Genomic DNA, 68,753 nt, shown 5'->3' with positions numbered 1-68,753 from the left:
TTGGCGCGGGGCCGCGGCTATAAGAGCCGCACCACCCGAGGCTCGGCCTCTTTTGGTTTTTTTGGCTGCCTATCGGGCAGCACAGATGAGGAGGCTCTTCTCCGCGGCGGCGGCGAAATCGGCGGCGACTTCGGCGGCCTGGAGGCTTGGCTGCAGCAGGGAGGCTCCTCTCATCCCAGCACAGTTTAAGCAGGCGGTGGTGGCGGCTTTTACTTAAACAAAGCGGTTTGGAGCAAAGGGGGGGAGGCTTGAAGGGCGCAGGGGATTAGGGCTGCCTTCGGGTGAGCTCTTCGCTCGGCCCTTACTACTCGGGAGTTGGGCGCTTGGAAACAAGCTGTTCAGGTTCTTTTCGATGGGAGGTTTAGTGGAGCAGCCCGGGCTACCTGTAACACCAATGTTTTTTCCCATCCTTTGGGGCGAACTTGCCAAGTCACTCGTCCCTTTCTTTCCGGTCCCAGCCCCGTTTTCTGCCAACACCCCCCCTATTGAGCAGGGGGTTGGACTCGATGGCCTTGTAGGCCCCTTCCAACTCTGCTATTCTATGATTCTATTGTTTACCACTTCTTTCCCTTATGTCCACGGTTCATTTAACTCCCTACTTCTGGCCGTTTACCTCGTGCGTGGCCCACGCGGCCCATAAATTCACAGCGAAGCGCGTTTTCCCCTGCAGTATTGAGCATTTGTTTAAATGTTTGGAATCATTCATTTTGCTGAAGCTAAGTATGGCAGGGTTTATCGTTGTTTGGTAGTAGATAATTAGAAAGTTTAGCTTCACTTTTGGTTCCTTTTGCATTCTTTGCTTGTTTTACTAGCGTATTTCTGCTTGTGTTTCTGTTTTAGCATGATTTCAGGCTAGTAAATTTTCGCTTAACTTTTATTGCCTGGAATTAATTAGGTGCAGCTAAAATTGTGAATTATAATTGTATTCTTTTAGTTGCACTTTTCGGTTGGCAATTTTAAGTCTGTAGATTGATATTTTAAACTGGTTATTATTTGGCTATTTCATTAAATTTTATTTGGTTTAAATTGAGATTCAATTTAATTTATTATTATTATTATTATTATTATTATTATTATTATTATTATTATTATTTTGCTGTTACCATGCCTCCCAAGTAAGGTCGCGGGGGGAGTAGAGGAAAGGGCAAGGCACCTAGTTTGCCTGCAAAGCGCCCTATCCTAATAACATTGTCCTCTTCATCTGACGATGAAGAATCTTCTATTATTATTATTATTATTATTATTATTATTATTCATTTATATAGCACCATCAATGTACAGGGTGCTGTACAGAGTAAAACAGTAAATAGCAAGACCTTGCCGCATAGGCTTACATTCTTGGTCCTTGGTTTTACAACGCATTGCTGTTTTGGAGCGAGACAATGCAGCCCTCAAACAACAACTGAAAGCAAGGGATACGAAATACAGGGGTAATAAGCAAAGAGTAAAGGGCTAGTGATTTATCTGTAGTTACTTTTTCAGAACAATCTTCTGTGGTGCAAGCAGCAGACGTCACACAAGACGAGTCAACTTCAGTGCAAGCTTCTGAGGCTTCCCAAGTTACAGAACCTGCAGCGGTGGCCATGTCCACCTTGGCATCATCTGCAAGTCCTCACGTAGTGAGTATCAGTGCACCACAGCAGGTCATACGCGTTCACCAGTTGCACTTGGGGGAATGCCTCTGTGGGACATGAGCCCATTCTGGCCTTTTCTAGGCCTATTGAGCTAGGAGATACACAGGAATTGGAAACCCCTCTACAGGCAACCCCAGAAGCATGTGTGTCTGTTTGGGCAACCCACACCCACTTCTATCATGCAAGCAGTTTCTGAGACCCAGACATCTGCAACCCCTATTATTGAATGCACTGCTCCTGTGCCAATTAGAGCTTTGCAAACTATACAAACTGATTTGGAAACCAATAAAGACGAGCCAAAGTGTGATCCTTATTCCTCTGAAGGGTGTAATATCCCTTATGGAGCAATTTCTACGCCTATCAGATATAATTTATTACATGCCACCAAACAAAAAGATTTGGAAGGGCGAGTTTGTCGATCTGTCGCTCTTATTTAGAGAGGAAGAACAGAAAGACAATGATAATAACAATGAAAGAAATCAGGAGCGCAGTAAGAAGAGAAAGGTTGAGAGAACCTGGGCCATCTGGTTGGCTGGATATATAATATTCATAAGAGTGGCTTCATTGAAGCACCCCGAAAAGGCAACAGTGTTAATTAAATATTTCAATATAATTTAGATGTTATACTGAATGTAGACCCAGCATGGCTTGGGTATGATGAGGCTTTTCAGATTGAAGGCCCAGTTTAACCCAGAAGTTAAATGGGACTTGAAAGAGCCAGATTTATGGCTACAATTTATGACCCCAGCTAAACCAATCTCTAGCAAAAGAGCGGATAGCGGGCATATTCTATCACGCCCGGATGGGACCTTTCTGAATAAAGGGCATGACGAGCAATCGGTTCAACCCCGATTATTGTGCTGGGAATTTAGCTCCAAGGGCACGTGTGTGCGGACACAGTGCAAGTTCAAGCACGAATGCTCTATTTGTGGTGGGGAATCACCCATACTCTGGATGTCCCAAGATCAAAGACTCCAAGGGTGGAAGAGAATTCAGTCCTGGTAGCAAGCCCAATGTATCCAGCCCTGTTATAAAAGGGCCCCAGCCCAATTAAGATCCAGGAATTATCCTTAGCTTTACGCGATTATATACGTCAGGATGTCGCGTCATTTCTTTTCGAGGAGTTTAGGTTTAGCTTTAGAATTCCTTTTCAGGGTCCTCCGATCCCAATTTTTTCCAAGAATCAGACTTCCATTAATGCAATGGAGGATCTGGTTCGGGGGAAAAATTTTTAAAGGAAGTGATTGCTGGTAGGGTTTTAGACCCGTTTGCGCAACCTCCCCTGCCTCGTTTGAGGCTTTCTCACCTGGGCATTGTGCCCAAGAAATCCCCGAGAGAATATCGATTGATTTGTTAGATTTCAGTAAGCAGTCTTGCAGTCTGCCCAGAGATAAGCTAAAATCTCTCAAAGACCTCGTAGAAACCATATCCAAGGTCTATAAGATCACTATGAGGCAACTTCAGGAGCTGGTAGGCTACCTGAATCTTGCCTACAGAGTGATAGCACCTTGAAAGGCATCGTCCAGGCGATTATACGATGCGATGAAAGGAGGTCAAGCGACTCCTTCATCGCATACGGGTATTGACTGAAATGAGAGCTGACCTGGAGGTATAGGCGCCCCCTTTTTTGAACCAATTCAATGGCATTCCTTTTCGAGTGCTGACTTTCTTTTAGAAGTTCAGTTACAGGTGCACTCAGATGCGTCGGGGTCATATGGCTTCGGGGTGATCCTTAAGGACCGCTGGTGCGCTCAACAATGGCCAATGAGTTGGAGGGAGGAAGGCATCTGCCGTGACTTGACCTTGCTGGAATTTTCCTATGGTCATAGCAGTCTGGCAGTGGGCTGACCTCCTTTCCAATTCATCCATACACCTTCGGTGTGATAACCAAGCCACAGTGCAGGTTGTCAATTCCATCTTTCAAAATAAGCGGGTAATGAGACTAGTCAGAGCTTGATGCTCCTTTGCCTCCAGTTTAATATTACATTTTATGGAAAGCATGTTCCCGGGCTGGATAATGGAATCGCTGATGCCTTGTCGCGCAACCAGATTTCCAGTTTCCGGGAATTGGCCCCAGCAGATCGATAGTTTTCAGATCCCATGCCCAGACACTTGTGGAATCTTGGAAGGACGAAGCGTGGGAAGCCATGAACAGGTCTGTGGCCCCAGGTACCTGAGCGCTATATGAGCGCGCAGGTAGGGAATTCCACGCATTTTCTGATCTCCTCAGATTTAGCAGCTCAATGGCCTATTCCCATGGACCACATAATGCAGTTCCGCGTGGCTTCGCACAATAGAGGCGTAGCCATCGGGACTTTGAAAGGGAAATTAGCAGGTTTGTCATTTGACGCTAAGATTATGGAGTTCGAGAGCACACACTTTGGACACTAGAATCAAGCATATGCTGGAGGGCTGGGGCTAGAATTGCTCCAGCCTCTTCCGACAAACGCAAGCCAATTACCCGGGATAGACTGTTGGGACTACGTCAACAGTAGATAGCAATATGTCCATCACCTTATGAGCAGGATTTATTTCATGCCAGTGCCTTGATAATGTTTGTGGTGTTCCGAGTTAGCGAGGTACTGGCATTCTCTATGAAGGACAGGTCTAACAAAGCTTTTCAAATTAAGGACATTCAATTCTCGGGGACGAGGTTAGGATTGCTTTGGCAATCTAAGACAGATCAGAGAGCTAGAGGCACTAGCATTATAGCGTCTGCTAGATGTTCTGAAATTTGCCCAGTAGCAGCAATGAGAGCCTTGTTTACTAGAAGACTCGGCAGGGCTACCATTCCAACATGTGGACAAGTCCCCAGTGACCAAGTTACAGTTTTGGTCTGTAGCCAAGAAGGGTTACAAGCTATGGGACTGGATAATTGCCAGTTTGGAACACACTCCTTCCAAATTGGAGCGGCATCTACAGCGGCAGTGGCCGGGATGCCTGAAACAAAGATTCTGGCCATAGGTAGATGGCGTTCCAGAGCCTTCAAGACTTATGTGCGTTACTAATTGGATGTGGAATTAATGGTTTTGTATTTCCACCAGAATTTGAGTCAAGATTGGAACCTCCCCTGATTCTAATGTGAACACAGTATGGTGTTCTGGGCCAGTCGCAGAGCGTCTCAGACAGACATGGGTTCTTTGCTGAGGCTTGGACTGGCAGCCGTCGTTCACTGGGTTGGACGGCGTGGTTTGAGATGGGGAGGTCTATTTCATACTATCACAGTTTGAGGTTAAGTTTGGCCCTCCACAGGTGTTGGTGATTCACCCGGGAGGCAATGATTTAGGCCTTCTAAAAGGAAAGGCCCTGATTATACAGGCTGAAGAGGATTTTGAATATATTTGGAGACGATGGCCACTGTCGTGGATCGTCTGGTCTTGCATGTTGCCTCGGCGCCATTGGCGTGAGGGACATAAAATCAAAGGTTTAAATAGGGCAGGTTCACAAGGTGAACAGAAATTAGAGCGTTTTTGTGGGGAAAGCGGGGATGGGTCATCCCGCACCCCGATATTACACCGGACAGAACAGAGCTTTATAGGGCAGATGGGGTCCACCTTCCCGATGCAAGAAATGATATTTTCCTGCAGGATCTGAGTGTGGGACTGCGGGAAGTTTTCCCTGGTTGGTGGGGGAAGAGGACCTAAGCTGAGGCTTGGTCCCCTTTTGTGGCAGGAAGGTGCGGGAATCTAAACCTAGGACAGGGACGGTGAGCCCACTGGCACCCTTGGCGGTGAGCTGCATGGCCAGAGGACCTGCTCCTCGGGGTTGTGCGGCTTGTGAGTCAGGTTATGGTGTGCAGTTGGAGACCATACTGACTGCATCTATCCACTGTCCCTTATGGCAGTGGGTGGGGGGTGCAGTGGGATGGTCTCTCCACACTCTCAGAGTGTCGTACAGGCAGGGAGCCGGTGAAACGGCTTCTTGCCTGGAGAGTGGCTCGCCCTTTGGCAGGCAGTAGGCCTGAACAGATGTGAGATTCCCGCACTGTCACACTCAGATCCGGGGAGGGTTGGATTAACAGAATTATTCAATAAAGAGGCCCTAGTTATACCCAATGCTCTGGTGTCTGTGTCTTCTTTCATGCGTCCTCCCTTACCCACAATAAGAGTTCAAGTTCATTCTGTTTGTTTCCCATGCTCTGGGCATTAGTAGACATTGAAGACCATGTGTTCTATAGTCTGGCTTTGTTCCTACATTGTTGCGGACACTATTTTGGGACACTATTGGAGCTGTTCTCTGTACTGTGGTGCATTGGTCTTCATCCATTGTTGTCTCGAAATTTACGTCTCCCACCCCTGTAAGATCTCTAATCTGTGCTCCAGGAAGACAGCACACCTGTCGAGTCCATGGGTCTACACGACGTACTTGGGTTTCAATCCCACGCAGCAGGGAGTCTCCCACAATGACTACTCTTCTCTTCTTCTTGGTTGACCTACCTTCTACCTCTTGGTCACTGTTGCACGGTGTCTCCTGGTACTTCTTCCTCTGCAACCTGTCCTTCAGTCTCATCCTCCAGTAGCTGAAAGCGGTTGCTTAACTCTAATGGTTCCACCGGTGCAGAATGCCTTCTAGTTCTTCTGCTCCTAACTGTCACTCTTTTCCAGGTAGTTTCCTCTTCATTTGTTTTCCTCCCCTCAGCATACTCTTCTTCTGCTTCAGCTGGCTGTTGCTCTTCAATCTCATGTGTTCAGTCTAAGAACTCCTCGTCTTCTCTTATTCCTTGGAGGGTGGACACTCGCCGCTCAAGTCCTCTCCCTTTTTCTTCCAAAAGTGCCACCAGCTTGCACTTGTTGCAGGTGTACGCCATGTTGAGCTCAGGCAGAAACACGAACATTACACACCCTTTGCAGGTCACCACCTCTAGGGGCTCCTTTCCATCCATATTGTCTATTTCTGCTTCCCCCCCCCCTTTCTGATTATAGTGGAATTGCCTTTGCTTTGTCCTGTCCTCTCTGAAGGTACACAACTATATGAGTATGTCTTAAGGGAAAATAAGATTTTTTGGTTGGTTTTTGTGTGAGTGTGTTTGGGGGTTGTTTTTCTCTCTAGATGTTTTTCTTTTTTTCCCCTTAGAGGCCTCCCCCTTGACCTCCCCTGCCGAACTCCCCCTGTCAAACTCCTGTTTGCTCTTCCTGTTTGCTCGCTCTCTGGGAACTGGCTTACTTTTTTTATTATTATTAAATTTTTATTGAACTACTACATAAAATACAACCCAACATAACAATTTAACATACCATACAAAAAGAAGAAGAAAAAGAATTCCAATACATAACAGATTACTCGAATATATAATTGTTAACATATAATACTTTATCCATAACATAATCCAACATAATTCAACATAATCCAACAAGTGCTCCCCCTTCCCTTCGGGATCATTCCTGTTTCCAAAATCTTAACACCTCTTCTGCTGGTGGTTTCCCACTTCCCTTAGAAAACACAAATATTAGGAACTGTTTCCAAATTTCCTCAAAATCATTCGTTTTTGCTATACCTCTTCTCACTTTAATGTTACATGTCAATTTATCATTAATAGCAATATCCCATACTTCTTTATACCATTCTTCAATACAATAATCACCTTGAATCTTCCAGTTCCTAGTTACAATTAACCTTGCTGCAGTCAACAAATTTGTTATCAATTCCTTAATTTCTTTTTTACATTTTAAATCTTCATATAGTGAGAGTAATGCAACTCTTGGTGTTTCTTCTATCTTCATTCCAACAATTTCTTCAATCTCAGAAAACAACGTCTTCCACAACTTTTGCACATATTTGCATTCCCACCACATATGTAAATACGTTCCTTTTTCCCCACAACCTCTCCAACAATTTGCTGAATGCTGCTTGTTTATTTTATTTAATCTAACCGGGGTTAGGTACCACCTCCATGTAATTTTATAATAATTCTCTTTTATTCTCACTGACATATTTCTCAACACTCTTTGTCTCCATAATCCTTCCCAACTCTGCTGTCCTATTTGTACCTTCAAATCTGTCTCCCAAACCAATTTTCCTGAGTTGTCCATCAACCCTTTCTCAAGCAATATTCTATATATTTCACTTATTAACCCTTTTATCACCGTACTTTCTCCCTTATCAATTTCTTTTTTGACAATTAGTTCCTCAAACTTCAACAACTCTCTACAATCTCCATTTTCTCTTACCCAATTTTTAGTCCATTGTTCCAATTGCCAATAGTTTAACCAAGTTAATTTTTTATCTTTTAAAACCTCTTACTTTTCTAGCTTCTACTTCAGCTTGTCCAGCTGCACTTCCCTGCTTCATGGTAGCTTACAGTGGGATGGAAAGTGGGTTCACTGGAGGCCACCCTCCTCCCAGAAACCTTCCCAGAATAACACATAGAAAGCAGTTTGTGGTAGAGCCCACTTATTGAAAGCAAAAGGAGGTGGGAAAGGAAGAAACCCATTTCTTATACAGGCAAACTGAGGCAGCAGGCAAGTAAGAGTCAATGGTTGCAAGAGAGAAAGAGTGTGTGGGTTACATAATTGCAGCATGCTAAGTCCCCAGAACTAACAGAGGCAGGCTTTATTTTAAAGTGTCTTAAAAAAACCCACCTCAATTTATCCAGGGTATGTCACAACACAGAGAATGGCATTTATAGAGAAGCCCACTTCTCCAAGATTTTTATTAAAGTTAGATGGGAGACCAGGGAACCCATTTCACACATAGACAAACTGAGGCATCAGGCAAAGACAGTGAGTTTCAGTTACATTATCACAGGTTTAAGAGGGGGAAAAAGTGTGCCCCATCAAATAGGAGGAATTTAATCAGGAATATGTGTTAATGTACACCACAAAGGAAGGAAAGGATTTTAAAAACAACAACAACAACATATATGTACACAATATTGCTGAGATGCATTATACTAGGGTGACCATAAGACAAGGAGGACAGGGCTCTTGTATCTTTAATAGTTGCATAGAAAAAGGTCTGGTGGTGTTGCTGCTGAATGCCAGGTCAGTCCAAAATAAAATCTCTCTCATCCATGATCTGATTGTGGATGAGGGGGCTGACCTGGTATGCATCACTGAGACCTGGGTGGGTGAACTGGGAGGGGTTGCTCTCACCCAGCTCTGCCCTCCTGGGTACTCAGTGCAGCACCAGCACAGACTTGAGGGCCGGGGAGGGGGGTTTGCCGTGGTCTATAGGAATACAATCTCCCTCTCTAGGCTTCCTGTTCAGTCGAGTGCTGGTCTGGAGTGTTTGTACTGTGTGTTGGGTACTCGAGACAGATTAGGGATTCTGCTGGTGTACCGTCCACCTCGCTGCCCCACAGTCTCCCTGCCTGAGCTGACGGAGGTTGTCTCGGACCTGGTGTTGAGGATCCCCAGGATGGTGGTTCTGGGGGATCTCAACTTCCATGCCGAGGCTGCTGTATCCGGAGTGGCTCAGGACTTCATGGCTGCCATGACAACCATGGGGCTGTCATGACAACCATGGGGCTGTCATGACAACCATGGGGCTGTCTCAACATGTCATCGGCCCAACACACGCAAACGGACACACGCTTGATCTGGTTTTCTCGACTGGGCAGGAGGATGGTGATCTGGAAGTGGGGGAACTAACATCTACCCCCTTGTCATGGTTGGATCACTTCCTACTGAGGTTTAGACTCTCGGCGGCCTTTCCCCTCTGCAAGGGTGGGGGGCCTATTAAAATGGTCCGTCCCCGGAGGCTAATGGACTCCGATGGATTCCAGAGGGCTCTGGGGATTTTCCTGCTGCTATGGCCAGTGCTCCTGTCGAAGCCCAGGTTGCTCTGTGGAAAGCAGAGATGACTCGGGCAGTTGACACGATCGCGCCCAAGCATCCTCTCCCTCTGAGCAGAGCCCGGTCAGCTCCTTGGTATACACGTGAGCTGAGGGCAATGAAGCAAGAGGGGAGACGGCTAGAACGCAGGTGGAGGAAAACTCATGCTGGGTCGGATCGAACACGGGTTAGAGCTCACTATTGAGCCTACTCTGTGGCGGTGAGGGTGGCAAAGAGACAGTTCTTTTCCGCCAGCATTGCATCTTCTCAGTGTCGTCCGGCGGAGCTTTTCCGGGTGGTTCGCGAGAGATGGTGGAACCCTCGGTAGCACGCTGTGACGAGTTTGCACGGCACTTTGAAGATAAAGTCGCTCAGATTCGTCATGAATAGGACACCACACTTAATGCAGCTCCACTAGTAGAGGCGTTCAGAGCGCCGTCCGGTTCAGTTTTATTGGATGAGTTTCAGTTATTGAGGCCCGAGGATGTGGACAAGGTGCTTGGCCAAGTCCGGTCGACCACCTGTGTGCTTGACCCTTGCCCCTCGTGGCTCATTACATCAAATAAGGAGGGGATCGCCGGCTGGGTCCAGGAGGTTGTAAATGCCTCCTTGAGAGAGGGAGTGGTGCCGGCCTCTTTAAAAGAGGTGGTAATTAGACCACTCCTGAAGAAGCCTAACCTGGACCTGGAGGATGTTAACAACTACAGGCCGGTGGCTAATATCCCTTTCCTGGGCAAGGTGCTTGAGCGGGTGGTTGCAGGACAACTCCAGGCACTCTTGAATGAAACGGATTATCTAGATCCATTTCAATCGGGTTTCAGGCCTGGTTTTGGAACGGAAACTACCTTGGTCGCTCTGTGGGATGACCTCTGTCGGGAGAGAGACAGGGGGAGTGCGACCCTGTTGATTCTCCTGGACCTCTCAGCGGCCTTCGATACCATCGACCATGGTATCCTTCTGGATAGGTTGTCTGAGCTGGGAGTTGGAGGTACTGCGTTGCAGTGGTTCTGCTCCTACTTGGATGGCCGATTCCAGAGGGTGGTGCTGGGGGATTATTGCTCTGTGCCATGTCTCCTAAGCCATGGGGTTCCACAGGGCTCTATCTTATCCCCTATGCTGTTTAACATATACATGAAGCCGCTGGGGGAGGTTATCCAGAGATGTGGACTGAGGAGTCATCAATATGTGGATGATACCCAGCTCTACCTTTCCTTTTCATCAAACCCAGGTGAGGCAGTGACTGTTCTGAACCAGTGCCTGAGCACGGTAATGGACTGGATGAGGGCTAACAAACTGAGACTCAATCCAGACAAGACGGAGGTACTGTTAGCGGGTGGTTCACCTGTCCGGCGAGGTGATGTTTGCCCTGTCCTGGACGGGGTTGCACTCTCCCTAAAGGATTGGGTCCGTAGTTTGGGGGTGCTCTTGGATCCAGAACTGTCACTTGAGGCACAGGTGAACTCAGTGGCAAAGAGCACCTTTTATCAAATTAGGTTGATATATCAACTACGCCCTTATCTGGACGGAGACAGCCTAGCTACAGTGATCCATACTCTGATAACCTCTCGCTTGGATTACTGCGATGCGTTATACGTGGGGCTGCCTTTGAAAACGGTCCAGAAGCTTCAGCTGGTACAAAATAGGGCAGCCCGTTTACTAACAGGGACCGGCCGACGAGATCACATTACGCCAGTCCTTTTCCAGCTTCATTGGCTGCCAGTCCAGGTCCGGGCCCAATTCAAAGTGCTGGTATTAACATTTAAAGCCCTAAACGGTTTGGGGCCAGGTTATCTGAAGGAACGCCTCCTCCCATATGTACCTACCCGGACCTTAAGATCATCTACAGGGGCCCTTCTCCATGAGCCCCTGCCAAAGGAAGTGAGGCAGGTGGCTACTAGGAGGAGGGCTTTCTCCGCTGTGGCACCCCAATTGTGGAACGAGCTCCCCAGAGAGGTCCGCCTACACTGTACTGCTTTCGTCGCCAGCTGAAGACCTTTTTATTCACTCAGTATTTTAACACTTAATTTTAACTTAAATTTAAATTTTACTGTTTTAACTCTGTATTTTAATCTTATATCGATTTTGCTGTGTGGTTTTATCCTGGTTGCGCTTTTTATACTGTATTTCGTAATTGTGTTTTTAACCTGTTGGATGTTTTTTGTGGTTTTAATTTTTGTGAACCGCCCAGAGAGCTTCGGCTATTGGGCGGTATAAAAATGTAATAAATAAATTAATAAATAAATAAATAAATTTCAGCAGGTGTCATTTGTATACAGGCAGCACCTGGTGAAATTCCCTCTTCATCACAACAGTTAAATCTACGGGAGCCCTGACCTCTTTTGTATCTGGTCAATAGGGCAGGGTTCCTACAGATTTAATTGTGGTGATGAAGAGAGTATTTCACCAGGTGCTTCATGCGTACAAATGACACCTGCTGAAATCCCCCTTCTATGCAACTGTTAAAGATACAGGAGACCTGTCCTCCTTTTCATACGGTCACCCTAATTATACAAAAAATCAAAATATATTCTATTTTTTTTTTAAATTTTTATTCATTTTCAACACTATATAAACATAGATAAACATTACCAAAATATAACTGAAACAAAACACAATAAGAAAAAAAAACATCAAATATCTGCTGCATACATATTGAATGATTGTTGAGTACAAATATCAAAAACTATTACATATACCTTATCATACTACAACATCTTCGTTCTTAACATAAAAGTGCACCCCCCACCTCGGGATCATTCTTGAGTCCAAAATCTAATCGTTTCTTCTGCTGGTGGTTTCCCACTTCCCTTAGTAAACACAAACACTAGGAACTGTTTCCAAATTCCTTCAAACTCATTTATTTTAGTTACGCCTTTTCTCCACTTAATATTACATGTCAGTTTATCATTAATGGCTATGTCCCATACTTCTTTGTACCATTCCTCAATAGAATATTCCCCTTGGACCTTCCAGTTCCTAGCTACCATCAGTCGTGCTGCAACCAACAAATTCGATATCAGCTCTATAGTTCCTTTTCCACACTTTATATCTTCAAATAGTGACAGCAATGCTATTTTTGGTGTTTGTTCTATTTTCATTCCCACTATTTCTTCAATTTCTGAGAACACCATCTTCCATAATCTTTGTACATATTTGCATTGCCACCACATATGTAAATACGTTCCTTTTTCCCCACAACCTCTCCAACAATTTGCTGAATGTTGATCACTTATCTTATTCAATCTAACCGGGGTTAGGTACCACCTCCATAGGATTTTAAAATAATTCTCCTTTATTCTTACTGATAAACTTCTCAACACTCTTTGTTTCCATAGTCCCTCCCAGCTCTGTCGCCCTATTTGTATCTTCAAATCTGATTCCCAAACCATTTTCTCTGTATTCTCTCTAAACTCCTTCTCTAACAATATTTTATATATTTCACTCATTAATCCTTTTGAAACTATACTCCCTCCTTTCCCTTCCTCCTTACTTACTACTAATTCTTCAAACCTCGTCATCTTTCTGCACATTCTATTATCTTTAATCCACTTTTTATTCCATTGCTCTAATTGACCATATTCTAGCCAAGATAGCTTCTTCTCCTTTAACAAATTTTCCATATCCTCTCTTGTTTTAATATCTCTTACCCAATCCTTTAATCTTATTTTATTTTTCTCTTTTAATATTTTACATAATCTACCCTTTAGATCCTCTGGGAAATTCTTTAACATTATTATCGGTGCTAAGGGAGAGTTGCTCGGAAGCAGCTTCCCTTTAAATTTACTCCAAATTTCCCATTGAGTCCTCAGGAGTGGATTATCTATACTTCCAACCCACTTTCTTCCTCCGTCTTTAAAAAAAACATTCTCCAAATTCATCTCTACCTTATTTATGGTTTTTTCTTCCATCCAATATAAATCTCCTACTCCCATAATTGCTTCTACAACATGTCTTAATCTATTTGCTACGTAGTATAATTTTATGTTTGGGAGACCCATTCCCCCCTTTTTTTGGCTTAGGTACCAATTATTTTTATTCACTCTTGCTCTCTTTTCTCCATTACAATATTTATTAATAATATTTTGCCAACTTTTTATCTCGGTTTCTGATATTTTTATAGGTAACATTCTAAATACAAAATTAATTTTAGCTAATATCTTCATTTTTATTAAGGCTATTCTTCCGAACCAAGATAAATTTAATCTTTTATATTTCTCCAATTTCTCTAATACCTCTTTCTTTAACCTCGTTAAATTTTCCTTTTCAAGATTCTCTAAATTTTTTGTAATTTTAATTCCCAAATATTTAATCTCATTCTTAACTTTCAATTCCATTCCCTTAAATTCCCAATCCTTTTCTTCCTTCTTGGTATAGTTAAACAACATCATCTCTGATTTAGACCAATTTATTTTTAACCCTGTAATTTCCTCAAATTCCCTCAACTGATATTTAATTCTTTCTAACTTTCTTAATGGATTCTTAATGGTCAATAAAGTGTCATCCGCAAACATGTTTAACTTTATTTCCCTTACCTCTCCAATTCCTTCTAACTCTTCATCCTCCCTTAGTGCCTTCGCCAAAACTTCCATAACCATTACAAACAGGACCGGCGAGAGCGGACATCCTTGTCTTGTTCCTCTGGCTAGTCGTATCTTTTCAGTAAGTCCGTCATTTACCACCACTACCGCCGTATTTTGGGAATATAGCTGTTCTATTACATTTTTAAATTTATTTCCAAATCCCAATTTATCTATAATACTCTTTAGTGCCTGCCAGCTCACACAATCAAAAGCTTTAAAAATATCTAATGCCATAATACCTGCCTTAATATTTGCTTTTTTAATTACATTTATTACATTTAAAACTCTACCCACTAAATTATGCATATGCCTTCCTACCACAAACCCACATTGATCTGCTCCTATATATTCTGCCAAAAATTTATTTAGCCGTTTGGCCATAATAGATGTAAAAATTTTAGCATCCTGATTTATTAAAGAAATAGGTCTATAAGAATCGGGATTAGTCAAATCTTTATCTGGTTTTGGGATCAGAATTATCACTGAATGTTCCCATGATTCAGGTATCTTCTCTCCTGATAATATCCTATTATAAAGTTCCATTAATTTTGGAACTAAACAGTCTTTGAAGACCTTATAATATTCTGGACCCAAACCATCTGCTCCCGGTGATTTACCCACTTTTAACTTATCAATAACCTCTTCAACTTCTCTTTGAGTTATTACTGACTCCATTAACTCCTTATATTCTAATTTTATTCCCTTCTTTATAAACCTTCCAATATACTCCTCCACCTTTTCTTGTTGACTTTCTTTACCCTTATACAATTCCTGATAGAATTCCTGAAAAATTTTTATTTTAGCTTTCATTGCATGACAATAATTCCCTCGGCTATCTTTCAACGTTTCTATCCCATTCCTCCCTTTTTCTTTTTGTGTGAGCTTGGCAAGCAACCTCGAGTTCTTTTCACTGTTTTCAAAATATTCCCTTTTCATATACATTAAATTCTTTTGAATCTCTTCTATATTTAAATTTTCTAATTGTTTCTTCTTAGCTTGTATTTCCACTAATTTATATTTATCTTTAACTCGCCAATATCTTTCCTCCAAGTTTTTAATTTCTATCTCTAACTTTTCCTGTTCTGCACGTTGTTGTCTTTTTAAACTACATGTTTCTCTAATACAGATTCCTCTTGCTACAGCCTTCATGGTGTCCCAAATGACTGACCCAGCTGTTCCTCCTTTTTCATTAATTTCCCATGACTCCGACAGTTCCTTCCGAATTTTATCTAGTATTTTATTATATTTCAATATCTTTGTATTCAGCTTCCATCTATATGCCTCTTTATAATCTTTCTTAACTGTAAATTCTAGACTTAACAAGGCATGATCAGTTACTTTTATTACCCCCATTTCCATTTTACAGATCCTCGTTGCAAAATCTTTTGAAACAAATATATAATCTATCCTGGAGTATGTATGATGAACTGGGGAAAAGTATGAAAATCCAGGCCTATTCCCGTTAAGTAAACGCCACGAATCTAAATAATCATTTTCTTTTACTAATTTATTCAATATAGTCATATTGTTCCTCTTTTCAGCATTAGTGGGATTTGACCTGTCCCGTTTATTATCCATAACCATATTAAAATCCCCAGCTAATATAGCATACCCCTCCTTAAATTCTTCTATTTCTTTAAACAACTTTATAAAAAACTCTCTATGCCTCTCATTTGGGGCATAAACATTAATCAAAGTATAGACCTTTCCCTCAATTTTACCTTTTAACATAAGATATCTGCCCTTATCATCCTTTTTTACTTCTTCTAATATAAACCCACTTTTTTTTGAAATCAAAGTGGCCACTCCATTTTTTTCCGATGTCCCTAATGACTTTTCATAATAGGCTAACCACTTTAATTTTATCATATTCGAATTCTCGGAGCCTTGGTGTGTCTCTTGGATCATTATAATATCTGATCCCTCTTTATTAAGCATTTGTTCTATTCTCTTCCTTTTCACGACTGCCCCCAAACCTTTAACATTGAGTGTTGATACCTTTATCTTTTTATCCATAATCACCCTTTTGAAATCTCTTCCGATCCCTTGTGCTCAGCAGTTCAAACTTGCTTACATAAAAAAACAAACTCCATACATAAAACCCCCACCCTCCTACCCCAATCCCTCCTCTCCTACCTTCCCCCCCTCCCCACCCCCCCACTCTAATCCCCCCCCATATCCCCGTGAGTCTAGTACTCCAGCCATCTACTTTAAAGGGGGGGGGAGGCAGTGCTGCGCCTGGCCGGCAGGTTTCTATATTAGCATTTCTATTTGCAATTATCTCCAAACATAATTAACAATTCTCTTACTCTCCAGATGTCCCAGCCTCATTCCCTCCCCCACCCACTCCAGCCCCATTTGCTTCCCCATCCAGACCCAGCCTCTTCAGCAATTCTTTACCTTGATCCAATGAGGTTACTCTGTGTTCCCTCCTCCCATATGTAAATCTTAAGAAAACCGGGTAACCCCATGCGTATGGAATTTTGTTCTGCATTAACATTCCAGTTATTGGTTTAATACTCCGTCTCCAATTTAATGTATGTTGAGAAAGACCATTATAAATTTGCACTGCTTTGCCTTTATATTGTAACTGGGTCAAAGATCTCAATTCTTTCATGATTTGCTCTTTTTTATAATAGTTACCAAATTTCACCAAAATATCTCTAGTCCCTTTGTAGTTTTGCCCCCCCACGCGGTGGACTCGGTCCAGATCCGATCCATCTATTGGTATGTCAGGCATCAGCTCTTTGAACCAGTTCAGAATGATTTCTCTAAGATCTTCTCCTTGTATCTGCTTCAGCTGCTTTATTCGAATTGAAGATCTACGAGATTGGTCTTCCAAGGCGATCAGACGTAATTCCCATTCCTTAAATTGAATATTTGTTGATTTTTCAAAAGCCTCTTGCTTCTTCTGGTCCAATTCCGCTTTTGCCTCTATCTCTTTGATCTTATCCGAGTTTTCTGCGGTCTTATCCGAAAGAACACGCATTTGTTGTCTAAATTCATTCATTTGCAGATCCATTTTTTTAAAAATGATGATATTATTCTCTACAATAACTGCCTTAATTTCTGCTAGGGAGGGAAAGTTGCTGTCCATTGCTTTTCCCCCTTCAGCCATATTCTTTTCTTTATTTGGTACTGTATCCAAAGAAACTGGGTCTATAACTTCGTCTTCCTGGTCTGTTCCAGGGGCTGTATCTTCCAGGTGGGAGAGGTGGGTTAAATTATGATTTGAAGGTTTCTTTTTTTGTATATTCAACTTTTCCCACTTCTTAATCTTTTTTTTAATGTTGGACATAGGACCCTTCTGAGTAGGGCATAAATCTTAGAGCCCCCACTTCCTTAGCAACTTTTACTGGCTTCTCTTCTATGTGCCAAACACACCACCTTCTTCCCGAGGGGGAGGAAATATATTCAGTTCACAACAGCATTCACTAGAGGGGATCAGATCCAATCATTCACAGTTTCTCAAAATCCCACATCTCCCTCACAGAATGCTGTTTCTTCCCCTTCACCCCCCCCTTCTCGGCACACCGCAAACAGCTTCCACTTTCCACTTTACAAAGATTACAGCAAACAACTTCAAAGCCAGTATTTCAATCTTTCCAACTTAAGATAAAGGATGAGAAGTGAGGATCGCTGTAAATCAGATCAACGTCTAACAAGCATAAGTTCTTTCTTTTCAAACTGCGACATCAATCATGTTACTTTACTTTCGGTTTTGCCTCTGCAGTTTATAAAGACATTCCGTCAAGCTCACCTCATCCCATCGGCTCTTCTCAACACTTTCCAGCTCCGATAGCTTTTATAATCATTTCCTGTCGTTTGCTCAAAGATTTATGCCCATTAAAAAATAGATAATTGCTTTTTCCGGCAACGCCGCTCAGAGCCTCAGAAGAAACCTGCCACCGCCATGGCTACCAAGCTCCGCCCCCTAAACCCATTTCTCTCTCACACATGCATGTTTACGTTGAATTCAGTGAGACTTGCTTTTGAGCAGACCTACATAGGATTGCTGTATATATCCCATCATTTAAAAGCACGTGGAACACTTGGCACACACAAACAAATAATTAATGCCAATGTGTATTCTGTCATCACCACCATCACCACCATCATCAGTATCATCTAAAATTGTAGCACCATAAATTAAAAAGCACATAATCTATCATTACCAAGCACTAAACCCCCTACATAAGATTTTCTCAAGCTGCAAATCATGCACACATATGAAGCCTATTTTTTATATACAACAAGGCAGCACAGACTTAAATGCATTCCTCTAACATCTATTTATTCAGTCTTAGCCCTATTAAAAGATCTTTTACATGAATTTATTGGGCTCTGATGGGAATATCTCGTATCTGGACTGTTTCCTGAGGTAAAATATTTCCCTCTTGTACCAAATCTGCCCTCAAAAGGGTGATTCCGGCTCCAGTGTCCAGTGTGGCTAGAAAAATTGAGTTACATCCTCTTTCAACTCAGAATTGAACATCTCTATCTCTCCAAACTTCACACTGCAGAATTGTACTTTCTGAGTAGCCTCAATAGATGATTCTGCTGTGGGAACCCATTTAACATTTGCTGAAGTACTATTCCTTGGATTTTCTTTATAATCATACTGAAAATGACCCAGACATCCACATCTGTAACAGGACGTTGTGTTTTCTCCATTAAAACCAGGTTTCATGTCACTTCTGCCTTTGTAGCTGTTTGTTCTCTTTATTTCTGTCAAGTTCCTTTTTAACACCAAATTTATTTTTTCTGTAATCACTGAATTTAGAACAATGGTCTCTGTGATTTATTCTTGACCCACCTCCTCTATTAATTGCTAATTGATGTGCAATTTCAGCAGCTTCCTTGACTGTCTTTGGGATCTATCTTGCACCTGAAGTCTGATTTCGGAGGGATATTGGTAAAGGAACTAATCCAGAATCATTAGATCTCTAATGCCCTCCTTAGTGGCAGCATTTGAACTGTTGACCCCCTTGTCAAAAAGATCAGTTAGCTCAACACAGATCTATATATGATTTTCCTGGCTGCAATTGACAAGTTCTAAATTGCTTTATGAAGTGTTCAGCCTCCAATCTAAATCTTTGATAAACTGATGTTTTATAGATGTCATAAGTAAGGGTGGCGTGTATTGTAGATTTCTGCCATTTCTGCTTTGATTAGGCTAGGAATATACCTCATGAACTTGCTTTGGGGAATATTCCAGTTTTTGGTGGCTTTTTCAAATATCGATTAAAAGATCTCAGGATCCTCACCAGGGTTGTATGCAACAAAGTCCCTAGGTGTTATTTTTGGTGTTTTAAGGCTTTCAATTTTTAGCTTTCTCAGTCCCTTCCTGTTTCTCCCGCCAAATTACCTTAGCCTTAAACTTTTCAGTTTCTAATTTCATTCTTTCCAGTTCCAACTCAAGCAGTTTCTCTCTCCCCCTCATCTCTGTTCTTATGTCAGCTGCCAATTTCATTCTTTTGGCATCCATTTTTACCCTTTCCACCTCAATTAAACACTGCTTCTCTTTCTCCTCAGCACCCATTTTTATTTTTTCAGCCCCAGTTAAACACTGCTTTTCTTTCTCCTCAGCAACTAATGTTATCTTTTCAGCATCCAATTTCCTTTGTTTTTATCTGTCCTCTAATTCTAAAATTTTAATTCCCTTTTGTTCTCTCAATGTTTCTATATAGGCAGGATCAGAGACATTCAACAGGGCTTCTTTCATGGTCTGCCTCACTAGGGTCTGTTCCTTGATGTTTGATTAACATAATTTTTAGTGCTTCTGTCATTTCCCCCTCATATTTGAGTTTTAACGTTTTACATCTCTCAATTTGTGTTTCTTTAAAGCCAAAATTTCTGCCATGTTTTCTCAAAGCTGTTTGTTTTATACCTTACTTCTGTTAACTGTTTTACACACCACTGTCTCCCTCGTGGCTTGTTATATGTTCACTACTGGATTTGTTTGGATCCCACAGGATTTGTTTGACTTGTACTGGATGTATTTGAATCCTACTGCAGCATACCACTGATGGCCCCAGGGAGAGGTTTCATCTCTCTAATGAATGTAATGTGACAATTGTTAAAGATGGCTTCTCTGCCAAAGGGTGGCTACATGTGGCTATATGCCAGATTTGCATTCCTTAATGGTGGACATCAGACACAGGGAAAAACTTTCAACCAATAGAGCATCGAAGATAACCTATGACTCGTTGAGATTGTGCACCTTAACTTGAAAATTGAATGTAACTTAACTTGATAATCCAGAACTGAGCAACAGAAGGATTAGAAAGAGACTAACACCCTCTTGTAGTCAGGGCCTATATATACTGTGAGATTCCATTGTTCTGGGTGCCTCCATCTTGTGGAACCGGAGAGCACCCCCATATTGCAGTATCGGAAGTAAATGGATTAAGTGTATTCTCCAGCCTCGTGTGTTTGGCTATTAATGTGCCGGTGAAGCGGGCCTTTAAATCCCTGGTTAAGGGACAACACCACCAACTGTCACGACCCACTCACCTTGAGACTCCTATTGACCTTTTTACTTTACCATTGCCACCATAACAATCAGTACCTTACCTCTGGTATGTAAAGAATCCAATCCAGTGTGAAGCAAAATAACTTTTATATGATTTTAAATAATATTATAGATCTATAGGACCAAGTGGCACATGGATGTGTCAAAAAGTTTCTAATACTCATATGTGGGCATAGGACCTTGTGGCAGGCCTTTGAATAAAGTACAGGCCAAAACACATCAGGCTTTGTAAAAAATAAACATGTTGCATCCTGTTTCTCCTTTTTCTGACCTGTGTTGGATGCTTTCCTCCTTTTGTTTTCAGTTTTACATGCACAGTAAAAGACAGAGGAAAATAATGGTCATTCAACTACTCAATGAGGATGGCATAATGATAACAGATGACAAAGAAAAGGCAGAAGTGCTCAATTGGGCTGTGCATCACTTCAGATCTTAATCCAAAATCTGAGGCAAATTGGGTTGATTTGGAGGGCTTCCAAACAGATCCAAAGCAAATTGAAACTGATCCGAATCGGTCCGAAGCAAATTGGCATGCTCCGAATCAATTCGGATTGAATCAGATTGATTCAGGCTTTTTTCAAGCGCAGACAGGCTGTCTGTGCTTGCAACTTTTTTTTGTTAGAGTAGGTAGCGGGAGGAGGAATTTGGAGGGGGAAATTGGCTGTTAAGGGATAGCTTCTTCTCCCAATCCTCCTGAAGTCTCCCAATTTTCTCTCGCAGTCTCCAATCACAATGGTTGAGTTGGGCTTAAGGATGATTGGGAGATTGAGCTTCCTTCGTCTTTGCTCATTGTGGGTAAGACTTGGCAGGAATTGGGTGTTTTGGGCTGGCTAGCTTAGGTTTGTTGTCGGTGTGTGATTTGGGGTGTTGGTACTTGGATCTTTCTTCAGCCTTCCCCCTTCTCTCTCCCATTACCTCTTACCTCAATTTCTGTTTCTTCTTGTTTTTTTCTAAAAATACAAAATTTATATTAAAAAATCTTCTAATTGTTAGCCTTTAGTGTGTTTGTTCCAATCCTTCCCCCTTCCTTCCTTTCCTGCATTTTTCCCTGAAAAAAAGCAAATTTTAGCAGTTGACTACACTAATACCACTGTAACAATCTGTCGGAAAATTGAAAGACATGATCCACTCCCACAGCATTTATAAAGTCTACAGATTTCATGTTTGTATCATGAGAAATGAAACAGTTATCAGTGTTTCTTTTTCCCAATGCAGGTCTATGAGAAAATGAGAAATTCAAATAATTTGGAAATCTGAATCTTGATACGGATTCAGAACTGAAGCAAATAAAAACAGGTCTGATCCTGTATGAAGTGAATCAGGCCTAATTCGGAACTTCTGAATTAGGATTCGAAGAGAATTGGGGTGGTTGTACGTCCACAGCCCTTGTGCTCAATTCCTACATCGGCTCAGTCTTGTTCTGAATGATGGTCTGTGATCCCCTGGCCAATGTGAAGTACAAGCTGAAAGGGCAGGATTGCTGTTTGGGATTGATAAACAAAAGGTCAAGGAACACCTAATTTCTTTGAACAAGTTCAAATCTCCAGGGCCCAATGAACAGCATCCAAGAGTAATAAAGGAGCTAGCAGAAGAACTCTCAGAACCTCTGTCTATTATCTTTGTGAAATCATGAAGGATGGGTGAAGTGCTGGACGACTGGAGGAGGGCTAATGTAGTCCCTATCTTCAAAATGGGTAAAAAGGAGGTACCTGGGAGCTACAGACCAGTTAGTCAGACTTCTTTCCCTGGGAAATTTTTTGGAGCAGCTTATAAAGAAGTCAATCTGTAATCACTTTGAAAAGAATGAAGTGATTACTAGAAGCCATCATGAATTTGTCAAGAACCACATTGATCTGATATCATCTGATCCGAACTAATCTGATCTCATTCTTTGATTGAGTAACCTCCCTTGTGGATTGTGGAAATACTGTGGACATAACATATCTTGACTTCAGCAATGCTTTTGACAAAGTGCCCCATGACATTCTGGTTTACAAACTAGCAAAAAGTGGGTTAGATGGATCCACTATTACGTGGATCCACTGTTGCCTACAGAATCGGACTCAAAGAGAAATAATAATGATAATAATACATTTTATTTCTTACCCGCCTCTCCCTCTGGATCAAGGCAGGGAACAACATTAAAAACAACAATGCAATACATAAAACTAGTTAAAAGCTTTAACTCCGAGAGGCCTGCATCTTCTTCATCTGCACGTCCGGGAAGGAGAGTCCACAGCCTCGTGTAAGTCAGGTTCCTCCTCAGAAGAAGACTCCTCAGGAAAGGCCATGACAAGGGTCTCATGCCTACCTTGCTGCCAACCTAAAATGCTGTCCATCTATCAATGCTGCCCAATTTGTAACACCCCCCCCCAAGTCTTCGGCTTCCCAACCTCATGTTTTTGTTAGTCGTTTTTATGCTCTTCATGATTTTAATTTTTGTGAACCACCCAAAGAGCTTTGGTTATTGGGCGGTATAAAACTGAAATAAATAAATAAATGAATGAATGAATGTTTTCCCCTTAAGGCTAATTGGGGAAATATCTGTTTTGTTGACATTCCCTCTCCCTTGGAGAAAGCCATGTGCATAGCTGGTGCAGCTTCAGCCATCTTCATGTAGACTGAAACATGCTGATATTTCAGGGATTATATTATTATCATATACCAGTGCAAATCTCCAGTCCCCATGGGGACTTCCTTGCTCCCAATTAACTGTGCTTAGGATTGCAGCCTTGCTCTGTTTAATGATGAACAATCAATCACTCGCCTTCATTTGATGATATGGATGATTATTTCTGGCTTCTCCCCACATAAAGTTGGAAATGTCTTCTGTTCCTGCATGGTAATGGTGAAGACTACATATTGTTTTTAAGACAAAATATCAAGCAAGCTGATTTAATTTTTTTTTTAAAAAAATATAATCATGATGATTTCCATGTGCAACTTCATTTTTATTTCTTGTCCTACTTTTCCAATTGGAAACTCTGTCTCTTTAATTTTTTTACGAACATCAGTCAAGTTGTGGCAGGACAATGGATTGGGGCTATGACTCCTTCCCTTTCCCCAATCTCTCCCCCCCCCCAGTGGTTCTTTGCTCCTATGGGAATAACATATATGTACATGTATGCTCTTAATGATATTTTCACACACCTATTGTGTGGTGGGGCTAATGTCTTCTGGAGGGATTCGGGTTGGGAAGGCTGCAGGCTGTACCAAGGAATTTATTTGATGAACAGGGTCCCCTCCCCCATCTTTGAAAGGCACAGAGTAAGAAATGCTTAGTTTTGTAATTGTCAACCTGCTCTCAGGTAGGGGAAAGTCCAACCCACTTTCCTGTATGGGGAGGCTCAGAAGTAAAAGACGAACAAGTAAGTTGAAAGTAGTATCTTTTATTGGCTTACCAGTTCCATTATTCACTGAAATTCATATACGTTCAGGGTTTTTTGGATGATCTGAAGCATGGTTGAAGAGGTAAGTACTCTCTTGTAAAAACACTGGCTACAATATTTGCAAATACATCTTGTCATCCTCTAATAAGGCTCCCCAGACATGGATTAAGAGGTAAGTATAGGCTTGTCAAGACACACTGGCTGGAATGTTTGCGACAACATCTCCTCACCCTCTCCCTCACCTCACCCTCTACACATCCTCCTCCCCTTGTTCTCTCCTTCTTTAGCTCTCCTTCTGCCTCCTGCAATGTTGGGTTGTTCAATGGCTCTCTGCTCCAGGAAAGCCCTGTCTGATCTTCCCCAGGTAGCTGCAATCATGGTTCAAGCCAAATTCTGGGCCAGCCGGCAAGTGAGTGCTGAGGATTGTGTTTGCCTTGACCGAATGCCTACTAAGGCCAGGAGAGATGGGGGACGCATTGGTGAGCCCTGCCAGCTCACTCCAGTCATACACAGAAATAATTCAGTACTGAGCATTTGTGCATAAACAGCAAATTCAGGGTGGTTTTTTTTTCATAACTGAAAAGTAAGGAGGGAGAAATTTACGGTAATTAGTAAGCCATTTTAAATGCATTTATCTGTTTACGATGAGCTACTGTGAGGAACAGCACAGATTTTATAAGGCGGGGGTTGGAATGTGAGCCCCATGACAGGATCTTGACTGAGTTTTTTCACTCCTTCTGGCAGCTGAAACCTGAATGCCCTCAGCAGTTTGATCAAGAAGATGAAGAGCTCGATTCTCGCCAGCTGCTCCGCCAAACACACCCGAGTCCCTGTGGAGGACATAAGGGAAAAGCAATGAGTGAGTAATATGTCCTAATCAGGAACTAGGTGTGAATCTGTGAAAGGAACATGTGTTGGTACCCTCTTCCCCACCCTACACCCTCAAACGCTAAAATGCTTGAAATGGGGCACTACTCTGGAAGGAGGGCAGAAGGAGAGAATGTGGAATAGTGTGGTGTAGTGGTTATAGTGATTGACTAGGATTTGGGAGATCCAGGTTCTAATCACCACTCAGCCATGTAGCTGACCAGGTGACTTTGGGCCAGTTTCTGACTCTCAGCCTCACCTACCTCACAGGGCTGTTTTGAGAATAAAAAGTAGAAGAGGAGGATTAGGTAAGCCTGCCTTAGCTCCTGGCAAGAAAAAAAGGTAGGATATAAAGTAATAATAAATAAATACGATTAAGCCTGCTGAATATTTCCAGTAGCTATGATTAAGCCTGCTGAATATTTCCGGTATATCCAGTTTGAGAGGAGCAAAACTGAAGGGCAATGGGCGTCACCTAGACATTATGTAGAGGAAAAGCAGGGAAGAAAAAGCTGATAGTGCAGCGCTCAGATCTGAATTCTGCCCTGAAGCCAGAACAGGACACAGTGGATTAACCACCCCATGTAGGGTAGCTCAATATCTGATGAAAAGAAGTGGGATGGTTTTGGGCTTGCCTGAAATGAAGTCAGATGGCGTCTCCTGGGAACAACTCAGTAAATATGTGTACAAATCACAAGCAGGTTCAGATTTCTGCATTTACCTGCTCCGAATGGCAGAAATTCTTTTCTAGTCACAAAATTTCCATCCTTGTCCAAAAAATGATTTGGGTTGAACTCTTTGGGGGTCTCCCATTGCTTAGGATCCAGAAGAACAGAGCGCAGGTCTGGAATAACAAGGGTCCCCTGCAAGAAAGGAATAACGGACTGGGAATGTATCGAGAAGAGCGGCTTTCAGGATTGGTCCCCACTTTCCCAGTGCTAAGCAATGCGACCACACATACTTTCCTCAGAACTGAGGACTCCCTCGGGACTGGTCCTCTGAGGGGCTGTTTGAGGCATAGCTAGATGGGGTGATATCCCGGGGATCATCCCAGGATCATCCTTGTACGCCCACATGACACGCAGGGAATCCCGGGAGCAGGGAGGGATAATCCCTCCCTTTCTCCGTGATATCACCCTACTCCTTTTTCTTGGTTTTTCCATGGTCTCGGGATGATCCCAAGAACGTGGAAAGTGTGGCCCACCGTCCCGGTTTGTCTGGGCTCCTTGCAAATAACTGCAAGTTGCTGGGAGCCGGTCACGGGGCACAGAGCTCCTATTTATTTATTTGTTTGAGCATTTATATCCCACCCTATATCACAAGGACCTCAAGGTGGCCTACAGATAAAATCACACATATAAATTAGAATAAATATACAATTCTAAAACAAATCAAACCATTAATACGTTAAAACCAATATGAAATTTTAAAACAGTTAAATCCAACTAAAACAAGACAGTGTGCAGGCTGGTGGATTTAGCCATCAAAGGCTCTGTTAAAGGCCAGAGCTGTTGCTTTGAGGTTTTATGTTTAACGGGGTGCAGTTGGGGGGTGGGGGGAAGAAAGACTTCCGGCATAGCAGCATTTTCCTGCCCCGGGGAAGCACATCTGTACTTCAAATGCTTTCCGCGCCCACCTTGAATATAATCAGAATGTCCCTTTCCTGTTCGCAACCTGCACAGGGCAGGGGAAGAACTGGGAGGAGGTGTTTCAGTTCATCCCTAAATATCATGTGCTCTTCAATAACAATGTGGATGTGTCTATCTGTCTGTCTGTTTGTCCGACATGCCACAGCACCATGATTGTGAAACTTTTTCACCTGAAACTTCTCACGAGTATTAAGGGATCCCTAGGGATGTGTGCAGCTTGTTTTAAAACTGCATTAATTTAAATTGTTGCATTGTTGCTTGGCTTTATTTGCGTGGTTTATTTGCGTGGTTTATTTTAACACAATATTTTAAAACTTTTAAAGTTGTATATTGTATTTCACTGTGTTCTATTTCACGTTTTTAATGGTTGTAAAGCACTCAAAGAGCTCCAGCTATTGGGAAGTATAAAAGTGAAATAAATAAATCCATTAAAGTGCATTCATCTGCAGCCGTCATTATATTCTGTACCTTGGGAAGGAGAAAACCACCCAGCTTCACGTCCTCTGAACATTGTCTTGGGGCTCCAAAAAAGAAGGCATAGTTTGATCGCTGTATCTCATGAATCACAGCATTAGTGTAGGGGACTTTCTTTAGATCTTGATAGGAGATGGATTGAGAAGAAGCGAAAACATCTTCTATCTCCTTGTGGACTTTATCTGAAGAAAATGACGGAAATAGAAGCTTTATTTTGAATGTTACTTTTTATTTCTGAAAGCTTAAGTAACCATTGGCAGCTATTTATTCTACATGAAATCATTTCATATAAACCTCAAAAAACATCATTTTGTTACGTTTATATCCCAACTCTTCTCCAAGGAGCTCAAGCCCGCCATAGATGGTTGTCCCCTATCATTAATCATCCTAGGTAGGGCTGTGCTCCGCTTTGCTTAAGGTTGTAGAAGTGGCATCGGAGCGGCCTGATTTGCCTCCGGTAAAGGTGGAAGAGGTGCGAGTCAAGGGCGTAACGGAGCGACACAGAATGGGAGCTGATTTGCTGAGTGGTCCGCTTGTTATCGGCACTCCGCCCGCCATTTTGGATTTTCCTCATAGGATTACATTGGCTTTTTTTTTTTTAAAAAAAAAAGATAGATCCCTGAAACTTACTGTGCATAGACATTGATGATTGGGTGTCATTTGTGTCAGATTTTCAGAAGTTTTTGTCATGCGGTTTGCTTGCTATAATTTTTATAGAATGGCTAAAATGGGAGGGGGGAGCGCTTTTTCCACCTTGATGATTGACAGATTCAACGCCTAATCATGATAAATGATCACCTGATGTGAAGTGTCCTCCAATCCCAATGTTGGAGGGGGGAATAAGCAAAACGGGTACTTAGTAACTTGGGATACTAGTAGTAACTTTGATTTCTTTGTCTTTCAATTAGACTTTTTTCAGTGTTTTGAAGCAGTAAACTTACACAACCTTAAATCATATACTAAGTAACAGATAGGCAACACACCACTGCAAGGTGCCTACCATAACCTTGGGGAACAACTGAATAGATGTGGTGCAAGGGGATGATGTCCATATAGTTCCAAATCCATTTTTCAAGTGTGGAAGAAGATTCATATTAGGTTGATGATCTCTACTCCCCAATTCATGGCATCTTGGGATTTCCTTTGAAATGGCCCCATTGAGCTGTCTGCAGATTTAAGCCCCGCCAAAAATCAGGGGATGATGGGATTGCCTTGTACCTTGGCATGATTGTGGGTCTAGATGGCATCTGTGAGTGTGCCCACTTCCCTTTTTTTTATCTGTCCAAATGTCAAAGAACAGTCCACGTCTGCAAATGGGGTGCCCGATTTTCATAAATTCCCCAAAACTCAGGGGATGATGGGACTGCCTTGAGTCTTGGCGTGCATGTATATCCCTGGATAAGCTGTTATGGTGGTGAGTTTGAGTTTTCTAACGTGCAAATTGACGGAGCTATCGAAAGGGGTGTGAATGGGGTGTTGGATTTTCATAAATTCCCCAAAAATCAGGGGATGATGGGACTGCCTTGAGTCTGGGCATGCATGTGTATCCCTGGATAAGCTGTCATGGTGGTGAGTTTGAGGTTTCTAACGTGAAAATTGACGGAGCTATGGAAAGGTGTGTGAATGGGGTGCCCAATTTTCATAAATTCCCCAAAAATTAGTGGGCGATGGGATTGCCTTGAGTCTTGGCGTGCATGTGTATCCCTGGATAAGCTGTCATGGCGGTGAGTTTGAGGTTTCTAACATGCAAATTGACGGAGCTATCGAAAGGGGTGTGAATGGGGTGTTGGATTTTCATAAATTCCCCAAAACTCAGGGGACAATGCGACTGCCTTGAGTCTTGGCATGCCTGTGTATCCCTGGATAAGCTGTCATGGTGGTGAGTTTGAGGTTTCTAACATGGAAATTGACGGAGCTATCGAAAGGGGTGTGAATGGGTGTTGGATTTTCATAAATTCCCCAAAACTCAGGGAATGATGGGACTGCCTTGAGTCTTGGCGTGCATGTGTATCCCTGGATAAGCTGTCATGGTGGTGAGTTTGAGGTTTCTAACGTGCAAATTGACGGAGCTATCGAAAGGGGTGTGAATGGGGTGTTGGATTTTCATAAATTCTCCAAAAATCAGGGGATGATGGGACTGCCTTGAGTCTTGGCATGCATGTGTATCCCTGGATAAGCTGTCATGGTGGTGAGTTTCAGGTTTCTAACATGCAAATTGACAGAGCTATCGAAAGGGTCGTGAATGGGGTGTTGGATTTTCATAAATTCCCCAAAAATCAGGGGATGATGGGATTGCCTTGAGTCTTGGTGTGCGTGTGTATACCTCCATGAGGTGTCATGATGCCAAACTTGAGGTTTTTAACTTTCACAGAAAAAAGTTGTATACTTTTTTAGCTTAATGCAAGCCTATGGGGAAAAAATAAAAGGAGCTCCGATCCGGATCCAGAGCTCCGCAGCAGAGCGGAGCGGACATAGGCAGACCGGGGGCGGAGCGAAGCGGCCCGATCTGCAAATCGCAAATCTGGAAGAGAAGTGGAGCGGGGGGTCCGTGCACACCCCTAGTTATCTCCCATTTGGACTTTTGTAATCTTCTCTTGTCTGGTCTTCTTTCTGTTCATCTTTCCGCTTTGGTCTCTCTTCACCATTCCGCAGCCAAGATTATTTTCTTGGCTCGTCACTTTGACCATGTTTCTTGGCTTCCGATTTCTTATAGAATTCAATATAAGCTTCTTTTGCTGACATTTAAAGCATGCCATGGTCTTGCGCCTTCTTATCTCTCCACTCTCATTTCACTCTACCCCTCGTATCCTCCATTCTTCAAATACTATGTTGCTCTCCCGCCCAGGAGTTTCTATCTCTCTTGCCCGGCTTTGCCCATTCTCTTTAGCTGCCCCGTTTGCTTGGAATGCTCTTCCAGAGAATCTACGAACTACGAGTTCCATCTTAGATTTTAAACGCATTTGAAAACTCATCTGTTTTCTATAGCTTTTGGTATTTTAGCCTGATTTTACTGTTCTCATTACTATGATTATTCCCTTATTTTGTGTGTGTGTAACCCCTTCCCCCTTTATATGTTTTAATGTGATTTTAGACTGTAAGCCTCTAGGCAGGGTATTGCTGTTTTATTTGAATATTCTGTATAGCACCAAGTACATTGTTGGTGCTATAATAATAATAATAATAATAATAATAATAATAATAATAATAATAGTGCCATGAGGTAGCAGGGTGGAGAGGTGCAAAACGTTCCATGAGCCACCTAAGCATGTATCAACCATGTCTGTTCCTCCTAGATCCCAGTTTTATTGCACATTTGTCATTTTGCTATTACTCATTTCATAGTCATTCAACAGCTGTTTCATTTTTTCTTGTTTATTTTAATTCTGTCAAGTTGTCATTCTTGGTTATATGTGGCAGAAACTGATCCTGTTTAGACAACATGCTTAGCCAGGGTGGTTAAGCATCTTGGGCTAAACATGATGGCTTAGCATGTCATGTGAACCATTCCTAACTATGGTGTCTACATAATTTTGGTTTAAACATGCCCACTAACCATTGGTGCAAAAGGGTTAGTAACCTAACCGTAGCTTAGCATGTTGTCTGAACAGGCCACTAGACATCTTTCCCTAATCTGGACATGCTGGCTAGTGTTGATGGGAGTTGTAGTTCAACACATCTGCGGGGCGCCAAGTCAGGGACGGCTAAACTAGGGAAATGGTTGTGAAAAAGAAATATCTTGCATCAGAGGTAAATCCAACAGGGGGCGTCTGCACGACGCTCCTTTCACTGCTGTTTCCCCTCAAAAATCTGTAACATCACAGTGTGACAAACACTGCAATGTCTGGGCAGGAATGAATGAACATCCTGCCCCGAAACTTCCTAGGATCAGTTACAGGGCCGTAATGAGCAGCAAATAGTGACTAATGATGGGGCTCTGAAAGTAATTAATTTTTCTTTCCGCTCAACTCTGTAGCAGTGAAAGGATGTCTCTGTGCACCTATAAAGCTTCAAAACAACAGGCACTCGCCTTCAATCGTGGGTAGCCATATTTAGCCCTCTGCTCCCACCTCGCCCCTGCTCCACGCAACTTTCCCTTCGGTCAATCAGCACTTCTTCGACCAGTCTGTGCTGAATTCAACTGAGGTCACACGGACTCCAAAACTGCTCTGAATCCTCAACGATGGGAAAATCCATCACAAAATGTGTTCTGGGGAAAAAAAGATTTGGGGCAAGAAATGCCGCACTAGCTATAAGAGGTCTGTTTGTCATTTGCCACGATCGACTTGGGGCTGTGGTAGAACCCGGGTAAAAGCTCTGTATAGATACCCCACAGGTTATTTCAGTCTCCTTGGGTCTTCTAAAACTCTGATCATGAACTCTTTTACTTATAAGTAAGTTTCATTTTTTCACAGAACATTCTAGGAGGTACTGATGGAGATAAGGCAAAATGTGAAGTTTAAAAGCATCCTCATAGTGTTTGAAAGGTATGAAGCCTCAGGGGGAGAATCCTATTCATGTTTAGTCTGGAAAAAGAAGTCCTACATCTTCCAGCATTCCCCAGCAAGCAAGGTGCTGGCAGATGTAAGACTTTTCTTTCAGTCTAAACATGTATAGGATTGTGCCCTAAAAGAATGACATGATTGGGATCAAGAGTGTCCCTTGCTCCCATGGGACAGATGTCTCTTACCTTGGATATCTGGATGATTTGTCAGGAGGACAAGTGCCCATCTCAGAGTAGTGGCGGTTGACTCCGTTCCTGCGACAAAGAAGTCTTGAATAGAATAAGCCAAGTTCTCTTCGTCAAAGGTAGAGTTGGGGTCATTCTTGTTCTGATGTTGAAATTTAATTTACAATGTATTATTTATTTATTTATTGCATTTTTATACTGCCCAATAGCTGACGCTCCCTGGGCAGTTCACAAATATTAAAACCATTCAAAGTATAAAATGAACAGTATAAAAACATGATATAAAATACAACACAAAAGCGCAACCAGGATAAAACCAACAGCAGTGCAGAAATACAAATTTAAAATACAAATTTAAATCAGCTAGGGTGACCACATGACCAGATTTGCCCGGGTTTTTGATGGCAAATCCGGGAGGGGGAGGGGAAATCCGGATTTTTTGCAAAGAGCAGCTCTAATGGGAATTAACAAAAATGCTTATAACTCCATCATTTTTTAAGGTAAAGACATGAAACTTGGCACAATGGTAGCTCTTAGGAAGGGCTTTAGTCATACCAAATTTGAAACAGATCCGTTCATCCATTGATTTTTTAGGAATTTTTTTAAAATTCAGGTTTTAAAATTATTATTTTTAAAATCGTCATTTTTAAAGATAAAGAGATGAAACTTTGTACCATGATAGGATTTAGGTAGAGCTTTAGCCACACCAAATTGGAAACAAATCTGTTCATCCATTGATTTTTTTGATTTTTTTTAAAAAATGAGGTTTTAAAATTATTATTTTTAAACTGTCATTTTTAAAGATAAAGAGCTAAAAGTTGGCACCATGATAGCTTTTAGGTAGAGCTTTAGCCATACCAAATTTGAAACAGATCTGGGGGCAGTAGCAAACCCTGTTAACAACAACAGCAGCTTGCAATGAGTGAAGATAGTCAGAAAAGACATTTGACCTAAGGGGAGAATGTAACACACAGAGTATAACAAAAGCTTCAAAGTACAGCAAAACCTACAAAAGTAGGAGTGAGTGAAATTAATTTCAGATACATTGAATCTCTCACTTGTTCTTTATTTCAGTGATTTTAACATTAAGATGTTATGTGTGCTGTAAAATCAGACATGTGACCAAGGCTATGTTCGGGTGGGCATGCCCCCTTGGTACTGGACACGCCCCCTTGGGGGTGACCATGTTATCCTCCTTTTTGGTTTCCAAAATATGGTCACCCTAAAAACAGCAAAGTTAAAATTGAATTTATAAACTGTTCAAATATTGAGAGAATAAAAAGGTCTTCACCTGGCATCAGAAAGAATATAGTGTAGGTGCCAGGTGAACCTCCTTAGGGAGCTCATTCCACAGCCAGGGTGCCACAGCAGAGAAGGCCCTGCCTCACTTCCTTTGGCAGGGACTCACAGAGAAGTGAGGATGACCTCAGGGTCTGTGGAGGTACATATGGGAGGAGGCGTTCCTTCAGATAGCCTGGCCCCAAGCCGTTTAGGGCTTTAAATATTCATACCAGCACTTTGAATTGGGCCCGGACCTGGACTGGCAGACAGTGAAGTTGGAAAAGGCCTGGCATGATGTGGTCTCATTAGCCAGTCCCTGTTAATAAATGTGCTGCCCTGTTTTGTACCAGTTGTACCAGTTTCCAGACCGTTTTCAAAGGCAGGCCTTCAGCACTTCCTTACTTTCTGTGTCAACTTTTACTATCCAAGGAGCAAATCATGTCTCATAGTTGAATGTTGTGAGATGCACGCACTCATGTGCAGATTGCATCTTCTACTGCCTGTGAGGATGTCTGGATTAGGGTTATACTTGATGAAAAATTATTATTACATATATCACTAGGACCTCAAGGTGGCGTACAGATAAAATCATACAAACAATATAAAACAATAAATATACGCAGCTAAAAACAAATTAAACCATTAATCAAGCTAAAATCAGTATAGAATTTAAAAGCAGTAAAACCAATTAAATCAGTTAAAACAATATGCAAGCTCGATGAATTTAACCATTGTTAAAAAAACATGTCTTAACTTGGCGTTGAAATGAAGCCAGCGCCTGTGCTAGTTGGGCCTCCATGGGGAGGGCATTCCACAGCGCGGGTGCAATGACAGAGAAAGCCCTCTCCCATGCCCCACCATAGCGTATGTCTCGTGTTGGTGGGGTGCGGAGGAAGGCTCCTCCAAGAGATCTCAATTCTCAGGTAAGCTTATATAGGGAAAGGCGCTCCCTCAAGTATCGAGGTCCCAAGTTGTTTAGGACTTTAAATGTCATTTCCGACACCTTGAATTCCGACTGGAAGTGTATAGGCAGCCAGTGCAATTCTTTTAAGACCAGTGTTATGTGGTCTTTGTAAGATGTGTTGCATTTTTCACTAGCTGTGACTTCCGAGTTATCTTCAAGGGCAGTCCCACATAGAGTGCATTGCAGTAGTCTAATCGGGAAGTTACCAGTGCATGCACTACTGTGGCTAGGTTAACTAATGCCCTGTAAGTAATAATTAATGCCCTCTATTTCATATTCCTGATGCTCAACAACAGCCTTTCCCCCCATCCTTAGTAATCCTGGTTGTGAGCTCTGTAGAGTGTTTAAAGGTACCAGGATTAACCAATACACTTTATCCATTGACTATGCATCCTATGTGTGCAGTCAAGGTTCTAATCTGCATTTGTGACAGTGAGTATGGAAGTACCTCTATGCAGCTGTGCAAGAGTAGCTGTGACACTGCATGATTTGGGGAGCGATATTGGTATTTACATCGAAGATCAGCTATTCTGGATTAGGTGCTCTTTCACACTTCACCCTTTCATTCAGCAAAAGCATTGTGTAAAAAGCAGACACTTACTTTCTCCATCTGAAGTAGATAGAAATCCATGAAATCCTGTGGCTCATGAAAGGACAGTTGCTCCTTATGCTTTTTTATCTCCTCCTTTGCATATGAAAGCACCAGATGTGAGACAGTTATTACCTTTTTGTGAGGCCCTGGAAGATGTTTCAGTATTGATGGGAACATTTCATACAGCTAAAAGGAAAACAAAATCAGAATCCTGTCATCATCAAGGAGGACGTTGGGTAGCACAACCCCACTCTCAACCAGCCCCTTTGGATCAGCACTTCAGCTTCACTCTCTGGATTATTCTTGATGGCTTAATTATTAATTTGGTTCTCATTTGGTGAAAATCTGGATTTAGCATCTTCTTCTGAATACTGCAATTACTGGATTTTTGTGAACCGCCCAGAGAGCTTCGGCTATTGGGCAGTATAAAAATGTAATAAAATAAATAAATAAAATTCTGGCCAGAGGATTCAAGGCACCACTGATATGTATTTGGTGTGTGTGTGTGTGTGTGTGTGTGTGTGCTTTAGTAGGCAACACTCTTTTTTCCCTCATTAAGTTGCCAGAGATCATAACCTCAACACAGGTACCACAAACTACTAGTGGTGCTACTTAGGTGATTAGTTCTCCTCCATTTGAAATGGTTTCCCTCCTTCATACTTAGGCCATAGCTAGACAGGGCTTTACCCTGGGGCGAAGGAAACCTGGATCCCCATGACAAACAGGGGATCCCGGTTTCAGGGAGGGATGACCCTTCCCTTGCACCGGAATATGGCCCTACACTTTGGGCTACTTTTTCTGGGGTCCTGGGCTGATCCTGAGACCACGGAACGTGTGGGCGGGTGTCATGGTTTGTCCCGGCTCCTTGCACTTACGATGAGCTTGGAGCCGCACATGGGTGTTTCCCTTCCTCTTTAAAAACATAGAACAAAATGGCGGGCACAACGTCCTCTCCTTCTGAGGTCATTGCGTGCTGCATGTAAACAGAGGTGGAGATCTCACGATAAAAATATCTTGAGATCTTCACCCCTCCATTGCACTAGACTGGTAGGTCTAGCTAAGGCCCCAGAGATGTGAAGGCCCCAGTGAAATATATATATATATATATATATATATATATATATATATATATTAAAAAACAAACCACACACCGCAGTTTGTTCCCTGAGCACCTTGAATTTCCTGGCAGAATTGAAGCGTCCGATTATGACCTATATAGCCCTGTATGGTTTGGGACCAGGCTACTGGAAAGACCGCCTTTTCCCAATCCAGGCTGCCCAATTCTTAAGTTCTTCTGGAGAGGTCCTTTCTTTGAGACCACAACCTTCAGAGTCATGTTTGGTGGCAACCTGAGGAACAGCCTTTCCGCTGGCCACTCCCAACCTCTGGAACTCCCTCCGAAGAAAGGCTGGGTTCTTCTGTTTATTTATTTATTACATTTCTATACCACCCAATAGCCGGAGTTCTCTGGGCAGTTCACCTTCTGTCCTTCCGTTCTTGTAAAAACATTAGGTACAAATCGAATAAAAATATTTTTTCCTGGGAAATTCAATAGTAATTCTATTTATTTTGATGCTTTAGCATCAATTTGTTCCTGATCTTTTTGAACCACTTTGAATACTTCAAAAAAAAGCAAGTTAGAAATATAGTACATAAATGAATGCCCATGGCTAAACATGTTTGGATTTGACAGCCTTATAAGCCCCTTCCAACTCTACTATTCTATGATTCTATGATTGAGGATTCAGATCTCCAAAGAGCTCTGTGTGATATACGTGGTCTCCTCACAACTTTTATCTTTACAGTAGAAATAGGTTATATGTTAGACAGGAAAGGACCCCATCTGAGGGTGGTATTGAAGACCTCTGGTCTCACTCACTCCAACAGTCTAACCACAGTTGTGAAGTTTTTCAAGAATGTTGTGAGGGAAGATAGATCAAAGACAGAGGCCTGTCTCAGTTAGAGAGAAAAAGGATACTCACGACATGAAATATGCCGCCTACAAATTTTATAGCACTATTAACAGCTTCAATCAATTTCTGGAATTTTTCATCTTCAAGAGAATACCGGTGTCCAAAGGTCACAGCACATATCACGTTGGCGACTGCATTAGTGATGGGCAAGGAAGGATCAAGTGGCTGACCTGAAAAGTAAGGTTTATTTATTTATTTACAAAATGAGTATACTGCTCCATATATCTAACAAATTCCAGAGGAGTGAACATAAGAATTAAAACAGTAAAAGACACAAAATTTAAGCACCATTACAATTATCTATCTGCCTGTATATCTATCTCAACAGAATGCCAGAGCCTTGGAGCAGCCACTGAGAAGGCCCTCTCCTGCGTACCCATCCGGCGTGCCTGAGATGATGGTGGGACTGAGAGAAAGGCCTCCCCTGAAGATCTCAGAGCACAGGCACACTCACATGGGAGAATACTGTCTTTCAAATAACCGAGCTGTATAGAGGTTTATAGATCATGACCAGCACTTTGAATTGTGCCCGGAAACAGACTGGAAGCCAGTGGAGCTGTTTTAACAGGGGAGTTTTATGTTCCCTGTAAACAGCCCCATCAACAATCTGGCTGCAGCTCTTTGAACCAGCTGGATTATTATTATTATTTATTTATATAGCACCATCAGTGTACATGGTGCTGTACAGAGTAAAACAATAAATAGCAAGACCCTGCCGCAAAGGCTTACATTCTAATAAAATCATAATAAAAAAATAAGGAGGGGAAGAGAATGCACCAAATAGGCAGTATAAAAGTCAGAACAAAATCAAGTTTTAAAAGCTTTAGGAAAAAGAAAAGTTTTTAGCTGAGCTTTAAAAGCTGTGATTGAACTTGTAGTTCTCAAATGTTCTGGAAGAGCGTTCGAGGCTTAAGGGGCAGCCGAAGAAAATGGACGAAGCCGAGCAAGGGAAGTAGAGACCCTTGGGCAGGTGAGAAACATGGCATCAGAGGAGCGAAGAGCAGGAGCGGGGCAATAGTGTGAGATGAGAGAGGAGAGATAGGAAGGAGCTAGACCGTGAAAAGCTTTGTAGGTCAACAGGAGAAGTTTATATTGGATTCTGAAGTGAATTGGAAGCCAGTGAAGAGATTTCAGAAGTGGAGTAACATGGTCAGAGCAGCGAGCCAAGAAGATAATCTTAGCAGCAGAGTGGTGAACAGAAACCAACGGACTGATGTGAGAAGAAGGAAGGCCAGTGAGAAGAAGGTTGCAGTAGTCCAACCGAGAAATAACCAATGCATGAACAAGAGTCTTGGCAGAAGAGACAGACAAAAATGATTGAATCCTGGCAATATTATACAGGAAAAAACGACAGGATTTAGCTACTGTCTCAATATGAGGAATAAAGGAGAGCGAGGAATCAAATATAAAGCCAAGACTACGAGCTTCCTTGACTGGAGTAAGTGTAACATTATTGACAGTAAGAGAGAAAGAGAGATGAGGAGAAGGTTTAGGAGGAAAAACAAGCAATTCAGTCTTTGCCATATTAAGTTTCAAATGACGATGAAGCAACCAAGCTGAGATATCTGAAAGACATGCCGAGATACGATCGTGAACATCAGGAGAATGATCCGGAGATGAAAGATATAATTGTGTATCATCGGCATACAGATGATATTGGAGGCCATGAGATTGAATAAGCTTACCCAAGGGCAACATGTATAAAGAAAACAACAACGGGCCAAGCACCGAGCCTTGCGGAACCCCTACTGAAAGGGGAAAAGATGAAGACGAGCTGCCATTAGCCAACACGCTGAAAGAGCGACCCGCTAGATAGGAGGCAAACCAGTTATAGACAGAGCCACAAAATCCGACGTCATGAAGGGAATCTAAAAGAAGATCGTGATCAACCGTGTCAAAGGCTGCAGTTAGATCAAGGAGAATAAGAACGGAATAAAGGCCTTTAGATTTGGCAATAAGAAGATCATTGGTAATCTTAGTAAGGGCTGTTTCAGTGGAATGCAAAGGACGGAATCCAGATTGAAAAGGATCTAGAGCAGAGTTACTAGAAAGAAAATCAAGACAACACGAGTAGACCACATGCTCCAGGATCTTTGAAACAAAAGGCAACAAAGAGACAGGTCGGTAGTTAGACAGAGATAGCCTATCAAGAGTAGGTTTCTTGAGAATAGGAGAGACTGTAGCATGTTTAAAAGCAGAAGGAAATGAACCAGAGGACAAAGAAAAATTAATAATATGAAGCAAGGAAGGGAGGATAGCAGGGATAAGATTAATAAAGACACGAGAAGGAATCGGATCACAAGAGCAAGTGGAAGGCTTTGAAGAGCGCAGTATTGTAGACAGTTCATCAGCTGAGACCGAAGGAAATGCAGAAAAGTTTGCATCACGAACTGACAGTGAGGAACAGGAACTGGAAGAGGAGCAGAGCTGGCCAGATCAGAGCGAATAGTTTGGATTTTAGCATTGAAAAAAGGGACAAAGTTATTAGCAGACAGAGAGGCAGGGAGAGATGGTGGATTAGGCTTCAGAAGAGAATTGAAGGACGCAAAGAGCCGCTGAGGATGCTTAGCATTTGACTGGATCAACATTGAGTAATACTGCTGTTTGGCCAATGAAATAGCAGAAGAGAAAGAGGAGAGAACAAATTTGTAATGGACAAAGTCCGCCCAGTCCCTGGTCCTATGCCAAAGGCGTTCAGCAGCCCGGGAACAAGAGCGAAGGTAGCGGATGAAGGAGGTGAGCCACGGTTGGGGTTGAGAAGGGCGAACTATCCGAGTTGTAGATGGAGCAAGATTATCAAGAGTTGAAGATAAGGAGGAATTAAAGAAGGAGACAGCTGAGTCCAAGGAGACAGCAGAAAAGACAGAAGGAAGAGAGGAGGCTAGAGACTGAGAAAAAGCCTCATAATTGATAGATTGCAAGTCACGACAAGAGCGAGAAGCGGGACGTGAAGGAGGAGGATTATGAGTAATATTGAAAGAAACTAGGTGATGATCTGACAACGGAAAGTGAGCAGTAGAAAAGTCCAAAACAGAGCAATTCCGAGTGAGAACAAGATCCAGACAGTGTCCAAGGGAATGTGTGGGTACATCAGACCAAGGGCCTTGCTAGACCTGCCGGCTTACGCCGGCAGGGAGGCGGGGCCGAGGCGCGCTGAAGTTAGCGCGCCTCCCCCGGGCTACCAGACAGCAGACGCGTAGCGATGTCGCGTCCCTGCCGGCGTCCGCCATTTTTTTTTTATTTTAAAGGGGCCGGGCCCGAAGACGGTGGACAAGGTAAGTGGGTTTTTTTTGTTTTTTTTACAGGGGGGAGGGGGCGAAGGATCACCGGGTGGGTGGCAGGGTGGGTGGCATGGGGGGAGGCCGGGTGCGATCGCGCCGCGCGCCGCCTGAGCTCGGGCAATGCCTGGCATGGGGTGGCATTGCCCGGGTGGCGTGCGGCGGATCGCACCTGGCCTCCCCCCGTGCCACCCACCCTGCCACCCACCCGGTGATCCTTCGCCCCCTCCCCCGCCGATGTGCTCGGTCCGCGCTGTGCCCGGTCCGCAGCTTTTCGTGGCTCCTCGCGAGTAAGCGAGGAGCCGCGAAAAGCCGCGGAACTCTCCACACTTCCCCCAGCCCCGGCCTGAGGCTGGAGCTGGGGAAAAGGCGCGCCATAAGCGACTTCGCTTATGGTGCGTAAGACCAGGCCTCAGCGCGGCCTGTCTCCGGATTCCCCTGTGCGTCATCTGGACGCACAGCAGGGAAGCCGGGACAGAATGCGCGCTAAGGCCTCGTCTAGGAAGGCCCCAAAGCTTAAGATCATAAGAGGAAGATAATGAGAGAAATCGTAGAGCTGCAGCATCTTGAGGGTCATCCACATGAATATTGAAATCACCCAAGATAAGAGTAGGACAGTTATCAGAGAGGAAAAAGGACAGCCACGAATCAGGAGGCTGAAATACCTGAAAGAGGGAGGGGCAGATGCTCAAATTCAAACACACCAACCACAGTTGCCCCAACTGACTCCCAATTGACTCCCAGCCAATTATAAAGCTGGAGTTTTCAAACACTCTTCAAAGGCTGCTCCATGTAGCACGCGTTAAAGTAATCCAAGCAGGATGTAACTAAGGCATGTGTCACTGTGGCCAGGTCCGACATCTTTAGGAACAGGCGCAGATGGTGCACTAGCTTTAACTGTGCAAATGCACTCCTGGAAACCACTGAAATATGGGCATCCAGGCTCTGGGCTGAATCCAGGAGTACACCCAGGTTGCAAACCTGTGTCTTCAGGGGAAGCGTAACCCCATCCAGCACAAGCGGAATCCCGATTCCCTGATTTGCATTTCGACTGATCAGGAGCATGTCTGACATGTCTGGATTAAGCTTCAATTTGTTTGCCCTGATCCAGTCCATTACTGCTGACAGACACAGGTTAGCACCTAAACAGCATCCCTTTTTAAAAAAATAATAATAATTATTTTTATTTTTAAAATTAAAAGTATACAATAATCACAACACATCAACTAATTATCATACAATAATAACCAATAAAGAAAAAAACTGCTAAATACAATAATCTAATAATAATAGTAATAACCATAATCATCATCACCATAATAAAAATGATAATAATAATAAGTGCAACCCACCCCCTGGGACCATTATTCTGCACTCCAAAATTGTAACACATCTTGTGACGGTTTACACCCTTTCCCTTTTCCTAATACAAATTTAACAAATGGTTTCCAAATCTCCTCAAAATCATTCCACTTTAATATTCCTTTCTTAACTTTCATACACCCCGTTAGCCTATCATTAATAGCAATATCCCAGACTTCTTTATACTATTCTTCTATTTTATATTCCCTTTGTTCTTTCCAATTCCTAGCAATTATCAGTCTAGCTGCTGTTAGTAAATTAGTTATTAATTATTTACTATTTTGCATACATTGGACCCCTTCATATATTGATAACAATGCTGTCTTTGGGCCTATTTCTACCTTCCATCCCATTATTTCATTAATTTCTTTAAATACCATTTGTCAAAACTTCTGAATATTTTTACAATCCCACTACGTATGAAAATACGTACCTATTTCCTGACACCCCCTCCAACAATTTACTGAATATTTCTTATCTATCTGGTATAATCTTACCGGTGTTAAATACCACCTCCATACTAATTTGTAGTAATTTTCTTTTATTCTTGTCGACATACTCTTTAATATACGTTGACTCCATATCTTCCCCAACTCTTGACCACTTAACTGTCCTGCCATATCTTGGTTCCATATCATTTTAATATGTTCTTGCTGTTTTTCCATGCTCATTAGTATCTTATACACCGCACTCATTATACCCCTACCAACTAGTTTTTCATTTTTGTTTTCTCTTTGTAAAATCAACCTTTCCGTTTCTGTACACTCTCTACGCTCTATATTTTCCTCTTTCCACTTTTTTGTCCATTGTTCCAATTGTGGTGCCTCCACCCAAGCATTTCTCCTCTCTCTTACTAACTCTTTTATTTTGTCTCTATCCATTTCCTTCATCAAATCTTTTAATTTATTTATTCCCTTTTCCCTTAAATCTTTCTCCAATTCTTTCTTCAAATTCTCTGGGAAATTCCCTATCATCATCACTGGCGTTACGGGTGATATCTTTGGCATTATTTTTTCTTTATATTTGGCCCAAATCTCTATTATATTTGTCATCAGGGGGTTCTCTATTCCCTCCATTTCTTTTTTTAAAAAGTATAAAAAAAATGTTCTCCAACCTATACTTCTTCTCTTGCGTCTCCCATTCTAACCATTCCAAATCCTTATTTCCTATCATCCCCTCTATCACATATCTTAATTGATTTGCAATATAATACCACTTTATATTAGGGAGACCCAATCCTCCCACTTTTGGATAGCCAAGGATACCATGGTCAGTGGTACTGAATGCTGCTGAAAGGTCCAGCAGAACCAACAGGGACACACTCCCCCTGTTCAGTTCCTGGCATAAGTCATCCACCAAGGCGGCCAAAGCTGTTTATATTCCATAACCAGGTCTGAAGCCAGTCTGAAATGGAACTAGATAATCTGTCTCATCCAGGATTCCCTGGAATTGAGAGGTCACCACGCGCACCAGTACTTTGCCCAGAAATGGAATACTAGAAACTGGCCCATGATTATGCAATATGGCGGGGTTCGAAGAGGGCTTTTTCAATGTGGGTTTTACTACTGCCTCCTTCAAGCAGGCCGGCACCCTGCCTTGGCAAAGGGAGGTATTGACCACTTCATTTACCCACTCAACCAGTCCTGTTCTGGCTGCTTTTATGAGCCAGGAAGGGCAAGAATCTAATACACACACCTCTCCAAGGATCCCGTCCACCTCATTGGGATGTACAAATTGAAAAGTATCCAATAATACTGGACAAGCAGGTGCCATAGTTACTTCCACTGGATCTGTATCAACTATAGTGTCCAAGTCAGAGCGGATGGGGCAAAGTGCTGGGCAAATTGTTGACTGTAGGCTGTCAAAAGGTCTGAATTCTTCTCTTGGGGGACTAGTGTGTGAAAGGCTCCATACCACCCCAAACAGCTCTGCTGAGTGGCTAATAGACTAGAGTGACCAGATAAAAAAGAGAGCAGGATTTCTGCAGCTTTAACTGTCGTGATGAAGAGGGAATTTCACCAGGTGCTGCATGAATACAAGTTACAGTTGCTGAAATTCCTTTTTCTATGCAACTGTTAAAGATACAGGAGCCCTGTCCTCCTTTCCACATGGTCATCCTAGGCATGGGACACAATTGAGATCTTTGGCAATTTATTTTTGTGTTAAAAAACAAGTAAAATACACAAGATTCCACTCCACAATGTACAGAGTACACAAAGTTTTCTGTGGACTGGGGACATATACCTGCATCATCATCATCATTGTCATCTATTATTATTATTATTATTATTATTATTATTATTATTATTATTATTATTATTATTTACATTTATATACTGCCCCATAGCTGAAGCTCTCTGGGAGGTTTACAAGGATTAAAACATTGAACATTTAATAAAAGAGATTACAAAATTTTAAACCCGTAAAAACAACCACTTAATATCACATACCCTTTGCACATGCAAAAATCTCCACCAGCTGCTGGGCCTCTTCTTCTATTTGGTGCTCCATGCCTTTCTTCCCCAGACCCAGCTTCCGCATAGTCACTACAGCAAACCGTCTCTGCTGCTTCCAAGTGTGACCGTTTGAAAGTGCAATACCTTATGTCATCAAGAAACAAGGAGATATGATTATGTATAACATTCAAGTAAAAATGGTTAGCTTCTTGAACTAGAAAAGACAACATTTATCATTCATTCAAGAGTTGCCCATTCTTTCAGAACCTAATAACTGCATTGCTGATGAAGAATCAGACTCTGCCAAGCACAAGGTTCAGGTACTGGGACTGGCCACTGCTCTGCACTTAGAAACTGCCTAAGAGGCCCTCATTCTCTTCCATCTGAAACATTTAGGGTTGGTTCTCACAGCATATTTCCCCTAACATTGAGTCTTTTCCCTATATTTTCCCTAATATGGATTCTTGGCTATTTCCCCTAATATGCACTCTTTCCCCTAATACAGAGTTTCAGTTTGTGTGCTAATGGAAGTGAAGTATGCACAGTGTCACCAAAATGCCTCGTCTGGGCAGCTCTACAGATTATAACTGCTGTGGGAAAAACTGTGGTTGTGTTACACTAACAATACCTACAATAGAAACCACAGGAGCAAAGTGTGAGTGTTACCATTTCTTTAATCACCATTGTAAGAGCTTCATCCCATGTACCTGTTTCCCTTGAATTATCCCCTATAGGATAGAGGGCCTCTTAGCGCTAAGCTGTCGCCATTGTTGTTGTTGTTGCTACTGGGCGGCTAGATCCTTTGCATACCAGGAAATGGGTTTAAGGGGGGAAATGTAAAAAAAAAACCCCATAAAAATCCATGGGTGACCCAATCCAATTCAAATTTGGTATGCTTAAAGCTCTCCTTAATATCTATTACTGTGCCAATTTTGATGTCTTTACCTTTAAAGCATACGCAGATGTAAGCATTTGTTTATTTTTTCTTCAAATCCTGCTCCTGCGCCCCAGGGGCTGCTCGGAAAACAACAAATGATACGCTCAAAAACTAGTAGCAAAATATTGCACTTCTTTTGGTTAAGAAGCGCAATTAAAGCAGGATGCATGGGAGTACGTCACAATAAAAGCAGATTACAAGCTAGAAAACTTCAAAGTCCTTTGCACGCATTTCACAGTGATTGCACAGTATAACGCTGGTGTGATAAAACTCTAAATCTATCTCAGAAAGGACTGCCTATACCTGTATGAACCTGCATGTGCCCGGAGAGGTCCTACTTGCAAGCCTACCACTCCCACTGAGAATGACCAAACACAGCTTATTTATTTATTTTATTTATTGCATTTATATCCTGCCTTTTTTCCTCTTCAGGAACCCAAGGCAACATACATAATCCTCCTACTCCTCTCCATTTTATCCTCACAACAACAACAGAGAGCTTCGGCTATTGGGCGGTATAAAAATGTAATAAATAAATAAATAAATAAATAAAACCCTGTGAGATGGGTTGGGCTGAGAATTTGTGAACTGGCCCAAAGTTATGCAGTGGGTTTCATGGCTAAGTGGGGACTAGAACCCAGATCTCCCGACTCCCAGGCCAACAATCTAGCCACTACACCATCATCAAGCCTGCTCTATGGAGTTCTTTCCCACCATCATTTCATCTTCTCAGTGCTGCCCAGAAAAGGCATAAGAACAGAAATCCAGGTGAGGAAATCTTTGTTTTCTTATCATAGTTGTATCTGACTTCCAAGTAAAGGTGGAAATAATAAATCCTTTCAATATTATGATTTCCGTCACAGGAGTAACAAACAGTATAAGTCTAACAAGTAAAACCTGATATCCTTGAGCCATCTGGAGGAACTTCTCTCATCCCCCAACATGACTATATGAATAGCATACGGCATAATTACTTAACTGCCCCTGTGCCATAAACATAAATTGCCCCTATGCCATCAGCATATCTATGCTGTCTCCAAGCTGATGTGCCCTGAGTACAGGCACTTCAAAGCCAGGTTAATGCAAGCCCCTTGTCTAAATCCAACAAACTTTATTAAAGAACTAGCTGTACCCTGCCACGCGTTGCTGTGGCTCAGTCTGGTTAAATTGAAAAGAAAAAAAAGACAAAGCGGATGTTTCTAATATGTTTAATTTCACAATGCTTGTGGATATACAATATTTTTAGTTGTTCCATTGTCTGTGTAGATATAGAGATTGTCTGGTTTGCCGACTCTAGAACACACAACATATAATTGTTCATGTGAGAAGCAATCCACACAATTCTAAAGATTGGCCCTGAGCTTTGTTGATGGTGATTGCAAACGCCAATCGAATTGGGAATTGCAATCTCTTAAACTGAAATGGCATATCTGTTGGAATCATAGGAATGCGAGGAATGAGAACATCTTCACCTTTGAAAGGTCCTGTCAAGATTGTTCCTTCTATGATGTTGCTCAGTAATTTTTTTACTGCAAGCCGCGTGCCATTGCAAAGTTTTGTGAGAGAACATGCAAATAGGAGAAGAGGCAGAGGCAGTGGATTGGCCTACTGTTTGGTTTTTTAAAAAGGATGTTTTTACGGTGAGGAGGTTAGTGGAAACTCCTGGCAGTTACCTTTCTTCAGAACGTGTAACTGTCACAGGTGTGACATCTATATTCACTCAGCCAATTGTGAGAGAACATGCAAATAGGAGAGGAGGCAGAGGCAGTGGATTGGCCTACTGGTTGGCGATGTCACAATGACCTATAAGAGCAAATAGGAGAGAACATGCAAATAGGAGAGAAGGCAGAGGCAGTGGATTGGCCTACTGGTTGGCGATGTCACAATGACCTATAAGAGCAAATAGGAGAGAACATGCAAATAGGATAGGAAGCAGAGGCAGTGGATTGGCCTACTTGGTTTTAAAAAAAGGATGTTTTTACGGTGAGGAGGTTAGTGGAAACTCCTGGCAGTTACCTTTCTTCAGAACGTGTAACTGTCACAGGTGTGACATCTATATTCACTCAGCCAATTGTGAGAGAACATGCAAATAGGAGAGGAGGCAGAGGCAGTGGATTGGCCTACTGGTTGGCGATGTCACAATGACCTATAAGAGCAAATAGGAGAGAACATGCAAATAGGAGAGGAGGCAGAGGCAGTGGATTGGCCTACTGGTTGGCGATGTCACAATGATCAGCAGGACCGGTTTTGAGGAGGCCTATTTCTTCGATTTTAAGACAAACTTTTGTCCCCATATAGAACATAGTTACATAACAACGCTCACGTATTCGAATGCAACGTTGTGTCAAAATTTCAAAGCAATCAGTGAAGAACTTTCGGAGATATAACGTCTGTTTCGAACAAACATTTACATTTTTATTTATATAGATGGTAACTTACATTTCAGAAGAAACTAAAGAGGATGCTGGATGAAAAGGGGTGAGGCCATTAAAAAAGGAGTGTGCTCTGCCAGGTCCTCTAGGGCTCCTGCCTCTTTGCTGACTAGGGCCAGATCTACACTACTGCTTTAAAGCGCTTTATAACAGTTTTGACAATGGTATGGCGTGTGTCCTGGGCCCCAACAGTTGTCAAAACTGTTATAAAGCGCTTTAAAGCAGTAGTGTAGATCCGGCTTAGGTCTAAAATGAGAAAAATCTCCAGCCTAAAGGGAAATCCTTACTAATCCATTCCAAACTGCTAGGTCCCAGCTACAGCAGCCCTGGCTAGCAGATCTTTGATCTCTCTTCTTTAAATAGCTGGGGGCAAAACAGTATATCTTATTGTCTGCCTGCCAACCTGCTTGCCTACCTATCTCTTACCTTCCACACCACTCACCTGCTCTTGCCCACCTTTGTTCCTTTCCCAGAACCACCCATGTGCCTTCAGCCTCCCTGCTCCTTAGGGCATGTCTACACCAGCCCTATATTCCGGGATCATTGCTGTGCATCCAAATGGCACACAGGGCATCCAGGGAGTAGGCAGGGACAATCCCTCCATTTTCCTGGGATAACCCTTAGGTGTAGAAAGGCCTTTAGTCATAACCTTTCCATGCAAACCTTTCAAGCCAGCAAGACTTAGCCTTGAAAACCCTCACCACAATAAAGTCAGACCACCTCTGTTGTCTTTGGGATTTAGGTGATTTGTCAGTGTATCAGACTGTTTGGGAATCTCGGTGCCTAATGCAATGGCAGGTAAATTCAGTGGAATCCCTATTTCCAGAGTTCACCTGCTAATGATATTTACTAGGGATGTGCTCCGCTCCGATTAGGAGCGTAGAAGCAGTAGCGGATTGGCCTGCTCCGCCTTACCCAGAGGCGGAGTAGGAGCGGACCGCGGACCCCCTAGAAGCAAGGCGAAGAGAAGCGACCATTTTTCGGAGCTCCGAGTTCAGTCGGAGCGCTCCGGTCGCCATCTTGAAAACATTTCGCCATAGGATTGCATTGCGGCAAATAATCGCGCATAACTACGTTGTTTTTGAAGCTATCGTTCTGGAAATTCTTGTGCACAGAGAGTCGTGGATGGGGGTCATTTTGAGACCACTCTCACCTCTCTGCGTGCTGTGGTTCACGTGCAATATTTTTTTAAAAATCGGGTCAACCGCGGGGCTCAAACTGCGTTTCGGCTTTTCGCCCATAGGATTGCATTGAGGGAAAGAATCGGGGATAACTGGGGGGGGGTTTAAGCTATCGTTCTGAAAATTCTTGTGCACAGAGAGTCGTGGATGGGGGTCATTTTGAGACCACTCTCAACTTTCTGCATCGTACGGGTCGCGGGCTAGAAGTTTTTTAAAAATAGGGTCAACCGCGGGGCTCCGTTTCGGCTTTTCGCCCATAGGATTGCATTGAGGGAAAGAATCGGGGATAACTGGGGGGGGGTTTAAGCTATCGTTCTGAAAATTCTTGTGCACAGAGAGTCGTGGATGGGGGTCATTTTGAGACCACTCTCAACTTTCTGCGTGCTGTGGTTCACGTGCAATATTTTTTTAAAAATCGGGGTTTGGGTTTTTTTTTTTTATTATTATTATTTTTTTGGAAGCGATGACAGGCACATTCAACTCCCAATCCTGATGAGAATTCATCTCCTCAGAAAGCATCCTCCTCCAATCCCAGCGTTGGAGGGGGGACTAAGGCAGACCCACCCTGAGAACTTTCTGTTTTGTGTCTCTTTGTGGGTTGGCGTTCGTGGAGGGAACACTTACTTAGCTAGTGCTCCTGCTTTGGAGATAGATTAATTTAATATAGGTTTAGTTTGGCGCGTGTGTGTGTTTGTTTGCTTCTTTCTGACTTGTAGCTTAGTTTGCCCTGTGTTTTCCCCTTACTTTGATTTAATATAAACTTTATTTTTGAATTTTGGAGTGTGTGGTTGGGTTGGTTGCCCCCCCCCTTCCCTGTATTAAAGCCTGACTGTTCTGCTTTTGTGAAAGCTTTCTTTTGAAAGCATACACACACTTTTTGTCCCATTTCCCTACATTTATATTCTTAAACATATTTTATTATATTCTTTCACATAGTCCATTAGTATATATTCTCATACATATTATATTAGTATTCATATTTTGTTCTTCTTATAGTAGTGGTTGGTTCTTTTTCCCCCTCCCCTCTCTTAAATCCTGATTGTGTTTCCTTCTATCTTCTATATACCAAATATACCAAAAAAATTGGATTCTCTTTTTCTTCTCTGTGTAACTTCGACGGAGTGGGCTGCTTTTGTCAAGTTCAACAGGCAGCCACAGATTGAGCATTTTGGGGAAAGCATACGCACACCATTTCCCTATTCTTAAACATATTATTATTATATTCTTTGACATAGTCTTAGTAGTCTATTAGTATACATTCTCATACATATTAGTAGTAGTATTCATATTTTGTTCTTCTTATAGTAGTGGTTGTCCCATTTCTTGTCCCATTTCCCTACATTTATTAGTAATATTCTAAAACATATTATTATATTCTTGTAGATATTCTTAGTAGTATATTCTCATACATATTAGTAGTAGTATATTTTATTGTTCTTGTCCCATTTCCCTACATTTAAACATATTATATTCTTCTTATACATATTCTTAGTAGTACCTTATACATAGTATTAGTAGTATTAATATTTTGTTAGTCATCATGAAAAGAGAAAGCAGGCGTGCTGAAAGCAGCAAGGCTCAGTCTGCCAGCAGGGCTTCCTCTCCTCCTGTGAAACTCAAACGGGCAACTCCTTGGCTGACTGCTCCAAAACAGAAGCAGGACAAGCAGCAGGCAGAGCCACTCTCTTCTGCAACTTGTGCCCGGCGTTCTCTTTTTGAGGGTGGGAATGGGAAAAGTGCCCGTTTGCAAGAGGCACGTGGCAGCAGTGCCATTAGAGGAGGAGGAGTATCCCCAACTCCTTCATTCTCCTTTCAGCCCACGAGCCCGCTGATGGACCTAGACGAGGTCCTCAGCACAGTGGAGGGGGGGGAGGAGGAGGAGGCGGTGGGCCTCCAGGATGTGGGGGCTGAGGAGGAGCAGCAGCAGGCCGAGGCTCTCTCCCCAGTCTCATCCCACACCCCTGTTTCTGTGGCAACACCAGAGAGCTCAGGCGGGCAATTGGTGGTGTCACCACAGAAACGAAAGACAAGCATCGTGTGGGACCACTTTGAGTTGGGAGCGGATCCCCGCTTTGCTGTCTGTCGCCACTGCAAACTCAGCCTAAGCAGGGGTTCATCGACAGGGCATTATGGAACCAGCAGCATGAAGATGCATCTTCATAGGCAGCACCAGGCGATCTTGCTGGGGAAAGAGGCGGGCAAGGCGACTGGTTCCAGGGGAAAGCCGAAGGCTGCTGCTGGCACTGCCACTCTAAGCTCTCCATCTCCCATCCCCACAAGGGTTAGGCAGGCAACCCTGCAGGACATGGGGTGGGGGAAGTATTGACCCACAAGATGGCGTTTTCCAATGCCCACCCAGGGTGCTACTGTGTTGGGGCATCTGCCGGGACTGACTCCTCCCCAATACTAGATCTATGACATGTCACTCTGCCTGCCCCTCTGCTAGCCTGTCCTCCTCGGTGACCGACTCGCTGGGATGGTTTGCGTTTGCAATGCGTGACTAACTGCAATGCTGGCTTAGAAACCAGCCATCACTTCCTTGTGCCCCCAGAAATGCCCGCAGCCTGCCTGCCTGCCTGCCCGCCTCCCCCGGGGTGCTGCTGTGGTGGGGCATCTGCCAGGACTGACTCCTCGCCTACTCTGCCTGCCTCTCTGCCCGCCTGGTGCCTGGTTTGCTCCCAATCGTCCTCCTCTGTGCCCCTCAAGGCGTAACTGCTGGCTTAGAAAGAAACAACCAGCCATCTTTGCCTCACTTTGCGCCCACTTATGGGTTGGTTTGCTATGCGTTAGTGCTCAAGCCATCCTTGCGGCACTACAATGCATGCTGCCTGCCTGCTTTCCATTGATGGTGCTATATAAATAAATAATAATAATAATAATAATTCTCCCCTTCCCGCCTTGCAGCGATGGTGTATGTGTCTTGCTTTGACTAAGGGGAGAAGTCCTTCCTGCGCTCACTTAGACTTTATCAAATTCAATAATCCCTTTTTCAAATGTGCCAGAAGATTTAGGGTTATCTCGTGGCATGTTGGGATTGCCTTGGAACTGGCCCCATTGAGCTGTCTGCAATTGCAACTTTAAATCCCTGACATACTGGAGTGTTCAAATTTCAAAAGTTCCCCTAACATCAGGGGATGATGGGATTGCCTTGAAACTTGGTGTCCATGGGGACACATGGGTAAGCTGTCATGGGACCAAAGGATAGGTTTCTAACGTGCAAATTGACGTAGTTGTAGAATGGGACTTGATTTGGGGTGAGTTAAAAAGTTTAAGCCGCGCCAAAAATCAGGGGATGATGGGATTTGCTTGCAACTTGGCGTGCATGTGGACACATGGATAAGCTCTCCTGGTGCCGAGTTTGAGGTTTCTAACATGCAAATTGACGGAGCTATCCCAAGGGGTGTGAATGGGGTGCCCGATTTTCATAAATTCCCCAAAAATCAGGGGATGATGGGATTGCCTTGAAACTTGGCGTGCATGTGGACACGTGGATAAGCTATCATGGTGCTGAGTTTGAGGTTTCTAACGTGCAAATTGACGTAGTTGTAGAATGGGACAATTTGGGGTGAGTTAAGCCATGCCAAAAATCAGGGGATGATGGGATTTGCTTGCAACTTGGCGTGCATGTGGACACATGGATAAGCTCTCCTGGTGCCGAGTTTGAGGTTTCTAACATGCAAATTGACGGAGCTATCCCAAGGGGTGTGAATGGGGTGCCCGATTTTCATAAATTCCCCAAAAATCAGGGGATGATGGGATTGCCTTGAAACTTGGCGTGCATGTGGACACGTGGATAAGCTATCATGGTGCTGAGTTTGAGGTTTCTAACGTGCAAATTGACGGAGCTATCTAAAGGGGTGTGAATTAGGGTTATGGGAGGTGCGTTAGAGGGTAGAGCCGCGCCAAAAATCAGGGGATGATGGGATTTGCTTGCAACTTGGCGTGCATGTGGACACATGGATAAGCTGCCCTGGTGCCGAGTTTGAGGTTTGTAACATGCAAATTGACGGAGCTATCCCAAGGGGTGTGAATGGGGTGCCCGATTTTCAAAAATTCGCCAAAAATCAGGGGATGATGGGATTGCCTTGAAACTTGGCGTGTGTGTGTATACGCCCATGAGGTGTCATGGTGCCAAACGTGAGGTTTCTAACTTCAACGGAAAAAAAGTTGTTTACTTTTTTAGCTTTCAATGCAAGCCTATGGGGGGGCAAAAACGGAGCTCCGGATCCGATCCGGAGCTCCGGGCGGAGCGGAGCGGAAGTGGGCGGAGCGGGGGCGGGGCGGAGCGACCCGCTCCGAAAAATGGCGGATCTGCAAGTGAAGCGGAGCGGGGGGTCCGTGCACACCCCTAATATTTACAGTTGTTTGAAACTTCCACAGAGACAGCACCTGTTCTCTTATTTCCCCCTGCTGGAGAAGAGAGCAGTATGAATCCTTACACTTCACAACTTACCCCTTCCTTTTCCTAAAGATGTATAGAAAGGAGTACTCGGTCGGTCAGACAATTTTTCCGCATGGTCGATTACTCCTTCTTTCACAGCTTCGTATCCTGACAGGAGTACCAACGGTAGATGTCCTAGCCATAAAGTGCAAATGTTTCCATACTGCTTTGCCAACTGCCGTTTGAGTCAAAGTAGAGAACAGAAATGTTGCAATCAAACAATTCAGATTATGTCATCCAAAATATTTGACCAAAACAAAGAGAGAGAGAGACGGAGAGAGAGAGGGAGGGGGAGAGAGAGAGAGAGAGAGAAGTGGATCCCAAGTGCATGTCTGTGCTAAATGTGGTCTGAAAAGTTTGAAGACTACTGGCTTGGAGAGAGTTTATGGGTCTTTGGGCTATTACCAAGCTATTATCTTTATAGCCTAAGCAGAACATTTAGCAAGTGATACGGAATGGTAAGGCACTTATGATCCACACCTAGATGATGACCTAGATGATTCTGTTGCAAGCAGTTACAAAGAGGTAATGCAGAGAAACCTGTTCTGTTTGTTCCTTTTCCAAACAACTTCATGTGAGGCACATGTGAAATCGGAGTGATTGATGAGGGAACTTGCTATTAGAGACCTCGTGTCTTTTGTGTCATCCTTTAAAGATGGCTAGAACAGGGGTCCCCAACATCTTTGGGTTGCTGGGCCCATTTGGAATTTGGAGGAAGTGTCAAGGGTGCTCTCACAGTATGGCTGCCATAGAGTTTTACTCATTCATAAACTGTCTACCATGATGGGTGTGGCCAATCACTAACCACTCATTTCTCAGAAGGGATACTGGAGAGACTAAAAGAAAAGTAACTTGTCCAAGAACCTAAGGACAAAGCAGAGATTGGAGTCTGTGCTCCAAAACACAACACGATTCCTTTGAAGCCAAAGGAAGTATAGCTGGAGTGACCAAATACAAAAGAGGGCAGGGCTCCTGCATAGGATGACCATATGAAAAGGAGGACAGGGCTCCTGTATCTTTAACAGTGGCATAGAAAAGGGAATTTCAGCAGGTGTCATTTGTATATATGGAGAACCTGGTGGAATTTCCTCTTCATCACAACAGTTAAAGGTGCAGGAGCTATACTAGAGTGACCAGAATTAAAAGAGGGCAGGGCTGTGCAGCTTTAACTGTTGTGATGAAGAGGGAATTTCATCATGTGCTGCCCACATGCTAATGACACCTGGCCCCCATCTTTACAGTGCTGCTTTGGTGCCGCGAGGCACTTTGCTGCCACACTTGCATTCCTTCCCGGCTTCTGCAAGGAAAGGAGGGCAGGTGCAAATTTTCCAGCTCTGGAAAAGTAAAACACATAAAAATGGGGAGAGAGGAGAGGAGCTGCACAGGTACAGATAATAAAAATGAAAAACAATGGGGTTGTGGTAGAGGGAACAAGGCAGCCAGAAAGGGACTGGGTGAACCACATCTTCTTCTTCTTCTTGCTGCCCGTTCCTCCCCACTCACCCCCATTTATTTTTATTTTTATTATCTGTATCTGCACAGATACAGATAATAAAATTAAAAAGGGTTGAGGAATGGCCCTGTTTCTCCCCTCCCCGTTTTCATTTTTTTGCTTTTACAGAGGCGCGGACTGTCCATAGCAACCAATCAGGGCGTGGCATGGGCTTTGATGCACAAAAAGTCAGGGTAAGTACCCAACGTTTTTGGAGAGGAGTTTCCAGTGTTTCCCCCTGGATGGCTTCACACTGGCGGCTGCACCATGTAGAAAAACTTCCTGACTGTTAGAGCAGTACGACAATGGAACCAGTTCCCTAGGGAGGTGGTGGGCTCTCCCACACTAGAGGCCTTCAAGAGGCAGCTGGACAACCATCTGTCAGGGATGCTTTAGGGTGGATTCCTGCATTGAGCAGGGGGTTGGACTCGATGGCTTTATAGGCCCCTTCCAACTCCACTATTCTATGATGACATGCCTTTACTGTGAAGCCACCCTGGGGAAAACCCTTTGTGTAGACATGTCCCTGCTGAAATTCCCTTTTATCTACAACTGTAAAAGATACAGGAGCTTTGTTCTCTTTTCTTTATGGACACCCTAACTACTTCTGTATTTAAACCTTTCTATTCTTTCAGTTTCAACCTGTTCCAAAAAGATAGCAATGTTGGGGCCAGGTTGGCCTCAATGGGGAGATCATTCCATAATTGGTGGGCCACCACAGAGAAGGCCCTCTCCCTTGCTGCCATCATCCGGGCTTCCCTCAGAGTTGGCACCTGGAGAAGGATCTTAGAATTTGGTTGAATAAACTGCCCCCCTGAAGTATAAGGTGCAGTGGGGAAAGCAAAAGGTGCTGCAGCAAGCTGTAAACCACACTGCAGGTGTCCATCTTTGAGATTAGAAAGTTAAGTGTAGCAAGATCCTGGCTCTCTAAGCCCCTGTCTTTATGGCGGGGCTTTGGTGCTGGAAGGCACCTTGCACGTGCACTTGCATTCCTTCCTGACATCTGCATGTACACAACTAGAAATATATTAATTCATTTACAAACTTAAACCAGTAGAAAAGGTTAAAAGCAATAAGAACAATTAAAACAATTAAAACGAAGTGCAACCTTGGGGAATTTTAGCCTTCAAAGGCTTTAATTAAAAGCCATGTTTTAACCTGGTGCCAAAATGAAGGCATCATCAATAATAATAATAATAATAATAATAATAATAATAATAATAATTCTTCCACTAAGGCCTTAGCTAGAACTACCTGCTATCCTGCAATGGAGGAGGGAAGATCTCGTGTTGTGTTTAACGAGAGATCCCTCCTCTGTTTACATGCGACGCGCGACGCCTTCAGAAGGAGAGGTGTCGCACCCACCATTTTTTATTTTTAAAGGACCAGCAGCACATGAATGTTTGTGCACAAATGATAAGTCCTTCTTAAAATGTAAATTATTTTCTCCACTCCTCCCACCCGACCCCCGATGGGCACAGCTCCCAGCTCCTCATGAGGAATCACGTGCAGCCGGGTCAACCCGTGGCAACCGGCCACACTGCGGGACTGCGAAAAAAATGGGGCCAAAGTGGAGGGCGAGATCCTGGGGCAAGTGAGGGCTCATCCCTCCCTGATCCTGGAATCCACTGTGCATCATGTGGAGGCACAGGGACGATCCTGGGGATCACCCCAGGATAAAGTCCCATCTAGCTATGGCCTCAGATTAATGTGGTATGGATTTAGAATTTAGAATTACCTCAATCAGAATATTTTCATTAAGCATCGTCACAATCCGCCACAGGCCTCCGATGACAGGAAGAGAAAGAGGCCCAGGAGGGAAGTGTCTCTGTGACCAGAGTTGGCCCAGGAAACGCAGAATCAAAAGGGCCACCAGCAGAGCAATCAAAAATGCCCAGGTCCCCATCCTTCTACTACGTTCTCTTTCTTTTTGATTCTTTCTAATACGTCTAGGTAGGTAGAACACTCTTCTTCAAATCGTGCTTTGATTTTCCCAGTCATGTTGCATCTTCCCTCTCTTTATATATTAGCATGGCATCTGTCCATAATCCCCAATGATTAAAAACAAGCACCACATCTTCTGATGCCATATCCATGTAGCTTTGGAATTTGGCCCTGCAGACATTTATCATAGCAGCACACTGTAATTTGCAATGTGGTTAATTTTGTTATATGCGTCACTCAAATAATTGGAAGGAGGAGAGTTTGATATGAACATCCAGTATAATCCATTTCGAGACTAGTACGGGATCATTTTAGCCATCTGACCACTTGCTTCATTGCCCTCGGAACAAGGTCTGCAGACCCTTTTTCACCCCTGAAGAAGTGCTTGTGGTAAATGATGTGTGATAAGAACTGGCTAGCTATGCATGTGGACATTTTACATGTGTGCACAGTGTCACTGTACCACAAGTTCAGTTCCATTTCACTGCATTAACTTGATGCATGTGCAAAGGCAAATTTTGTGAAAAGAAGATCTATAAGTGCATGTGCCTAAGCCAGCCTTCACCATAGGGTCCACCAAATGTGTTTCTGGCCATGCCACATTAGGATGTGTTGAGTTGTAGTTGAAACCCAGCCAGTCCAAGAAGATTAAGGAAGAGAGAGAGGGAAGAAAAAGGAGAAACACACACACACACACACACACACACACACACACTAAGAACAAGTGTGAGTTGTGCTTTGCACTCATGTTATTAAAGTCCATGTGCCTCAGAAGGCTTATGTGACATACCAGAGAGAACAGCTTTATAATGTAGGAAGGAAGCCAGATTTTAAATCCCATGGCTTTTGATGTCTGTTTACTAATGCCCAGAGTATGGGAACAAACAGAACAAACATAAACTCATAATAGGTATACGCAAATATTATTTGATTAGTGTGACCATATTTTGGAAACCAAAAAGGAGGACCTGGCTGGCTCCCATGGGGGTGTGCCCACCCCACCATGGCCTTGGTCACATGTCTGATTCTACAGCTCACCACTAAGACAAGTCTGTTCTACATAATATGTTAATGTTAAAATCACTGAAATAAAGAACGTCAGACATTCAATGTATCATAAATTAACATTTATTTTTAGTTGCTGTACAAATTTCTTCATGGTAGCTTACAGTGGGATGGAAAGTGGGTTCACTGGAGGCCACCCTCCTCTCAGAAACCTTCCCAGAATAACACACAGAAAGCAGTTTGTGGTAGAGCCCACTTATTGAAAGCAAACGGAGGTGGGAAAGGAAGAAACCCATTTCATATACAGGCAAACTGAGGCAGCAGTAAAGTAAGAGTCAATGGTTGCAAGAGAGAGAGAGAGACAGTGTTACATAATTGCAGCATGCTAAGTCCCCAGAACTAACAGAGAGAAGGCTTTATTTTAAAGTGTCTTAAAAAACCCCACCTCAGTTTATCCAGGGTATGTCATAACGCAGAGAACGGCATTTATAGAGAAGCCCACTTCTCCATGATTTTTTATTAAAGGGAGATGGGAGACCAGGGAACCCATTTCACACACAGACAAACTGAGGCATCAGGCAAAGACAGTGAGTTTCAGTTACATTATCACAGGTTTAAGAGGTGGGAAAAGTGTGCCCCATCAAATAGGAGGAATTTAACCAGGAATATGTGTTAATGCACACCACAGAGGAAAGAAAGGTTTTTTTAAAAACAACAACAACATATATGTACACAATATTGCTGAGGTGCATTATACTAGGGTGACCATATGAAAAGGAAGACAGGGCTCTTGCATCTTTAACAGTTGCATAGAAAAGGGAATTTCAGCAGGTGTCATTTGTATACAGGCAGCACCTGGTGAAATTCCCTCTTCATCACAACAGTTAAATCTACAGGAGTCCTGACCTCTTTTGTATCTGGTCAATAGGGCAGGGTTCCTGCAGCTTTAACTGTGGTGATGAAGAGAGTATTTCACCAGGTGCTTCATGCGTACAAATGACACCTGCTGAAATCCCCCTTCTGTGCAACTGTTAAAGATACAGGAGACCTGTCCTCCTTTTCATATGGTCACCCTAATTATACAAAAAATCAAAATATATTCTAGACCTAAATTTCAACCCAGCAACAGTTCAGCCTTGCAACCCCATTGCAATATTGAAAGCAGAGGGGGAGGAGGAGGGGAAAAACCCATTTCTCTCTCACACATGCATGTTTACGTTGAATTCAGTGAGACTTGCTTTTGAGCAGACCTACATAGGATTGCTGTATATATCCCATCATTTAAAAGCACGTGGAACACTTGGCACACACAAACAAATAATTAATGCCAATGTGTATTCTGTCATCACCACCATCACCACCATCATCAGTGTCATCTAAAATTGTAGCACCATAAATTAAAAAGCACATAATCCATCCATACCAAGCACTAAGGAAAGGAAAGGAACCTCTCGTGCAAGCACTGAGTCATTACTGACCCTTGGAGGGATGCCAGCTTTCGCTGATGTTTTCTTGGCAGGCCTTATAGCGGGGTGGTTTGCCGTTGCCTTCCCCGGCCATGATTACCTTTCCCCCAGCTAGCTGGGTACTCATTTTACCGATCTCGGGAGTATGAAAGGCTGAGTCGACCCGAGCCGGCTGCCTGAAACCAGCTTCCGCTGGGATCGAACTCAGGCCGTGGGGAGAGTTTCAGCTGCAGAAATTGCTGCTTTACCGCTCTGCGCCACACGAGGCTTCACCAAGCACTAAACCCCCTACATAAGATTTTCTCAAGCTGCAAATCATGCACACATATGAAGCCTATTTTTTTATACAACAAGGCAGCACAGACTTAAATGCATTCCTCTAATGTCTATTTATTCAGTCTTAGCCCTATTAAAAGATCTTTTACATGAATTTATTGGGCTCTGATGGGAATGCCTCGTATCTGGACTGTTTCCTGAGGTAAAATATTTCCCTCTTGTACCAAATCTGCCCTCAAAAGGGTGATTCTGGCTCCAGTTTCCAGTGTGGCTAGAAAATTTGAGTTACATCCTCTTTCAACTCAGAATTGAACTTCTCTATCTCTCCAAACTTCACACTGCAGAATTGTACTTTCTGAGTAGCCTCAATAGATGATTCTGCTGTGGGAACCCATTTAACATTTGCTGAAGTACTATTCCTTAGATTTTCTTTATAATCATATTGAAAATGACCCAGACGTCCACATCTGTAACAAGACTTTGTGTTTTCTCCATTAAAACCAGGTTTCATGTCACTTCTGCCTTTCTAGCTGTTTGTTGTCTTTATTTCTGTCAAGTTCCTTTTTAACACCAAATTTATTTTCTCTGTAATCACTGAATTTAGACCAATGGTCTCTGTGATTTATTCCTGACCCACCTCCTCTATTAATTGCTAATTGATGTGCAATTTCAGCAGCTTCCTTGACTGTCTTTGGGATCTATCTTGCAAATGAAGTCTGATTCATTAGATCTCTAATGCCCTCCTTAGTGGCAGCATTTGAACTGTTGACCCCCTTGTCAGAAAGATCAGTTAGCTCAACACAGATCTATATATGCTTTTCCTGGCTGCAATTGACAAGTTCTAGATTGCTTTATGAAGTGTTCAGCCTCCAATCTAAATCTTTGATAAACTTATGTTTTATAGATGTCATAAGTAAGGGTGGCGTGTATTGTAGATTTCTGCCATTTCTGCTTTGATTAGGCTAGGAATATACCTCATGAACTTGCTTTTGGGAATATTCCAGTTTTTGGTGGCTTTTTCAAATATTGATTCAAAGATCTCAGGATCCTCACCAGGGTTGTATGCAACAAAGTCCCTAGGTGTTATTTTTGGTGTTTTAAGGCTTTCAATTTTTAGCTTTCTCAGTCCCTTCCTGTTTCTCCCGCCAAATTACCTTAGCCTCAAACTTTTCAGTTTCTAATTTCATTCTTTCCAGTTCCAACTCAAGCAGTTTCTCTCTCCCCCTTGTTAGCAGAACCACCTCCATTTTTAACAGGAAACTGTAAAATCTCCATTGCACACCAAGCGAGATGTCACGTACCAAGAATGTCTTCAAGGGTGTTTCCTGTGTGACTATCTTATCTATCCAGAACAATAGCTTTATGTTCCCAGGCGGAATGTACTGTTACAGAGGAAATGTTTTGCAAAAGATAAGGGGGGGGGGCTCTGGTGTTACATTCTGATTGGTTAATGCTGCTACTGAGCCCTGCCCCTTGAAAGCTTTAATACTGTACCATATTCCCTATGTTTTTTGTCTGATTGCTCCCTTTGAAGAGACCAGGCCTTGATTACTAATCAATAAAGCGCTTTTGAACCCTCTGTCGCTGGAATGGTGGAGTCGTGCTTAACGGCTGTTTGGATCTCGTCCTTGGGTGAAAAGAACATTGATCTAACAAATGGCGCCTGACTCGGATCTACCTCAAGACGGATTCATGCCTGTCAGTGGAGCCTAGATTGAGGAGCGATCGCCAAGAGAGATTTCTCTTGCCTCTAGTAGGTTGACATGCATTGTGCAGACATGGAGACCGAATTGACGGGACCATTCGAGCCAAGGTTACAAAATCGACTCCACCCGACAGATGGAAGGGAACAGGCAACAACAATTTGCAATCAGACGTGATTAGAAAGGGCGAAGACGGGAGACGGCTATTTGGTGAGTGAAACCTTTAATCCCATGGACCCTGACGGGAAATGGAGGGAGTGGGTGTTCACAATTGACCTCAGAAATGGGAAGCTTATAGTTCGTATTGGAAAAGAGTCCCTGAGCCCATTGGTTAAGGTTGTTGTCTTTGGAAAAGCTTTCATTGAAATTGAAAAAGAAGAGTTTGAAACTGTAACAGTGTAACAATGAGTTAAAAATGTTTGTGACTGTGAATGGATGTCTTTTTTATGTTAGATTGCCCCTTGTGGATTTTTTGAACTTGATCCAAAGTTAATTTCAGCTGTGTCATTGGAATCAATTTGCAAACATAGAAATGTAATTGAGTAAATGTACCTCTCAAAGGATCGCCCTTTAGTGTTGGAATGTGTTGAAAGTTGGTGTTGTGCTAAAGTAAAAGAAAAAAATTGTCAGTTTGTGTTTTCCACCCAGCCCAAGTGAATGAAAGTTAAGTTTTTGTTTTCCTTCTGTGGCTAGATTGGTGTTACATCCCTCCTATGCTTAGCAGCTAGAGATAAGCAGTTTTATTTTCAGTGAAAGTAGTCCAAAGATTTTGAAGACTTTCTGTATTTTGTCTTTCACAAACCTCAGATAATTAGAAAATGTAGAACCCCATTTTCATGGAAGAAATGTCTTCCATAGCTTTGAAGATTCACTGCCTGAGTTGAAAAGCTCAAGTCCTTGTACAAATAGTTTTGCCAACCGTTTTGCCAAGATGAGAGAAAGAAAAAGTATGTTGTTAAAAGTGGATAAGAGAAATGTCTGAAAAGAGAGAGAGAGAGAGAAGGCTGTGCAGAAGAGATAGTTTGAAAGACTTTTAAAAAGGTTGTTTTGGTTGTTTTGATAAAGTTGATTTGAAGTGAAGTTGATTTGAAGAAGAGTAAAGTATGTGAATAGAAGAAGAAAAGAAGTTGAAACGTAGTGAAAAAGGAAAGTGTAAAGGGCGGTGAAGAAGCCCTGCCTTGAAAAAGTTAGTGAATGGACAATCTTGCGTCCTCTGCTGACGAAGATTGGAAATACTGAATTGCTGTATTTTTGTGTGTGTTTTGAACGTTGTGTTCTGAAAATTGCCCAGTGGCTCTTTTTTTTGGGCAGAGATATTCTAACTTTGGCCTAATAGAACTTTTGAAATGCTTTGAGCCCTGAGCCTGAGCCCTAAATGCAACTACAATTGAAGTCTAAAAGCACCCCTGTGTTCTTGCATCAGTATCCTTTGAAATTAGAAGCCAGAAGAAGAATACAGCTATTGCTTTTTAAAAATGGACTTGTGAAATGATTAAAGCAATTAAAAACTCCAGCTTGCATTACTGTGTTTGCACTACCAGCCTCAAGTGTGATGTGCCAAAAACGTGGCACAGACCAGTGGAGTACAGTGGAAGAAGCTGACACCTGAACCCTGCCTGCCAGTCCAGATATGAGATCAACCTCCTTGTGGACCCAAGGCTTGCCTCATTGAATCCTGCCACGTTAATACCTGAACTACAAAGAAAAGAAGAAGTTCCAGAGCATGAATGCCTTGAAGTCTTGCAACTTGGCACCAAACCTCGCCCAGACCTATATGATGACCTCGAGTTGTTTACTGATGGATCCAGCTACAATTGTACAACAAGCAGCTGAACTCGTAGTATGCACAGAAGCCCTGATGCTTGTTTCAGGCAAAAGACTATATTTACTGATTCAAAATATCACATGGACAGATTTGGAAAGAAAGAAGATTTGTGACTGCCCATGGAGCAGTGATCCATGGAGAATTAACAGTTGATCTGTTAGAAGCCCTGATGTTGCCAAAAGAATTGGCTAATTTGTCTACAAACAGCTGCCATAATTGGAGCTAGCCCATTTCTCAGTATTTGAATCCACCTTATGAAAAAGAAGACTTGGAATTAGCACAAGAACTCAAAGTTTTCAAGAACTGAGAAAGATGGGATTTGTTACCCCTGATGTGCCAAGAATCATCATGACCTCCCTGTTTAAAGATCAGGTGTTTAAAGACCTCACAAGATGGACATTGATCAGACTCTTCAATGACTGAAAGACTTTTTTTTGAGAACCATGATCAGCCAAGGAATATAAATGCTCAGTGAATTGTTTTTACTGGCTTCATTTGTAAATGCATCAAAAGAAAAGCCCCTGCAGACATGGACTTGTTATCTTTTTTTAAGAATCCAGATTGACTTTGTTGAAATATAAAAGTTTTTTTGAACACCTGCTTGTTTTTGTTCAGGTTTTCTTGCCTGAAACCATAGAATCAGATCTAGAAAGCTATTTTACTTCTTAGGTAGTGTAGAACATGGCACTTTTGTCCTAAAAATAGGCTGGCATCTCATGAAGATTCCAGTCTGGAAGGCAGATAGAGTTAATAGGACCCTGAAAAGAGACCCTAGCAAAAATTAAATTAGAAATTTCCTTGAAATGGGTGGATGTATTTCCAATTGCATTGTTAAAGTCAGAAAAAGTCTTAAATTGTTTCATTTTGAGCTAATGTTTGGCTTTTCCTCTCAGTTTTAGTGGGGGAACAAGGAAAAAAATTAAATAGGAATTGGGAAATGTTTTATTCCAAGAATATGTAATTGCCCTGCAGTTTTCTCTTTTCCAGCTCCATCGTTACCTGCACCTTTCCAGAGATTGTCGTTAGAAGAACCCTGCCTATTCCAGCCTACCTGCTTAAAAGTAGGACTCCAGAAGTGAAAAAGCCCTTGCTGCTTTGTACTTGTAAGTCATTCAGCTGTGAAGCTGTTGGGGACACATAAATGGACACATTGTTCTAGAATAAAACATTTTCATCAACCTCTGCCTCCTCTGAGTAGCCGGAGCTCAGAGGACACAGGCAACGATTATCTGCCTTCTGGTGCACCGGAAGCCACCAGCAACACAGGCGAAGAAACCAACACGGAGCAGCCTGAGTACTCAGCTCAACATTTAAAGGACACTAAAGTTATCTTACATGTGTGTGAAGATTGTGTAGCTGTAATTTTGATAATTGTTACTTTAGTAGGTTCCAAGTGTTTCTTTAATTGTCATAGCAAATGTTTTTAAGAAAGGATTTGTGCCTTTTACCACTCATAAGTGACTTGGCTTCGTTCCACAACTGCCAAATGTTCTTTGCAAAAGCTTATCTTCCTGCCCTGCAAAAGCTTGTGATCACCACACAAGCCATAATATAAGATAATTAAAGGTTCAGAATTGTGTACACATATTATGATTCTACCCAAGGACTTTTAGAGCATACGTTAGTTGTAAATGAAAGTTAACAAAGAATCATAGAATAGCAGAGTTGGAGGGGGCCTACAAGACCATCAAGTCCAACCCCCTGCTCAATGCAGGAATCCACCCTAAAGCATCCCTGACAGTTAGTTGTCCAGCTGCCTCTTGAATGCCTCTAGTGTGGGAGACCCCACAACTTCCCTAGGTAACTGATTCCACTGTCGCACTGCTCTAACAGTTAAGAAGTTTTTCCTGATGTCCAGCAGGAATCTGGCTTCTTTTAACTTGAGCCTGTTATTCCGTGTCTTGCATTCTGAGAAGAGATCTTGGCCCTCCTCTGTGTGACAACCTTTTAAGTATTTGAAGAGTGCTATCATGTCTCCCCTCAATCTTCTCTTCTCCAGGCTAAACATGCCCAGTTCTTTCAGTCTCTCTTCATAGGGCTTTGTTTCTAGACCTCTGATCATCCTGGTTGCCCTGTTCTGAACACGCTCCAGCTTGTCTGCATCCTGCTTGAATTGTGGAGCCCAGAACTGGACACAATACTCTAGGTGAGGCCTAACCAGGGCTGAATAGAGAGGAACCAGTACCTCATGTGATTTGGAAGCTATACTTCTCTTAATGCAGCCCAAAATAGCATTTGCCTTTCTTGCAGCCATATTGTGCTATTGGCTCATATTCAGCTTGTGATCTACAACAATTCTCGTTTGTAGTATTGCTGAGCCAAGTGTCCCCCATCTTGTAACTGTGCATTTGGTTTCTATTCCCTAGGTGTAGAACTTGGCATTTATCCCTATTAAGTTTCATTCTGTTGTTTTCAGCCCAGCACTCCAGCCTATCAAGATTACTTTGAAGTTTGTTTCTGTCTTCTATCCTACCAAATTTTGTGTCATCTGCAAATTTGATCAGCATTCCCTACACCTCCTGACAAATCCATGTTGGCTTCTAGTAATCACTGCATTGATTTCAAGGTGTTTACAGATTGACTTCTTTATAATCTGCTCCAGAATTTTCCCAGACTGACTGGTCTGTAGTTCCCAGGTTCCTTTTTGCCCTTTTTGAAGATAAGGACAACGTTAGCCCTCCTCCAGTCGTCCGGCACCTCACCCGTCTTCCATGATTTTGCAAAGATAATAGACAAGGGTTCTGAGAGTTCTTCTGCTAGCCCCTTCATTACTCTTAGATACAGTTCATCGGGCCCTGGAGATTTAAACTCATTCAGGGAAATTAGGTGTTCTTTGACCATTTCTTTATCAATCTCAAACTGCAATCCTGCCTCCTCAACTTCTGCTTCACTTTTTCCAGGAGAAGGTCATAGACCCGCTTTTAGGAGAAGACCGAGGCAAAATAGGAATTAAGCACTTCAGCCTTTTCTTTGTTGTCTGTTATCAATTTGCCTTCCTCATTAAGCAGTTGAACCACCCACTGATGATCTATTTAGATGGCTCACTAGTTATCCAATATGGAGTAGTTAAAAGAGGGATTTCTTGCATTGTATTTTGTTCCATTGTAATGATTTTTGTTTATCCTTGCTTTTTGCCTTCCCTGTATTTTGTCTTTTATGAAAAGTCTTGCAAAGTCTGTAATCCACCAGCAAATGTATTTGTATTGTGAAGCCTAAGCCACAGATGATCTAAAATAGGGTGACCATATGAAAAGGAGGACAGGGCTCCTGTATCTTTAACAGTTGTATTGAAAAGGAAATTTCTGCAGGTGTCATTTGTATATATGAGGAAACTGGTGAAATTTTCTCTTCATCACAACAGTTAAAGTTACAGGTGCCCTGCCCCCTTTTAAATCTGGTCACTCTAGTATAGCTCCTGCAGCTTTAACTGTGGTGATGAAGAGGGAATTTCACCAGGTTCTCCATATATACAAATGACACCTGCTGCAATTCCCTTTTCTATGCAGCTGTTAAAGATACAGGAGCCCTGTCCTCCTTTTCACATGGTCACCCTATCTAAAAGAAGCTAGCAAGCTTGAGTTTTGTATTGCTTTAAAGGGGAGAAATGTTAGCAGAACCACCTCCATTTTTAACAGGAAACTGTAAAATCTCCATTGCACACCAAGCGAGATGTCACGTACCAAGAATGTCTTCAAGGGTGTTTCCTGTGTGACTATCTTATCTATCCAGAACAATAGCTTTATGTTCCCAGGCGGAATGTACTGTTACAGAGGAAATGTTTTGCAAAAGATAAGGGGGGGGCCTCTGGTGTTACATTCTGATTGGTTAATGCTGCTACTGGGCCCTGCCCCTTGAAAGCTTTCATACTGTACCATATTCCCTATGTTTTTTGTCTGATTGCTCCCTTTGAAGAGACCAGGCCTTGATTACTAATCAATAAAGCGCTTTTGAACCCTCTGTCGCTGGAATGGTGGAGTCGTGCTTAAGGGCTGTTTGGATCTCGTCCTTGGGTGAAAAGAACATTGATCTAACACCCTCATCTCTGTTCTTATGTCAGCTGCCAATTTCATTCTTTTGGCATCCATTTTTACCCTTTCCACCTCAATTAAACACTGCTTCTCTTTCTCCTCAGCACCCATTTTTATTTTTTCAGCCCCAATTAAACACTGCTTTTCTTTCTCCTCAGCAACTAATGTTATCTTTTCAGCATCCAATTTCCTTTGTTTTTATCTGTCCTCTAATTCTAAATTTTTAATTCCCTTTTGTTCTCTCAATGTTTCTATATAGGCAGGATCAGAGACATTCAACAGGGCTTCTTTCACGGTCTGCCTCACTAGGGTCTGTTACTTGATGTTTGATTAACATAATTTTTAGTGCTTCTGTCATTTCCCCCTCATGTTTGAGTTTTAACGTTTTACATCTCTCAATTTGTGTTTCTTTAAAGCCAAAATTTCTGCCATGTTTCCTCTAAGCTGTTTGTTTTATACCTTACTTCTGTTAACTGTTTACACACCACTGTCTCCCTCATGGCTTGTTATATGTTCACTACTGGATTTGTTTGGATCCCACAGGATTTGTTTGACTTGTACTGGATGTATTTGAATCCTACTGCAGCATACCACTGATGGCCCCAGGGAGAGGTTTCATCTCTCTAATGAATGTAATGTGACAATTGTTAAAGATGGCTTCTCTGCCAAAGAGTGGCTACATATGGCTATATGCCAGATTTGCATTCCTTAATGGTGGACATCAGACACAGGGAAAAACTTTCAACCAGTAGAGCATCAAAGATAACCTATGACTCGTTGAGATTGTGCGCCTTAACTTGAAAATTGAATGTAACTTAACTTGCTAATCCAGAATTGACCAATAGAAGGGTTAGAACGAGACTAACACCCTCTTGTAGTCAGGGCCTATATATACTGTGAGATTCCATTGTTCTGGGTGCCTCCATCTTGTGGAACCGGAGAGCACCCCCATGCTGCAGTATTGGAAGTAAATGGATTACGTGTATTCTCCAGCCTCGTGTGTTTGGCTATTAATGTGCCGGTGAAGCGGGCCTTTAAATCCCTGGTTAAGGGACAACACCACCACCTGTCACGACCCACTCACCTTGAGACTCCTATTGACCTTTTTACTTTACCACTGCCACCATAACAATCAGTACCTTACCTCTGGTACGTAAAGAATCCAATCCAGTGTGAAGCAAAATAACTTTTATTTAACAAGACGTAACTTCATGCATTTTATCAAGCTTGTGGTTTCATTTGTTTCAATTCTTCATTGTTAAAATAAAGATGTCATGTATCCTTGCCTACTCTACCATCTAAAGGCCTAATTTAACTCCTCCTGCTCCCACTTATTCCCAAAACAATAAACTGCAGACCCTATGCTAATCTATCCCCTTCAGCTGACTCTTACCAACAACCAACTGATTTTTTAAACAGTCATTCCCCTTCACTCCAAAGGAAGTGGGGCAGGTGGCTACCAGGAGCAGGGCCTTCTCTGCTGTGGCACCCTGGCTGTGGAATGAGCTCCCTAAGGAGGTTCGCTTGGCACCTACATTATATGCTTTTAGATGCCAGGTGAAGACCTTTTGATTCTCCCTGCATTTTAACAGTCTGTAAATAAATTTTAAGTTGGTGTTTTAAATTTGTAATTTTGCATTGCTGCTGTTTTTATCTGGTTGAGCTTTTATATTGTATTTTATATTATGGTTTTATATTTTGTTTCATACTTTGAATGTTTTTAATTTTTGTGAACTGCCCAGAGAGCTCTGGCTATTGGGCGGTATAGAAATGTAATAAATAAATAAATAAATAAATAAAAAAATAAAATAAATTCACACACTCAAATCCAACATCCAGTCAGCATTCACGCCAACATTCCATTCACTCCCTCCCCTTCCCAACAGATTAACTACTTACCAACCTTATCATATGAAATCTAAATAGTATTTACATAACAGATATATAGCATACAATGGTAAAACAGGTCAGAGAGCACCTGAGCAATATAAAAATCAACAGGATGGGTGATCCATTAGTAAACCATTTTGTAGAACAGCATTACTATAAAGATTAAAAATTTTGGGCACTGGATGACAAACAGCTATTAAAAAGGGAAATAGAGTGGATTCTGAAATTGAAAACTCTGAATCCAAGTAGCCTGAATGAAGATCTGAAATTTTTACCACTCCTGTGACTTAGCCCACAGCTAGACCTAAGATTTATCCTGGGAGCATCCAGGATTTGCCCCTGCCTGAGCATTGGATCCCCTGTGTGTCACCTAGATGAACAGGTTTGACCCCTGGACGATCCAGGGATAAACCTTAGGTCTAGCTATGGCCTTAGTAACTCTTTGCAGATGCTCCCCTACAATAGCAGCAGTGTCTCATTATGAGACCTTGGACTTATCACAACTATATAGAAACACTTGGCATAGCACCCCCCCCCCCCCTCAAATGAACTAAGAATGTAAGGACAGATTTGAAGTTTTCTCCTTCCAGTCACCAGGAGACAATTATTTTGCCAGAAGAAATTCTGCGGACACTTATCT

The 68,753-nt window shown here is 42.6% G+C and overlaps 1 protein-coding gene across 1 annotated transcript; it reads right to left on the bottom strand.

The window, feature by feature from the left end:
- Positions 1 to 24,484: 24,484 nt before the first annotated feature.
- Positions 24,485 to 56,209, bottom strand: LOC134402437 (cytochrome P450 2J5-like). The gene is made up of 9 exons (XM_063131876.1): positions 55,715 to 56,209; positions 52,497 to 52,659; positions 43,488 to 43,637; positions 36,407 to 36,567; positions 34,434 to 34,610; positions 31,588 to 31,729; positions 26,895 to 27,082; positions 25,499 to 25,640; positions 24,485 to 24,740 (listed from the first exon to the last, which is right to left on the bottom strand). Exons 1-9 carry the CDS (start codon positions 55,880 to 55,882, stop codon positions 24,550 to 24,552), a joined length of 1,482 nt encoding a protein of 493 aa, XP_062987946.1. The 5' UTR covers positions 55,883 to 56,209; the 3' UTR covers positions 24,485 to 24,549.
- Between the last annotated feature and the right edge of the window lie 12,544 nt (positions 56,210 to 68,753).

Source organism: Elgaria multicarinata, chromosome 8, assembly GCF_023053635.1.
Source record: "Elgaria multicarinata webbii isolate HBS135686 ecotype San Diego chromosome 8, rElgMul1.1.pri, whole genome shotgun sequence".
Taxonomy (NCBI): domain Eukaryota; kingdom Metazoa; phylum Chordata; class Lepidosauria; order Squamata; family Anguidae; genus Elgaria; species Elgaria multicarinata.
This window is presented reverse-complemented; position numbering and strand designations above follow the sequence as displayed.

Coding starts and splice junctions, on each gene's coding strand:
- LOC134402437 (XM_063131876.1), bottom strand. CDS start 55,882: ATGGGGACCTGGGCATTTTTGATTGCTCTGCTGGTGGCCCTTTTGATT. Junction 43,638..52,496: donor ATCTTTAGGAAAAGGAAGGG/GTAAGTTGTGAA, acceptor TGATGACATAAG/GTATTGCACTTTCAAACGGT. Junction 25,641..26,894: donor GTGGTTTTCTCCTTCCCAAG/GTACAGAATATA, acceptor CCTTTCTTGCAG/GGGACCCTTGTTATTCCAGA.